A 72089-nucleotide genomic window follows, 5' to 3' on the forward strand; every position below is an offset into this window, starting at 1 on the left:
TATTTGTGACTTTTTATTTCTTATTATTTTGTTAACTGTTTTGTTTTTGTTTTTTTGTATTCTTTCTTAAAATTGCAATGTTGGTTAAGGCCTTGTAAGTAAGCATTTCACTGTAATACCTGTTGTATTCAGCGCATGTGAGAAATACATTTTTATTTAATTTGATCAATAACTGCATTGATTGATTAGTTGTTCAATTCTGAGTGTTACAACAATCTTTCCTCTCGGTCAACAGGTGATACATAAGCACAATTAATTATACAGCTAACATCTGTATGTACCTGGTCCATTACTTCAAGCTTAAGCTTATTTAGCAGAATGGGCTCTGGTCAAAAGTAGTGCACTATATAGAATAGGGTTTCATTTGTGACGTAGCCAATGAGGGTTGTCTGAAAGCAGAGGTGTCTTCTGGTCCTAGCTATATCTTCCTCATCTGAGCCATCACTTCCTCTAGCCTCTGTTCCATCTCCTTGACCATCTTCCCTTAACAGGAAAAATGTGTCATGGGCTGTGTCCGAATACCCATTCTAGCTTTCTAAATTGTAGGAATTTTGAGTATGCGAAAATATAGTATGTGGAATTTCAGAAATGTAGTATGCTTTAAATCACAGGATGTCATACTCATTTTGACTTTTCATCTAGTAGAATTTGCTGCACACTACTGAGGAAGAGAATCGTTTTTTGAGACCTACATAATTTCTGACAACAGCTGATAATCAGAATGTTGGGATTCTACGCAATTGGTCATTAGATGACGCCTTCGCAGCATGGATGAGTATAGTATGTTGATATTAGTTGCGTACTGCATTCGTTTTTACTAAGCAGTGCATTCTAAATAGTATGCAGTTTAAGTAAGTAGTAGAAAGCCATTGTTACTTGAAACTACTTGAGATCTGCCAATTACTTTCACTGACTCATAGATAGCAGTGGTGGTGAGTGGCACTTTAAATCAGAGGACGGCTCATAGTAACGGCTGAAACAGAATGAATGGAACGGTATCAAGCAAATGGTTTCCATAGGTTTGATAACCTTTAATTCAATCCATTCCATTCCAGCCATTACTATGAGCTGTGCCCCCGTCACCAGCCTCCACTGATATATGGGGACTTGGCTTTTGTGTGCTCACCATACAGACATTACAGTATTCTTAAAAGGTGTATTTTTATTTAAAAAATAAAATACAAAATATGATCCTCTCAAGCTCTGTCAGGTTGGATGGGGAGCGTCGATTCACGGCAATTTACAGGTCTCTCCAGAGATGTTCGATCGGGTTCAAGTCCAGGCTCTGGCTTGGCCACTCAAGGACATTCAGAGACTTGTTCTGAAGTCACTCCTGCGTTGTCTTGGCCGTGTGCTTAGGGTCGTTGTCCTGTTGGAAGGTGAACCTTCACCCCAGTCTGAGGTACTGAGCACTCTGTAGCAGGTTTTCATCAAGGATCTCTCTGTACTTTGCTCCATTCATCTTTCCCTCGATCCTGACTAGTCTCCCAGTCCCTGCCGCTGAAAAACATCCCCACAGCGTGATAATGCCACCACCATGCTTCACCGTAGGGACGGTATTGGCCAGGTGATGAGCGGTGCCTGGTTTCCTCCAGACATGACGATTGGCATTCAAGCCAAAGAGTTCAATCTTGGTTTCATCAGACCAGAGAATATTGTTTCTCATGGTCTGAGAGTCCTTTAGGTGGGCTGTCATGTGCCTTTAACTGAGGAGTGGCTTCCTTCTGGTCACTGTACCATAAAGGCCTGATTGGTGGAGTGCTGCAGAGATGGTTGTCCTTCTGGAAAGTTCTCCCATCTCCACAGAGGAACTCTGGAGGTCTGTCAGAGTGACCATCGGGTTCTTGGTCTCCTCCCTGACCAAGGCCCTTCTCCTCAGATTGCTCAGTTTGGCCGGGCAGCCAGCTCTAGGAAGAGTCTTGGTGGTTCCAAACTTCTTCCATTTAAGAATGATGGAGGCCACTGTGTTCTTGGGGACCTTCAATGCTGCATACATTTTTTGGTACCCTTCCCCAGATCTGTGCCTCAACACAATCCTGTCTCGGAGCTCTACTGACAATTCCTTTGACGTCATGGCTTGGTTTTTGCTCTGACATGCACTGTCAACTGTGGGACCTTATATAGACAGATGTGTGCCTTTCCAAATAATGTCCAATCAATTGAATTTACCACAGGTGGACTCCAATCAAGTTGTAGAAACATCTCAAGGATGATCAATGGAAAGAGGATGCACCTGAGCTCAATTTCGAGTCTCATAGCTGAATAGGTCTGAATACTTCTGTAAATAAGGTATTTCAGTTTTTTTGTGTTTTTTTTTGCAAAACTTTCTACAAACTTGTTTTCACTTTGTTATTATGGGTTATTGTGTGTAGTTTGATGAGGAATTTTTATTTATTTATTCTATTTTAGAATAAGGCTGTAACGTAACAAAATGTGGAAAAAGTCAAGGGGTCTGAATACTTTCTGCACTGTATTTATATCTGAGAGAGATAGAGAGATGGGTCTTATCCCTGTATTAAGGATCAGGCTAAGAAGCTAACACACCTGGTTCAACTTTGATTTAGACCTTGTATCAGTTGAATCATTGCATTAATGCTAGGCAGGGTCAAAAGCCTCAACACCCGGTAACTCTTGCCCGGACCACGAATGGGGACCACTGTACATGATAGATCCTAGTTCAGTACTCTGACCCTGGTTCCTGTTTCCCATTCATCAGATAGCCCAGCTGCGTCATGAGCTTTCCATGAGAGACGACCTGCTCCGCTTGTACGCCAGCACAGAGGAGATTGAGAACGCCTCCGACTCACACTCACTGTGAGTATACACAAACACACACACTGTTACAAGCTTTAAAAGTCTAGGGTGGATGGAAAAGAGGCCTGTAACATAACTCATGCAAATTAGGCTATTGCCAAGGAACAGTGAGAACAAAATACGCCAACAACCAAATGCTACCGTCAAACACAAAATGTTTATTATAAAACACACAGTAAATGGTTTGGGGAAAAGGGCCTGAGCTGGACCCAAGGAATGAAACAATAAAGTCAAAAACCCCTAAACTGATCTTGCCTGCCTCAAGAACTACTAAGCTTACGGCTAACCGTACAAAAATACAGTGGGTGGTCCGCTCAGGTCTAACTAGTGTGTTTAGACAAGGTTTTCCTACGGGTAGTGTATGCCCAAGGGCGACTTGCTAAATCCCCCTTTTCCCAGGCACAAACAGTTAACGAGTGAGTACACAAAAACAAGACACCACCGTATACATACTCACAAACAAAATTAGTCTCTGTCAGAAAACACAACTAACTAGCTTTTAAAACAAGGGGATGTGTGATATGATTGGGTAAGAAAACAGAAACAGGTGGTGCAATCAGGAGAAATGTCCACTGATTGGTCCACCTCAGCAATCAGCAGATTAACTGATGACTGACAGGTGGGACACACCAACGACCTCCAATCAGGAACACAAAGGACACTTGTGATTAGGGCAGAAGGAGAGGAAAAACACAAAAACACATACAGGATACCTGTATACGTAACACACACACACTGCAGAGTACACATACATCCTCTCAGGCATATCAAGACAACTTTGGCAGGTAAACGTAAGACTTAAATTCTAACTGCCTTCTCCCTCTCTCCTTGTTTTCAGAATGAAGAGGAACAAGTCATCTTACTCCCTCAGTAACTTTGTCGATTATGACTTCATACAGCAGAAACTCAAAGGTCTGGAGGAGGAGAACCTCAAACTACGCTCTGAGGTGTGTAACACTGGCTACTTCTAAATACCTGAAGTCATTGAAGTGGATGGGAAACTTGCTAATGCCATTGATGTTGTTACTCCACAGGCCAATGAACTGACGTCAGAGACTGTTAACAATGAGGAACAAGAGCAGGAGCTGATGATGGTGTGTGTGGAGGAGCTCATTAAGTATACTATAATGTACTATAGTGTAATATAAAACATTTTTGATAATGTATACGGTGTTACTGTGTTCCTGAGGGGAGAGTGAATTGGTGAGTGGGTGAATACAGTGAAAACAGAATGTGTTTGTACTATGTATTCATACTAACCCTCTCCCTACTCATCTTCTCTCTATCATGTTCTCTCTTTCTCTTCCTCAATTTTTTTTCTACCTCCACCCCCAGCCTCTGTGAATAAGCAGGTGGTGGACCTGTCTGATGAGTTGGCCCGTAAGGTGGAGGACACTCTCAGGCAGCAGGAGGAGATCAGCTCCCTGCTCAGACTGATAGTCGACCTGCAGGCACGCTGCAAAGGGGTGAGTGATCACAGACACAACAACGCACACACATACACACACACACCTAAATACATACCCACACACACACAAGCATGCAGTGCACAGACACACACACATGGCACTCCTCTCATGCCTTGAGGTTCCACAAGGACAAAAGACTCAAGACTCACCCACACCGAACACTTCTATAATGGAGTACATACTATATTTACATGTGCACTGAAGTTGGTATCTACAGTGGCTTGCGAAAGTATTCACCCTACCTTGGCATTTTTCCTATTTTGTTTCCTCACAACCTGGAATTAAATTTGATTTTTTTGGGGTTTGTATCTTGATTTACACAACATGCCTACCACTTTGAAGATGCAAGTCTCTTGGGGTATGTATAAGCTTGGCACATCTAGCCACTGGGATTTTTGCCCATTCTTCAAGGCAAAACTGCTCCAGCTCCTTCAAGTTGGATGGGTTCCACTGGTGTACAGCAATCTTTAAGTCATACCACAGATTCTCAATTGGATTGAGTTCTGGGCTTTGACTAGGTCATTCCAAGACATTTAAATGTTTCCCCTTAAACCACTCAAGTGTTGCTTTAGCAGTATGCTTAGGGTCATTGTCCTGCTGGAAGGTGAACCTCCGTCCCAGTCTCAAATCTCTGGAAGACTGAAACAGGTTTCTCTCAAGAATTTCCCTTTAGCGCCATCCATCATTCCTTCAATTCTGACCAGTTTCCCAGTCCCTGCCGATGAAAAACATCCCCACAGCATGATGCTGCCACCACCATGCTTCACTGTGGGGATGGTGTTCTCAGGGTGATGAGAGGTGTTGGGTTTGCGCTAGACATAGCATTTTCCTTGATGGCCAAAAAGCTTAATTTTAGTCTCATCTGACGAGAGTACCTTTTTCCATATGTTTGGGGAGTCTCCCACATGCCTTTTGGCGAACACCAAACGTGTTTGCTTATTGTTTTCTTGAAGCAATGGCTTTTTTCTGGCCACTTTTCCGTAAAGCCCAGCTCTGTGGAGTGTACGGCTTAAAGTGGTCCTATGGACAGATACTCCAATCTCCACTGTGGAGCTTTGCAGCTCCTTCAGGGTTATCTTTGGTCTCTTTGTTGCCTCTCTGATTAATGCCCTCCTTGCCTGGTCCGTGAGTTTTGGTTGGCGGCCCTCTCTTGGCAGGTTTGTTGTGGTGCCATATTCTTTCCATTTTTAAATTATGGATTTAGTGGTGCTCTGTGGGATGTTAAAAGTTTCAGATCTTTTTTTATAACCCAAACCTGATCTGTACTTCTCCACAACTTTGTCCCTGACCTGTTTGGAGAGCTCCTTGGTCTTCATGGTGCCTCTTGCTTAGTGGTGTTGCAGACTCTGGTGCCTTTCAGAACAGGTGTATACATAGTGAGATCATGTGACAGATCATGTGACACTTAGATTGCACACAGGTAGACATTATTTAACTAATTATGTGACTTCTGAAGGTAATTGGTTGCACCAGATCTTATTTAGGGGCTTCATAGCAAAGGGGGTGAATACATATGCACGCACCACTTTTCCGTTATTTTGTTTTTAGAATTTTTCTTTACACGTAATTTTTTTCATTTCACTTCACCAATTTGGACTATTTTGTGTATGTCCATTACTTGAAATCCAAATAAATATCCATTTAAATTATGATGTGTATTTTTTATGGATTATCAGATGAAATTGAGTTAATCATGAACATATAGTTAACATTCCTTGTGGCTAACTGAATTGGGCCGTTTGTTTTTGTCTCTCTCTTCAAATACAGTGAAGGGAGCAGCACCAGGGTCGATTAGAGTTTGGGCTAGACCTTTGTCTCCTTGGTATCTTCTTGATTGATTACAGCTTGAGGGGGTGAGGTTTGTGTGATTTAGGGCCTGTCATGTTTAAGCTAAACATGAGTGTGTGTGCAAGACAGGGGAGCGTGTGATTGGTTGGAGTAATAGTTCAGCCGTCCTCAGGGACAAAGAAGTGGGTGGAGCAATAAAAGAGTGGGAAAACTGAAGAGGACTATATAAGATGGAGGGAGACCTTAAGAATGTGTGCCCCTCTGCAGACGGGTATCGGCTTTGTTGAAAACTTTAATAAAGTCATTTCCTGATGCAACAAAAACTCTGTAAGACCTTATTTGTAATAAAGTATGGTGGTTATTTTCCACAACATAATTGGTGACCCCGACATGATTGGTTATAGAGATCCTTGAGTGCTTTTCCATTGTAGAAAGTTTGAGTGACTCACACAGACTCAGTGGCTGCTGTTTAGAAGGTAAGCTATGTTCGTACTTAAACTGTGTGTTTCGATCAGGCTGAATCTGAGAGTGGGGTATGGAAGGGTTCTCTCCAGAATAAGGACCAAATTTAGCAGAAGAAGCAGATTTTTTGTTGGAATGAGGAATAAGCATGCATGCAATTGATTGTTGATGAGTTAAATCCTACGGATACCGCTTTGGGGAGCTAAAATTAGCACCCCAGAGGACAGCTCCGAGGTAGGTGGCTAGCCAAACATCCGCTGCGGACACCGCTCTAACGTGTTGATCATTGTTAGAGGCTGCTCGGAGGTAGATTGGACATACAGTACTGAAACGTCCACTGCGGCTACCGCTCTAATGTGTTTATCATTGTTAGAGGCTGCTCAGAGGTAGGTTGGACATACATTACTGAAAGGGCCTACGGCTACCGCTCTAACGTGTTTATCATTGTTAGAGGCTGCTCAGAGGTAGGTTGGACATACATTACTGAAAGGGCCTACGGCCACCGCTCTAACGTGTTTATCATTGTTAGAGGCTGCTCAGAGGTAGGTGACGCATCAGCCTGGGTGAGGTGATGCACAAATTAGACAGCGAATCGGGTAAAAATAAAGTCATCCTGAGAAGGTGACCGCATAAATTGGATGTCGCGCTTTTCATCCCTAGTAGGTGAATGGTTGTGAACGCCACCAGGGCTTCAAAGTATAGAGAAATAATAAGATAGAGTAGGTCTGCTCATCTTGTGCGGGGTGAATAATTTGTTTGAGCGGCTGTGGTTCATTCAATTGTGATGAAGTTGTCATTTGGTCAGCTTCGTTCAATCGTCTGACACTATTGTTCGTTCTGCTTGTCATTCTGTCTGACTCATTTAACCACGAGTGGCGGCTTATCTGTGTGGGTGATCGGACAACAAAAAGAAATCCTGAAAATAATAGCCTTGTCCTTGTGGAGAAAGTGTAAGGAAAGGGACTATATTTTAGGTTGTTTGAAGCTTCTAAGGCTGGTGGAGAAAGGGAAAGCCCAATCTTGCATTAGGGAGAGAATAATTAATAGTAAGTGGATATTCATTTACTAACGTAAAGGAGAGAGAGAGAAATCCTGTTGAAGGAACAGGTCACGTGTATGGGGGTGATCATATGACGTCGACACATTTGAATTTCGGTCAAGCTTTTAGGGGTTAATTAAAGTTGGGAAAGTTAGAAGGGATATAGGATTATGGTAAAATTGACCATAGTAAAGGAATATTCCGGTAGGTTATGCAAATAGTGATGAAGCGTGTTTGAGATCAACGTTGTGTGAATGTGGTATGATGAAGAGATAAAGAGGGGTGTATGATAATGTTATAGAGCGTGTGGCGATAAAGAATCATTACAAATACGAATGCGGTGGATGATGAATAATATTGACATATGATGTATGTTATGTGTGGGTAATTGATTAATGGAGAGTGGATAAAAGTGGAATAATATATATAAGTGCTTGCTTGAGCGCCCAAACACGTAGACGTACGTGGGGTGTGAGAGACAGTGCATAGAGCGTGTGGGAGAAAAGGTTTTAAGCATTATAATTGTTATCTATCATTTCAGAAGCAGAGGTGATATAGTCAAGGAATTTTAGTATATTAGGGGGGAAATATAATTAATTTGGTTAAGTCGTTATATCTGTTTTCAAATCAATTAATGTGGGTTTGACTCGTTTGCTGCAAATGTATTTACGTTGAGCGTGTGAGATCTGTGTCCTTCAAAGCTATTTTGTGATAAATGTGGTATGTACCAGATGCTAAAAATACGGACCATTTAGAATTGGAATAACGGGGGATTTACTTGTCATTCAGATAAAGCATAGATTCTGCATTAGATTTTCCAATTACGTTTATGGGTTGCTTAGATTGATAGAACAGTCAGTGTTCATTTTGTGTTATAAGACGGAACGATTTAGCAGCTTGCTGATTTAAAATTGAACATCTCCCGTATTCAACCGTCAGACGCTCTTATCCAGAGCGACATACAGGAGTGGTTTGGGTTGGGTGCCTTGCTCGGGGGCACATCGACAGATTTTTGCCTGGTCGGCTCGGGGATTAGAACCAGTGACCTTTCCGTTGCTGGTACGGCGCTCTTGACCACTAGGATACCCGCCGCCCGAATGAGTTGATAATTTGAAAGCTACTGAGAATAAAATTGAATATGGATGTGAATTAAATGTATGCTTGTAAATTATAGCCAGTGTTTTTTTTTTAATTAGAGCGTAATCAGAATGGACAGTTACAGAAATTGAATAGCGGGCTGGCAATTGCACTGGACCTGTGGTAACAAAGGAAAATAATTTATGGCTCTGGTTCACGGGTAAAAGAGAGACAGTCCTGCTAGTACGAATTGAGCTGTAAGTCTAAATACTTGACTGGAAAACGTTATTTGACAAATTATAATTGTTATTACTTTATTCGATAGGTTGCTTAACACCAGTGGTGTATGCAAATAGGTGTTGAATTCTAAAACGATAATTTGTTTTCGTTACGTGAACCAGGGGATGCAAGTAGCTTTAGCTATTATGCTGAGGGAATAGCACCAATTTATAGTGGGTTGTAGATTTGTTGAATAACAAACTTATATTTTAAACTAAAGTAATGCAAAAGGATACAATTATAACATTATCAGAAAAAGGCACAATTTAATGCGAAACAGTTATTACAAGTGTCATTGATCCAGTAATGATAGAAGGATAGTAAAGGAAAGGCAAGGGATAAAATCTCATTTAAGGAAAGGGGAGAGTTGAAAGCCAAGGTTTGGGAAAAAATGCAGAGACGGAGATTAGAAAGATACCCACGGGAAAACAGATACAAAAGTTCAGATACGGGGAAAATAGGGTACGTTAGTACAACGGGAGGGTTTTTGAAAAATAGAGTAACGAGGATATTGATCGGGGAAAGTAGGGTGTGGTCTAGCGACCGAGTACAAATAGGGTACTGGGAAAATAGCTAGGGACAGGAAAAGTCTCCAGTGCTATTTTATAGGTTTGGGATAAGATAAGGGAACAAAAAATAAGAAGAATATTAGAAGAGAGAGAAACAGAAAATGGAGAGAGGGAGTGAACCAAAAAAGGCTTGTTCAACTACACCACCACCATACACAGAAGGGGGGCGGTATTCTCAGGTCACAGTCGAATAACAGGGAAAGAAGGAGAAAAAAGGAAGCAGCAGGTTTCCACACCAGGAAGAGGAAAACAATCACATTTAGATATAGACTGTTATGAAAGACTGAGGGGGATGTTAACGAAGCTGGAAAATTATGGGATAGATGAACAAGAGTATGATGGGCAAAGAGATGGGGGAAATACAAATGATGAGGAAGGTGAAGAATTTAGACAGTATGCTGACTCTGATCAAGGACAGAGTGAGACAGAGGGACTAACGTCAGAATCACGCAAGGAATTGTGCAACCATATTATCCACGCAATGGAGAAATACAGGAGGGATGAACGGAAATTGGCGAAGCAGTGGAGAGAGATTCTGAGAAAACTGGGACAGTTGCAGCTGGAAGAGCTGACAAGAAAGGACAAAAAGAAAACACAAACTACACCTGTTCTCCAAGAAGGTCAACAGATACCGCTTCAGCAGCAATGCCAAAGATCTACTGCCTTACCAGTAGTTAATGTGTATACACACCAATCCCCTGGGCAGTGGCAAAACAAGAATAATGAAAATGGACCCAATAATCAATGGTACCAACCACAGCATCAAACACACCAGAGTGGTGGACCAAGGAGACCAGGTGTCTGCTGGGGGTGCAATCAATTAGGACATATGAGAAGGGATTGTCCTACCAACCCATGGCTGCCTAGACAACCACAACAGGAAAATTGGCAAAGAAATGGCACCAGCTAAGATGAATAGCAGCAGTCTTAGAACTCATGGGAAGGACCATAACAGGGTAGCTAGAGAAGCATTTATTTTGGACTAGGGGACAGGACTAACTTTTTGTAGGTTCTGGATTGATTACACAACAATTTATATTTTTACTAAAATCAAGGCAGCAAGTTAAAATGATTAGAATACTGGAAAGTGGTTATGGGTTTGTTATGTTATAGGTGTATATTCCACTTAATGAAACATTAAAATGTCTGATGTGTCTTGATTGGGAGTCTTTCTTCACGGATTGATGGAAATCCCCTACAGTATGAATGAGGAGGGAGATGTAGGAGACCATGTCTCAAACAACATTTTAATAGATACGTGGGATCAAATATCACTGATTTCTTACACTGAGGAATTGACTGTATTTGTGAGAGGGAAAAGTATTACATTCAGTGGGGTTAAAGAATCCTTCCGAGGGTCAAAGATAATGGATTCTGAAAGGTGAAATGTAAATTGACAGTATGTATGGGTGACAGCGCGAATGAGGGTTACAAATGGTGTATCATGCTGCATTTAAACAATCGCTAGAGGGGTTAAATTTGAGTGTTATGGATTGTAGTAAAGTGTTATGGGGGTCGAATGACGATGACGCTAATGGGGGAAACCATCATCACATTAGTAAACAATTTGATAGGAGGAGGGCCACAGGGCATGTGGGAGAGTACAACCAACGAGGCAAGAGAGAGCATATTTGAGTTTCCGACGTCACAAAGCATATTGGGTGTGATTGAGTGGTAGCAGTGCGGCTAAGGAAGAGCCTAGGGGTTTAAATCATATGGGATTTTATTTCGTTTTATGTGCACTAGATTGTGGAATTCACCGGAGAAGGGAGCAGTCACAAGTGATGTTCTTGAGGGTTGTCTGAAAGGAGGGATCAGGAGATGTGGCAAGAGAGTGAGAATTTCGAATTTAGATTGTGTGGACTGATTAAGAGGTATCAAAATGGAAACGAACTAAATGTGTACTTTTTCTTCCAGGAAAAAGGGGGGAGTGATTCTCTTTTCTTAGAAATATTTTCTGAGACTATAAATAAGGCCTGGCCATTTTTTTGTTTGTTTGTTTTACTATATGGTGTTCAAATAACCACAAACAAACCACTTGGTATGAAATGTTAGCTGTATGGGATTTTTATTTGTATTTTGCGTTTTTTCACGGATGGAAGTGAAATATCTTAAAGGGGCAAACACATGTAATTTGGGTTTTTATTTACTGACGGATAAGTAAATACGTGTGATTTATTTTGAAAAGAGCTGTACTAAAGACATACTGTACACTTGGGATACAACATTTATGAAATGTTTTGACGGTTGTTAATGAGTAGTATACTATTTGATGGAACAATTAATTGAATGATTTCAATGACCTCTGCAATCTATCCTGGCTTTATAGTGTGACCTGATCATCCACACTATAAATCTTGGAGGCATGTTGAATTAGGGGATTGATTTATAATAAGGAATTGTAAAGAAGTATATAATTTGGCATTAATCCTATATATCATCCCAAACAGGACAAAGATGAAATGGGAGAGTTAGTCGTGAAAATCTGATCGTTTTCCCTTCTTCCTCCGACGGAACTCTTTAGGTCCGTCAGATTGGGTAAGGGAGAACGATTAGTTACCGGAGTGTAACTCCAGTTCTATGAGTGGAGCGGAGCCCCATAGGGGAGCTCTGCTCCTAGTGGTTTACCCTCTGCCCTAAGGCAGCAACAGCCTGAAGCAAAATTATGCACACACCTGCAGCCAATGGGAGCACAGGTGTCCCTATAAGAGGGGACACTTCCCCTCAATCAGCCTCCCGAGACATTATCTTCAGCGAGACTAGAGAGGGTCGGCAGGGCCTTAAGTCCTATGGGGCTCCGCTCCACTCATAGAACTGGAGTTACACTCCGGTAACTAATCGTTCTATATCGTGGAGCTCCGCCCCATAGGGGAGCTCTGCTCCTAGTGGTTTAAGGCGGAGCGTAGCGCTCCAAAATGTACTCCCTGCCGAGCCTAACACTTCCCATTAAAAAATGAAAAGGTCAAGCCTAGCAATGGCCGCAACCAATTCCCGCAGTACTGCAACTAAAAACCACTCCGGGCGTCACAATATACCGCGTCATCGGTTAAAGACCCGTCCCACCTAGTTCAATGGCAATGCCAATGACTAGTGGGCAGATCACCAGAATAGAAGCTACACTAATCTGTACTAGCAGATAGATGTGCCTCAATATCCTGTGAAAACACTACCGACCAGTAATGGAATGACACCAAGTGTCACTCTACATTATGTGCACAGTAGACCACCTCACTCACTCAATGGAATCCCAGAGATTAGTAGGCAGGAACAAAATATATAAGTCATACTAAACTGAACAATCAGATAGATGACCTCACATTCTGTCAATTCAATACATGTCTCTACTATACTGACCCTGTCAGTCAAGAGACATGCCACAAGATATGCTTTCCATCCAAAGCGGACCTGATAGAAACCTGTGTCCATCGTCCTGCTTTTCTCTCTTCTAGCTCAAGATTCCCCTTCAGCTATGCTGAGTACAATCGAGCCAGAGAGATAGAAAGCCTATCTATCAAAAAACATGTTTTCCTAACCAAAGCGGACCTGATGGGAACCTGCCCATAGTCCTGCTTTATCCTCTCTTCCTGGCTCAAAATCTCCTTTCAGCTTTGCTGAGTACAGACCGAGCCAAAGAGTTAGAAAACATATCTGTCCAGAATATGTCTTCCTAACCAAAGCGGACCTGATGAACACCCATGTCCACAGTCCTGCTTTTTTCCTCTCTTTCTTGCTCAAGATCTCCTTTCAGCCACGCTGAGTACAGATCGAGCCAAAGAGTTAGAAGGCATATCTAATAGATAGAAACAGAATATGTCTTCCTAACCAAAGCGGACCTGATGGACACCCATGTCCACAGTCCTGCTTCTTCCCTCTCTTTCTTGCTCAAGATCTCCCTTCAGCCACGCTGAGTACAGATCGAGCCAAAGAGTTAGAAGACATATCTAATAGATAGAAACGGATAAATGGAGACGGTGTCGACCATGACGCTGCTCTACAAATATCCTCTACCCCTGTTCCTCTGAAGAGGGCAGTAGAAGCTGCTACTCCACGAGTGGAGTGAGCTCTGATACCCTGAGGCAGTTGTCGCCCCGCTGCCTCATAAGCTGTCTCAATACCTTCCCAAAGCCAATGAGACAATCGCTGTTTTGAAAGTGGTCTACCTAATGCAGCCGCACCGTGACACACAAACAGCTGAGCCGATGACCTAATCGCTGCCGTGCGCTCAACGTAACACGCCAAAGCGCGCACTGGGCACAGACAATGAAGCTTTTCCTCACTCCTCTCCCCATGAGGAGGGGGAGAAAAAGCCCACAACCCCACGGTCTGTGATCTATATGCACTGCTAATAACCTTCGGCACAAACGCCGGGTTAGGACGTAACACCGCTCTGCTCAGATCGCCATTAATGGCAAGGCAGTCGGGTCTCGTCGACAGCACACACAAATCACTGACACGCTTAGCGGTAGTCAAGGCGAGCAACAGTGCCGTCTTGATAGACAGCATCTTGAGGGGTTTTTGATTCAATGGCTCGAACGGCGACTTACATAGCGCTTCGAGAACCAAGGCCAAATCCCACTGGGGCAGCGTGTCTCTAGGCATTGGCCTAAGCCGCCGCGTTCCCAATAAGAAACGTTTCACTAAAGGGTGGCTGAACACGTTCGTTCCGCCAAACCCCTCATGACCAGCTGAAATTGCCGCTGCAAACACCCTAATGGTGGAGGGCGATTTCTGCTTATCAAACATAAACTGCAGAAAAGAGAGCACACTCTCAACCTGACAGTTCATGGGGTCCACACCTTGTGTGTCACACCATCGTGAAAAAACGTTCCATCTGCTGGTATACATCCTAGAAGTGGAACCGGCTCGTGCACCTTGTATGGTTCTGATCACTGCATCAGATAACCCACGGCGCCTCAACCTGTCCCATTCAGGAACCAAGCCTTCAGTGGTTGGCCGATTATGGGCCACTGCCCTATCGAGCCTCCCGCCTGGGTCAACGCGTCCCGTCGATGTGGAATTGGCCAAGGTGGCGCAACCAACATCTGACTCATCTCCGCAAACCACGGAGCCCCAGGGCGATCGGGCGCTATCAGTATCACTGACAGCCCCTCTGACCTCACCCTGGCTAGCAGTGGGAGAATGCAAGACAGCGGAGGGAATGCGTACAGGAGAACTTTCGGCCACGGGTAGTGCGCGAATGCCTCTCTTCCCAGTGGTGGCTCGTCCTGTTCCCTCAGAGAGAACCATAGGGGACATTGCGCGTTCACGCGTGACGCGAACAGATCCACCTCGGCTCTCCCGAACTGTTCCCAAATTCGGAGAACAATGTCCGGATGCAGACACCACTCGTCGTCTCGAGGACCCCCTCTTGACATGAGGTCTGCTCCTACGTTCAAGTAGCCCGGAATGTGTGCTGCTCTCAACGAGCAAAGGTGCTTGTGAGCCCACAGCCACAATTCCTCTGCCGCCCGGTGGAGGGCAGGTGACCTGACCCCTCCCTGGCGATTTATGTGGGCTACTGTGGTCTGGTTGTCTGACCAGACCAGCACATCGCGACCCCGAAGGGTAGGCGCGAAGTGGGTCAAAACCTGTCGAACCGTTCTATATCGTGGAGCTCCGCCCCATAGGGGAGCTCTGCTCCTAGTGGTTTACCCTCTGCCCTAAGGCAGCAACAGCCTGAAGCAAAATTATGCACACACCTGCAGCCAATGGGAGCACAGGTGTCCCTATAAGAGGGGACGCTTCCCCTCAATCAGCCTCCCATTATCTTCAGCGACTGGACGACTAGACTGAAGAAGCCAAGAAGTAAGAAGACTCAGGAAGAAATCGTCTTCTAAAATGAGCACGCCAGGAGATTTTCCACCCCCAAAAGCCCTTTTCAGGGCTCAGTGCCGATGCTCCTCCATGGCATCTGCGGACCCCCACGACCTTTGTTTCGTGTGTTTGGGGCCGCAGCATGCCAAGGAAGGGACCGGCAATCCCCCTAATTGCGCCTCCTGCGCCCTCCTTCCTATGAAGGAGAGGAAGCAGCGTTGGGCGTTTTTTAGGGAGGATATCCCCCTAGAGGATGTACTGTCTCTTCTCGCCTCTGCTTCAGAGGCGTCGTCGGACAGTGCTGGCTCAGGGGATGACAAGGAGAGAGACGAAGAGATGGATGTTCCAATGGAACAATCCGACCCTCTGGCGCCAACCTTCAAGACCCCCTTCCCTATGGGGAGTGTGAGATCTGAAGGCTCCTTGTGCGATGACGACACGGGCTCTGTTACGTCAGCAGCCCTGTCCTTCGCAGCGGCCTCTCTGCGTTCGGACTTCCCCGAACTCATTGAGAGAGCCGCCAACCGACTAGAGATAGCGCTGCCCCCTGCTCCCCCCCCTGTGGAGGTCGACATGATGGAGGGCGGCCCCTACTCTAGACCGAGGAAGGCAGCTTAGCCGATGGCTCCTGCTATGCCTTCCCTCGGGAAATATGTCGAGGGCTCGTGGGATACACCCCTGGCGGCGCGTTCGCCGGCCAAGGTGTACACCCCATTCACGAGAGTGGCTGGACGTGAGTGGGCTGCTAAGGGAATCCCTAGGCTCGAGAGCGCCATGGCGGCGTATCTAGTGCCGGGTTCGAGTCCCTGGGCGGCCTCCAAGAAAGCCACCTTGCCAGCACAAAAAGACAGACTCACAGCACAGCTGGCTGAGAAGTATTCTACGCTGGGAGCCCAGGCTGTGTCAGCGGCTAACAACATTGCCCTCCTCGCGGCCTCCCTATCCCGTCTAACAACGGGTAGGTCTGAGTTGACCAGCGAGGAGATTGAAGAGGTGTCCAGGATTTCTGGCGCTATTCTTCATTTGACACAGGCGTCAGCGATATGCGCAGGCCGGTCCATGGCCACCTCGGTGGTCATGGAACGTCACCTCTGGCTGTCAATGACAGCCATGAAGGAGACGGACAGAGCCTCGCTACTAAACGCTCCCGTCTCTAGCGAGGGCCTCTTTGGGGTCGCTGTTAAGGAGGCGACGGAACGCTTTGGTAAGCTGGACGAAGAGAGAAAGCACCTGGCTAAACACCTGCCATTGGCAGGCAAGTTTAGCAGGGCCTCAACTAACCCGTCAACCTCCAACGCCCCCAGTAGAACTACAGGGAGGCGACGGGCCAGGCGACAGGCGCCTACCACCGACAGCAGGCGAGCGGGCTCGGCCCCTCCAGCGACGACGGTGGTGGCGACGATTCCGCTGGCGAGAGAGGTCGTCACAAAACCGTCCTGGCAACACCAGAAGGTCAGCCAGAAACGACGGCGTCAATGACGGGACGAGGTGGAGAGGACGGATGACGGCTCTGCGCAAGACGCGACAGAGCCCACTGTTCCCCCCCACCCTACTGTTCAGGGCATGGAGGGAAATGTTTATTGTTGTTGTGTGAATAAAGAGCTGGCTCTCACTGACATTGTCACAAAAGGGCCTGTCTTCCATGACACATTGCAGAGTACTTCACGTCCTATGAATTTCTCTCACCATCCTGAGTGTAGCTCAACCCACCAAGGGTGCGTAGTTGAATACACTCAGGAGAGGAAAGAGAAAAAGGTAGCAAGGCGTAGCCTTAGCTCACCTAATAAAGATCTTTTACTACAGACTCCTAGGAGCTCTGTAGTAAAGGTCTCACATAGCAGGCAGCTGTCTCAGTCTAAATATGACATGAAGACGCAGCCGCTAACTGGGAATGACGCCTTGCTTCAGGCTAACGCCTCAGCCAGCGCAGTTCAGACCCGTGCGACGTTCACGGAGGGCCGGAATACTAGAGTTACAGGTGTAACCAATGTATGGGCGCCCCCGGTTAATTCAGAACGTAACAATGCCCACTACTCTGAGTGCAGCTCACCACACCTAGAGTGTGCTGTTGAGCAGCCTCATGAGACCAGTAAAAAATAGGTATTGTGGCGCCACCTTGTGGTACCAGTTAGAGACCACACTTTCCAGACTCTGTTGAGTACTGCAGTGGACGGATCTCATGGCAAGCAGCAGTCTCAGTCAAACAATGACATGATGACGCAATTGCTATCCGGGGAGGGCGCTCTGTCTCAGGTTAATACCTCAGTCAGTGCAGCTCAAAACCGTGCTGCGTTCACGGAGGGCCGGAATACTAGAGTTACAGACGTAACTGACGTATCAAGGCCTCCGATTCTCTCAGAACGAGCTGATGTTTCCTCTCCCTTTCGAGGGGGGCCCGCCTTGGGCTATTCCACCAACCCAGTGCTGGGGAATAGCGGCGGCGAGGGCCATAGAGGAATACAGGTCCTTCCTACTGGATGCACCACAGCTTCGTGCGCGCCCGCTTTCTCTGCATTGCTGGCAGTGGCAACAAAGCTGTACCCTCTCACGCTGGCTAGAACAGACGTTGCAGAAGGGTTATGCCCTCCAATTCCATCGAACCCCACCCCCGTTCAGGGGAGTGGTGGAGACGGTGATGAAAACGCCGGACAAAGTGGCCGCTCTGATGTCAGAGATTACGGAACTTTTGGCGAAGGAGGTGGTCACAGTAGTTCCCCGGGAGCAAAGGAACAAAGGGCTATATTCGCCTTATTTCCTAGTGCCCAAAAAGACGGGGGGAGTGAGGCCGATTTTGGATTTACGCACTCTCAACGAGAGCATAACCAAACGACCCTTCCGAATGCTGATGACAAAACGTCTACTGGAATGTGTCCAGAAAGGAGACTTTTGTACAAGCATAGACCTAAAAGACGCGTACTTCCATGTGCCGATACAATCGCGTCACAGGAAGTTTCTGCGGTTCGCCTTTCAAGGGGTAGCGTACGAGTTCACGAGGATGCCATTCGGGTACGCCCTGGCACCTCGAACGTTTTCCAAATGTGTGGAGGCGGCATTGGAGCCGCTGCGTCGTCAAGGGATAAGGCTATTAGCCTACCTAGACGACCTGCTGGTTCTCGCCCCGTCAGCAGAGCTGGCGTTCACTCACACAACACAGACAGTGATTCATCTCACGCGTCTGGGGTTCGCTGTGAATTGGAAAAAGAGCGCACCCTGGCCCAGTCATCAGATTGTCTACCTGGGGCTACAGCTAGACACTGTAATGATGAGGGCTCGAATTTCGGACCCTCGAAGGGTAGCATTTTTGCTAGCCCTGAGGAAGTGTCGTCCGAATCACACAGTGACGGCGCTGTCGATCATGTCACTTTTAGGTCTCATGTCGTCAGCCCACTCTGTGGTCCCGCTGGGACTTCTGCACATGCGCAGAATACAGCGATGGTTCGCCCAACTAAGACTAGACCCAGTGCGTCAACGTCATCGGTTGGTGGTGGTTCCTCTCTCGCTAAGAGCAGACCTGGACTATTGGAGGAATCTGAGCGTTCTCACGCACGGAGTCCCGATGGGCAAGGTGTCATCCTACATTCCAGTATTTACAGATGCTTCTCTGACTGGATGGGGAGGGACATGTCAGACTCAAGCGATAGGAGGTGCATGGCCTCAATCAGGTCGTCACATAAACCTCTTGGAGTTGGAAACGGTTAGACTGGTTCTGACCCACTTCGACTGGTTCTGACCCACGCCGAGTGGTGTCTGCATCCGGACATTGTTCTTCAAATTTGGGAACAGTTCGGGAGAGCCGAGGTGGATCTGTTCGTGTCACGCGTGAACGCGCAGTGTCCCCTATGGTTCTCTCTGAGGGAACAGGACGAGCCACCACTGGGAAGAGACGCATTCGCGCACTACCCATGGCCGAAAGTTCTCCTGTATGCATTCCCTCCGCTGTCTTGCATTCTCCCACTGCTAGCCAGGGTGAGGTCAGAGGAGCTGTCAGTGATACTGATAGCGCCCGATCGCCCGGGGGCTCCGTGGTTTGCGGAGATGAGTCAGATGTTGATTGCGCCACCTTGGCCAATTCCACATCGACGGGACGCGTTGACCCAGGCGGGAGGCTCGATAGGGCAGTGGCCCATAATCGGCCAACCACTGAAGGCTTGGTTCCTGAATGGGACAGGTTGAGGCGCCGTGGGTTATCTGATGCAGTGATCAGAACCATACAAGGTGCACGAGCCGGTTCCACTTCTAGGATGTATACCAGCAGATGGAAAGTTTTTTTCACGATGGTGTGACACACAAGGTGTGGACCCCATGAACTGTCAGGTTGAGAGTGTGCTCTCTTTTCTGCAGTTTATGTTTGATAAGCAGAAATCGCCCTCCACCATTAAAGTGTTTGCAGCGGCAATTTCAGCTGGTCATGAGGGGTTTGGCGGAACGAACGTGTTCAGCCATCCTTTAGTGAAACGTTTCTTATTGGGAACGCGGCGGCTTAGGCCAATGCCTAGAGCCACCGTGCCCCAGTGGGATTTGGCCTTGGTACTCGAAGCGCTATGTAAGTCGCAGTTCGAGCCATTGAATCAAATACCCCTCAAGATGCTGTCTATCAAGACGGCACTGTTGCTCGCCTTGACTACCACTAAGCGTGTCAGTGATTTGTGTGCCCTGTCAACGAGACCCGACTGCCTTGCCATTAATGGCGATCTGAGCAGAGCGGTGTTACGTCCTAACCCGGCGTTTGTGCCGAAGGTTATTAGCAGTGCATATAGATCACAGACCGTGGAGTTGTGGGCTTTTTCTCCCCCTCCTCATGGGGAGAGGAGTGAGGAAAAGCTTCATTGTCTGTGCCCAGTGCGCGCTTTGGCGTGTTACGTTGAGCGCACAGCAGCGATTAGGTCATCGCCTCAGCTGTTTGTGTGTCACGGTGCGGCTGCATTAGGTAGACCACTTTCAAAACAGCGATTGTCTCATTGGCTTTGTGAAGGTATTGAGACAGCTTACGAAGTAGCGGGGCGACAACTGCCTCAGGGTATCAGAGCTCCATTTATCCGTTTCTATCTATTAGATATGTCTTCTAACTCTTTGGCTCGATCTGTACTCAGCGTGGCTGAAGGGAGATCTTGAGCAAGAAAGAGAGGAAAAAAGCAGGACTGTGGACATGGGTGTCCATCAGGTCCGCTTTGGTCAGGAAGCCATATTCTGTTTCTATCTATGAGATATGCCTTCTAACTCTTTGGCTCGATCTGTACTCAGCGTGGCTGAAAGGAGATCTTGAGCAAGAAAGAGAGGAAAAAAGCAGGACTGTGGACATGGGTGTTCATCAGGTCCGCTTTGGTTAGGAAGACATATTCTGGACAGATATGTTTTCTAACTCTTTGGCTCGGTCTGTACTCAGCAAAGCTGAAAGGGGATTTTGAGCCAGGAAGAGAGGATAAAGCAGGACTATGGGCAGGTTCCCATCAGGTCCGCTTTGGTTAGGAAAACATGTTTTTTGATAGATAGGCTTTCTATCTCTCTGGCTCGATTGTACTCAGCATAGCTGAAGGGGAATCTTGAGCTAGAAGAGAGAAAAGCAGGACGATGGACACAGGTTTCTATCAGGTCCGCTTTGGATGGAAAGCATATATTGTGGCATGTCTCTTGACTGACAGGGTCAGTATAGTAGAGACATGTATTGAATTGACAGAATGTGAGGTCATCTATCTGATTGTTCAGTTTAGTATGACTTATATATTTTGTTCCTGCCTACTAATCTCTGGGATTCCATTGAGTGAGTGAGGTGGTCTACTGTGTACATAATGTAGAGTGACACTTGGTGTCATTCCATTAGTGGTCGGTAGTGTTTCACAGGATATTGAGGCACATCTATCTGCTAGTACAGATTAGTGTAGCTTCTATTCTGGTGATCTGCCCACTAGTCATTGGCATTGCCATTGAACTAGGTGGGGCGGGTCTTTAACCGATGACGCGGTATATTGTGACGCCCGGAGTGGTTTTTAGTTGCAGTACTGCGGGAATTGGTTGCGGCCATTGCTAGGCTTGACCTTTTCATTTTTTAATGGGAAGGGTTAGGCTCGGCAGGGAGTACATTTTGGAGCGCTACGCTCCGCCTTAAACCACTAGGAGCAGAGCTCCCCTATGGGGCGGAGCTCCACGATATAGAACGATTAGTTACCGGAGTGTAACTCCAGTTCTATGAGTGGAGCGGAGCCCCATAGGACTTAAGGCCCTGCCGACCCTCTCTAGTCTCGCTGAAGATAATATCTCGGGAGGCTGATTGAGGGGAAGCGTCCCCTCTTATAGGGACACCTGTGCTCCCATTGGCTGCAGGTGTGTGCATAATTTTGCTTCAGGCTGTTGCTGCCTTAGGGCAGAGGGTAAACCACTAGGAGCAGAGCTCCCCTATGGGGCTCCGCTCCACTCATAGAACTGGAGTTACACTCCGGTAACTAATCGTTTCCAACTCCAAGAGGTTTATGTGACGACCTGATTGAGGCCATACACCTCCTATCGCTTGAGTCTGACATGTCCCTCCCCATCCAGTCAGAGAAGCATCTGTAAATACTGGAATGTAGGATGACACCTTGCCCATTGGGACTCCGTGCGTGAGAACGCTCGGATTCCTCCAATAGTCCAGGTCTGCTCTTAGCGGGAGAGGAACCACCACCAACCGATGACATTGACGCACTGGGTCTAGTCTTAGTTGGGCGAACCATCGCTGTATTCTGCGCATGTGCAGAAGTCCCAGCGGGACCACAGAGTGGGCTGAAAACATGAGACCCAAAAGTGACATGATCGACAGCGCCGTCACTGTGTGATTTGGACGACACTTCCTCAGGGCTAGCAACAATGCTACCCTTCGAGGGTCCGAAATTCGAGCCCTCATCATTACAGTGTCTAGCTGTAGCCCCAGGTAGACAATCTGATGACTGGGCCAGGGTGCGCTCTTTTTCCAATTCACAGCGAACCCCATACGCGTGAGATGAATCACTGTCTGTGTTGTGTGAGTGAACGCCAGCTCTGCTGACGGGGCGAGAACCAGCAGGTCGTCTAGGTAGGCTAATAGCCTTATCCCTTGACGACGCAGCGGCTCCAATGCCGCCTCCACACATTTGGAAAACGTTCGAGGTGCCAGGGCGTACCCGAATGGCATCCTCATGAACTCGTACGCCACCCCTTGAAAGGCGAACCGCAGAAACTTCCTGTGACGCGATTGTATCGGCACATGGAAGTACGCGTCCTTTAGGTCTATGCTTGTACAAAAGTCTCCTTTCTGGACACATTCCAGTAGACGTTTTGTCGTCAGCATTCGGAAGGGTCGTTTGGTTATGCTCTCGTTGAGAGTGCGTAAATCCAAAATCGGCCTCACTCCCCCCGTCTTTTTGGGCACTAGGAAATAAGGCGAATATAGCCCTTTGTTCCTTTGCTCCCGGGGAACTACTGTGACCGCCTCCTTCGCCAAAAGTTCCGTAATCTCTGACATCAGAGCGGCCACTTTGTCCGGTGTTTTCATCACCGTCTCCACCACTCCCCTGAACGGGGGTGGGGTTCGATGGAATTGGAGGGCATAACCCTTCTGCAACGTCTGTTCTAGCCAGCGTGAGAGGGTACAGCTTTGTTGCCACTGCCAGCAATGCAGAGAAAGCGGGCGCGCACGAAGCTGTGGTGCATCCAGTAGGAAGGACCTGTATTCCTCTATGGCCCTCGCCGCCGCTATTCCCCAGCACTGGGTTGGTGGAATAGCCCAAGGCGGGCCCCCCTCGAAAGGGAGAGGAAACATCAGCTCGTTCTGAGAGAATCGGAGGCCTTGATACGTCAGTTACGTCTGTAACTCTAGTATTCCGGCCCTCCGTGAACGCAGCACGGTTTTGAGCTGCACTGACTGAGGTATTAACCTGAGACAGAGCGCCCTCCCCGGATAGCAATTGCGTCATCATGTCATTGTTTGACTGAGACTGCTGCTTGCCATGAGATCCGTCCACTGCAGTACTCAACAGAGTCTGGAAAGTGTGGTCTCTAACTGGTACCACAAGGTGGCGCCACAATACCTATTTTTTACTGGTCTCATGAGGCTGCTCAACAGCACACTCTAGGTGTGGTGAGCTGCACTCAGAGTAGTGGGCATTGTTACGTTCTGAATTAACCGGGGGCGCCCATACATTGGTTACACCTGTAACTCTAGTATTCCGGCCCTCCGTGAACGTCGCACGGGTCTGAACTGCGCTGGCTGAGGCGTTAGCCTGAAGCAAGGCATCATTCCCAGTTAGCGGCTGCGTCTTCATGTCATATTTAGACTGAGACAGCTGCCTGCTATGTGAGACCTTTACTACAGAGCTCCTAGGAGTCTGTAGTAAAATATATTTATTAGGTGAGCTAAGGCTATGCCTTGCTACCTTTTTCTCTTTCCTCTCCTGAGTGTATTCAACTACGCACCCTTGGTGGGTTGAGCTACACTCAGGATGGTGAGAGAAATTCATAGGACGTGAAGTACTCTGCAATGTGTCATGGAAGACAGGCCCTTTTGTGACAATGTCAGTGAGAGCCAGCTCTTTATTCACATAACAACAATAAACATTTCCCTCCATGCCCTGAACAGTAGGGTGGGGGGGAACAGTGGGCTCTGTCGCGTCTTGCGCCGAGCCGTCATCCGTCCTCTCCCCCTCGTCCCTTCATTGACGCCGTCGTTTCTGGCTGACCTTCTGGTGTTGCCAGGACGGTTTTGTGACGACCTCTCTCGCCGGCGGAATCGTCGCCACCACCGTCGTCGCTGGAGGGGCCGAGCCCGCTCGCCTGCTGTCGGTGGTAGGCGCCTGTCGCCTGGCCCGTCACCTCCCTGTAGTTCTACCGGGGGCGTTGGAGGTTGACGGGTTAGTTGAGGCCCTGCTAAACTTGCCTGCCAATGGCAGGTGTTTAGCCAGGTGCTTTCTCTCTTCGTCCAGCTTACCAAAGCGTTCCGTCGCCTCCTTAACGGCGACCCCAAAGAGGCCCTCGCTAGAGACGGGAGCGTTTAGTAGCGAGGCTCTGTCCGTCTCCTTCATGGCTGTCATTGACAGCCAGAGGTGACGTTCCATGACCACCGAGGTGGCCATGGACCGGCCTGCGCATATCGCTGACGCCTGTGTCAAATGAAGAATAGCGCCAGAAATCCTGGACGCCTCTTCAATCTCCTCGCTGGTCAACTCAGACCTACCCATTGTTAGACGGGATAGGGAGGCCGCGAGGAGGGCAATGTTGTTAGCCGCTGACACAGCCTGGGCTCCCAGCGTAAAAGACTTCTCAGCCAGCTGTGCTGTGAGTCTGTCTTTTTGTGCTGGCAAGGTGGCTTTCTTGGAGGCCACCCAGGGACTCGAACCCGGCACTAGATACGCCGCCATGGCGCTCTCGAGCCTAGGGATTCCCTTAGCAGCCCACTCACGTCCAGCCACTCTCGTGAATGGGGTGTACACCTTGACCGGCGAACGCGCCGCCAGGGGTGTATCCCACGAGCCCTCGACATATTTCCCGAGGGAAGGCATAGCAGGAGCCATCGGCTCAGCTGCCTTCCTCGGTCTAGAGTAGGGGCCGCCCTCCATCATGTCGACCTCCACAGGGGGGGAAGCAGGGGGCAGCGCTATCTCTAGTCGGTTGGCGGCTCTCTCAATGAGTTCGGGAAAGTCCGCACGCAGAGAGGCCGCTGCGAAGGACAGGGCTGCTGACGTAACAGAGCCCGTGTCGTCATCGCACAAGGAGCCTTCAGATCTCACACTCCCCATAGGGAAGGGGGTCTTGAAGGTTGGCGCCAGAGGGTCGGATTGTTCCATTGGAACATCCATCTCTGCGTCTCTCTCCTTGTCATCCCCTGAGCCAGCACTGTCCGACGACGCCTCTGAAGCAGAGGCGAGAAGAGACAGTACATCCTCTAGGGGGATATCCTCCCTAAAAAACGCCCAACGCTGCTTCCTCTCCTTCATAGGAAGGAGGGCGCAGGAGGCGCAATTAGGGGGATTGCCGGTCCCTTCCTTGGCATGCTGCGGCCCCAAACACACGAAACAAAGGTCGTGGGGGTCCGCAGATGCCATGGAGGAGCATCGGCACTGAGGCCTGAAAAGGGCTTTTGGGGGTGGAAATTCTCCTGGCGTGCTCATTTTAGAAGACGTCGATGGCTGGCTCATCGACTGCGATTTCTTCCTGAGTCTTCTTACTTCTTTGCTTCTTCAGTCTAGTCGTCCAGTCGCTTAAGATAATGGGAGGCTGATTGAGGGGAAGTGTCCCCTCTTATAGGGACACCTGTGCTCCCATTGGCTGCAGGTGTGTGCATAATTTTGCTTCAGGCTGTTGCTGCCTTAGGGCAGAGGGTAAACCACTAGGAGCAGAGCTCCCCTATGGGGCGCAGCTCCACGATATAGAACGATCAGGCATTGACACTGGAACCTTCTATTTGGATAACATGTCTACTGTGGTCCATATCCCCGTAAGTTCACCTGTGTGGAAGGTGTGATGTTACTAAACATTTTGTGTCATTCCAACTCATTCCAACTTTCCTAAGTTCACCTGTGAGGTAGGTGTGATGTTACTGTGGTCCTCTGTAGCTCAGCTGGTAGAGCACGGCGCTTGTAACGCCAAGATAGTGGGTTCGATCCCCGGGACCACCCATACACAAAAATGTATGCACGCATGACTGTAAGTCGCTTTGGATAAAAGCGTCTGCTAAATGGCATATTATTATTATTATTATTACTAAACAGTTTGTGTCATTCCAACTCATTCCAACTTTCCTAAGTTCACCTGTGTGGTAGGTGTGATGTTACTGAACAGTTTGTGTCATTCCAACTCATTCCAACTTTCCTAAGTTCACCTGTGTGGTAGGTGTGATGTTACTAAACAGTTTGTGTCATTCCAACTCATTTCAACTTTCCTAAGTTCACCTGTGTGGTAGGTGTGATGTTACTGAACAGTTTGTGTCATTCCAACTCATTCCAACTTTCCTAAGTTCACCTGTGTGGTAGGTGTGATGTTACTAAACAGTTTGAGTCATTCCAACTCATACTGTCGTTGTATATCGTACATTCTCCCATCCGTGTCATTTGGTGGGTGGCTCTGGGATTTTCCTCATCCATTGTGAGTAGTTGTGTATGTGTTTGTTGTTGTTTTTGTGTTGGTGTGTAGTTGTGTAAAGTGTGTCCATCATCCACAGTCACTCCTCTATCCTCCGGCCCCAACCTCCCCCAGACCCCTCCCACCCACACCGTCACCACCTGTCGGGGCCACCACCCCTCCCTCCTGCTCCCCTCCTTCTCCACCAGGTAAGATCTGGGAATCACTCACACACAACTATTCATTGGTAACACTTTATTTTACTGTCCGGTTTCACATATATATATATTTTATGCTTTATTTAACCAGGAAGGCCCTTGAGATATTTTTTTCGAAGGACACCTGGCCAAGAAAGCAGCGTACAGTCAAGTGCAAAAAGTTAGATGTTTTTTGTCTGGTATTTACTAAGAACGTATATATGGTGACAATGAATACTTCCTGGAAGTTTCATCAAAGACGTCGAAATAATAGATAACCTGGTACTAAATGGTATGGTACTAAATGGTGTTTGAAATTAATCCAAAGCAACATAAGTAATTACCAGGCAGTGGACTGTTGATGGTCGACTGACCTAAAGCTCAGCTACTATTAAATGAAATGTGCATCAGAATGGAAGTGTGCAGAGACTTTTCCCTGTTTCTCCAGTTGTCCATTTTGCCTCCAGCACCTTCACTAATCGGTTTTGGGTGTGCTGTAGATTCTGCCTTTTATCCCCAGGTAGTGGACTGTAAAATGAAGTGAAATCCATTTATTTTTCATTAATTTGCCTTTTGGTATTCATTCAATCGTTAATTCATTCATTCATTAAACCAAAGACCAATATTAGTAATAACGTGAAACGGTATTTACAATACACCACTCTGAAAACAATAGCAGCTTTGCTGTGCCGCCCCATTTCTCTCCTCAAAAGTACCTTGCTACTTTGTGTGTATAGCAGTCCTTCTCTCTCCTCCCTTACTCAATCCCTCTCTCCTTACCACATGTCTCTCCCCTCAGTGGTAGGAAACGCTGGTCCAAGCACTTTCTTCAGCTCTAAAGTGGGCTTCATAGGCAAAGTAAGATCCAACAGGCATGGACATCTTGGGAATGATGCAGGAAAATTATAAATTTATCCGCTAACTTTTCTAAACCACTCCCCTTCTAACTCTGACCCCACCCAACCCCTAAGTAAAATTATTGATCATATCCCCATGCTGAGCCTTGAACAAACACTACTACAAAGTAACGGAATGAATGCACTCGCAGCTATGACAATGATTCAACTTCCCATGCATAAAACAATTTGATGTTCTTTAGTATTAGATTATTGGGGCCAAATCCTAATTTAAGATACACACATGTAACTCAAACTTTAATACACACAGGTTTCCCATTCCAACATTTTAATGCCTGCTTCTCTATTAAGGATTTGGTCCATTATCTTGAATCTACTTCATAAACAAAACTACCAGTTCCTGATCCCTTCCAGATTCTTCCAGGTAAACTGCACGACCCAACGGCAATCCTCTTTTCAGTTCTCAGGCTGACTATTGAACTGACTAACATCATCTCTAATCCACCCTTACAGGCAACTAAACTAACTAACCACTCTTAACTAATGATGCACTGTTACTAATGCTGCTAAGCTGTGTGTTTATTTTGTATGTTTAAGTAGGCAAATGACTAGCTGAGTATCTCATTGGATGTGTGATAACAGCACTGCTGTGTCTGATTTGGTCTTTTTCTCTTTTCCTGTATTTGCAGCCTGTCCGCTTCTGGGAGCTTTGAGCATCTGAGCACCACGTCGCCCTCCTCCTCCAATCAGCAGCACTGTGGGCTGATCTTTGACCCTAGCCAGGGCGGCGGCCACCACTCCACCTCCACCCCAGCACCTCCTCTATCACTAGGACTCCTAAGGCTGCTGGAGGAGCAGGGCATCTCCGGCTCCACCGTCCCCTACCCATACCACCAACTGACCCCACTCACAGCCCACACACGCCCCACAACGGCAGAGGAAGATCAGGATGGAGGTACATTCAAGATGGTGGAAGAAGGGAGAAGGAACATTTTCAGCTTCAACCTGGTAGGCAAGCTGAGGAGTCTGGGACTTCACAAGGTGGTGGCCCGAGGGGTGGTGGACTGGAGAGAGAACGGAGAGGAGAGAGAAGCAGTCAGGCAATACAGACATCCACCTAGAGTCTGAGAACGACTGGGAGAACTCCCTCCCCCCTCCTTCTCCCCTTCCTCCTCAATCGTCATTGACTTCAATCCACATGCTGGCTATGCCACTGTACCGCCATTTTGTGTTTCGGGCCCACAGCAATACATTGTAAAATGGAGCCTCGGGAGAACCATAGCGACATATTTTGAGTTTCTGTGTCACGGATTCTGCCGAGGCTGCTCCTCCTCCTTGCTCGGGCAGGCTTCGGCGTTCGTCGTCCCCGGAGTACTAGCTACTGCCGATCGATGTTTGTCTTGTTTTGTCTAGATTAGGACACCTGTTGCCTATTAGTGTTTATTGTTTAGCATATAATTTCCCTTGTTTCACGTTTGGGTTTTGTGTGTTATTGTTCATTGTCTTGTTGATGTTCGGCCTAGCTACTTCTTCGGATTACACATATGGTGTTTTTTCCCTCCAGTGTTGGAGACGTTTGTTTTGTGCGTAACGCTCAGTAAAGTAGTCAACCCGATTCTCTGTGTCCTGCGTCTAACTTCACTCGCCGCGTACATATCACCTCTTGACATTCTGTTACGTTTACAGTCACTAGGTACTAGGTCTCCACGACAATGTGTGACATCATGATCATTCTCAGGAGAATCACCTGATCACCGCTCCGGCTGGCTTGAACACGCGGAAGGGTTTTTGTTTTTTTATAAAATAAAAAGTTGAGAAACATGCGTTGCTTTTTTCTACCTGTGTTTCGTGGGTGTCTATGGTTTTACACGGTATGATAGTAAGGGAATGGTGCTTCTCGTGGTGTTTTTTTTTGTTGTTGAAAGAACCCCACCATATGTTTTCTATAATGATTTGTTAATACCATCAAATACAATCACATTACCTATTCATTATGTTGGGAAAGATTCAAGGTATTGTTATTTAAGAACCACCAAATTGACCACAGCGGTTAGTTTGTCACACTTAAAAACCCCAAGATGCACTGGAATTCAGTATGTCCTTTTGCAATAAATAGCTGCTATTAGAAAATGAAGCATTTGTGGGTATTAACCACATTCACTTTACTGTGGTAAAACCACTAACACTTCAATCACTCCCCATTACAGAATGGTGGAGAGACTGATACACTGACTGAACTTACTGAAAGTTTGTGACATTATTGACATTCACTGAGGTATACTACTCTGCTCTTTCCCCAAATGTCCTCATTTAGCACTAGCAGTACTGTGCGTTTGCATGGCATCACACATCACCTGCTGCAAGTCATTGTAAAATGCTTTACTTCGAAATGCTGTCAATTATGTCAGTCATTGTGAACTTGTGCATTTATTCGAACTTCACAAAAAGCATTCAGGTAGTCTACCATGCTGTATCAAAGACAACAGAAGGTGACAGCAAAAGGTATTGGGACTAGTGTATGTGCTGGATATGTGTTAACAGACCTTAAACTAAAGTCTTGTTGTTACAAATGTATACAATGTCATCAGGAATAATGAAAGTTAGCTGTATGAAAAAATTAAGTTGGGCATTCAAAGTTAATTCCTCCAGTGATTGCACTAATACCTTATGAGGAAAAAGAAATACAAGCAAAGTGTCACGGGAAAAAAGAAAGGTACAAAAACCAAATGATCATGGACTACATTTTTTGGATACTTTTTGGGCTGTCTGGATAATCAATTGTATATAAAAGGCGTAGGATACTGCAGATCAAAAGGGAAAATGATAGCAAATTACTACAATTTGTATTCAGAAGAAAATGAACCAAACAGTTGAAATTGACTATTTTTTGCTGAATTATATTTTATAATCGCTGAGTTGTATGTGTGTATGAATTGTACCACTTGTAAATTAAAAAGTACATTGTATTTCCATCAGGCACACGTGAATGTGTGTTATTTTTCTGCTCGAAGGGCCGGTTTCCCGGACACATTAAGCTTTGTCCTAGACTTAAAAGTACACTCAATGTATATTCTGTGTCCGTGGAAACCGGTCAATGTCCTAAACAAAAACAAGAAAGTCCGTAGACATACATACTGCAAACATGTTTATTATGACACTTGGATTAAAAGCAAAAGTCAAATGACATAAACCAATGAAAATATTCCTGAGTAACGCCAGTGCAGGCAGACGTTCCTCAGTTGGCCTCTGGTACGTCTCTACTCTGCACCTCGCCGTCCAAAATCTACCCATCCTTGGTAGTCTCGGTCCGGACACTCGTTCATCATCTCTGCGAACAAAACAAACTTACATGAACCAAACAGAAAAGTTCAATGTGCGTTTAAAGTGCTCAAGAACAACGATACACTTCACCCCCCCTCCCCCCTCTCTCTCTCTCACAGACACACACACACACACGCGCGCGCACGCACTTAAATCGAAACCACCACGTACCTGAGATGGCCTGCATGATTTGCTTGGACATTAATTCGCGCTGGTCCTCCGACAGGTGCGCCATCCTCTCCATCCGTGCCATGCTCATTTGAGTGTCTTGCTCCCGCCTAGCGACGTTCTCTGCAGCATTCCTCACTGCCTCCCTCCTGGCCAGTAGCTGTGGCAGTATCCCACCCTGTTTGGTGTTGCCATCCGACTTGGATACGGGCGATGTCAAACCAACCCCACTAGCGCTGCCATGAGGGCACACGCCAACAATCCACTCATTGCCATACCTTTACGCAGAAGAAGAGTTTTCTAACAAAATAGCTTTAGATTATTAAACGTAGGAAATGCAAAAAGCAATTTTTTGTGTGAAAGTGAGTGTCTATTACCTTAAAAGAGAGGTGATTGTACGTAACAGTCTGTACAAAATGAAGTCAGCATGTGCGAATGATATTGCCAGTTCTCTATGTCTTGTCTTTTATACACAAAGGTCTATGTAACCAATATGGTCAAAGAGCAATGTCTGATAACAATGTCCAAGATAGATCCCTTGATTGATTGAAAAAGATGATGGAAACGCCATGCGTAATGGATACTTGGTGCCATTCTGCGTTCAGGCGGGGCGCATCAATATTCTAATCCTTCACCTGGAAATGTGAGACAATAAAGTAAAACTCAGTTAGACGTTCAATAGTGGTTGTTGTTACAGAAGTCTACAACCCTGTCATAACACCTGTATCCAAGGCCAAGGTCCACCAACTCTAACTTCCACTTGCATTGACATGCAACGAAAACCATGGATCGATCATTAAAAATGCCATGGAAAAAGTGGCAAGTGGTCCATCACTTAGAAACACATTTGAAACACAAAGGCACCATATCATTACTGTTGTTCTTAATATAGACCTAGTTGATAAAATGATTATGACTTTGATATCGTTAAGGCGTAACCTAAACAACCGTTGAGGAAGGGTTAAGTGGACAGTGTGTGATGACATACATTCTCCACTCTTATCTGGACTAAAGAGAGCATCATTGACTGGGACCAACATCAGAGTTGTTTACCTATAGATTTTCTAAATAGTTAAGACAGTAGCTTCTGTATATAATATAGTCTTTAAAAGCTGTACAACATTTTTTAATTCAATTCATACAGATATGATATCCATTTAGAATGTTGTCAATGAAGCTTGTCAATAAAAAAATACATTTAAAAAAACACTGTAATTGTTATCAGGATACCACAGCCAAAGTGATATGCTGTTATGGAAATAGGAAACAACAGATAATGGTTTAACATGGACCTGAACTTCACAGTAATGTAAAGTATCAACTCATTCATATAGAAAAACTGCAAGCCAGTCTGTAAGTTTCTGGCACTCCAAGAGTGATGATAATGCATAGGGAGGCTCTTTCCTATGAAGATTGGAGGGGTGTGTGTGAGGTAACTGGGGTAATTGAGGTGCGTGCGAGTTATTGTTCATTCAGTTTTGAGACGTAGGTGTTGAAGAGAGAGTAACGGAGAAACTGATCATTAAAGCAAAAAAGCACATAAGATTGTTGATGTCGTAGATTCAAAATACACCTATTTTGTTAGTGTCCTTCCACCTCCAGCCCTCCAAATTGTGCTGGACCAGTCTGTGCTGTGTCCCTCTTTTTTACTGGTGTAACTTCCAGTAAAGGAGTTATACCACTCCCCTCCATACCTGATTTATCATAATAGCCAAGACACACAGGCATTCCAACTGACATTTGGAAGGAATTGCACGTAAGCCAAAGACAAATCCAGGCAGAACATAAATATCTCTACCTGTGATAATAGAAAAAAGAAAACAGTGGAAGTCGCAGAAGGCCTGCCAAGTGATTAGGCACGTAATGGTGTCTTGGTTTCCCTGGAAATACCTCTCGTCACTCGGTGCCAAAAAGGAGTCTAGGCTGAATGAGGGGGCTTTGGGGTTTCAATGGGTGGTGGTTTGAGGATAGCGACAGTGAAGTCTTGATGGGGATGAGTTTACATAGCGAGGCATGTGGATCATTCATCACGTCGTCTTGTGGGTCCACCGTGTATGAATGATTTGTACTTTTGTGGCTTTGAGGTAAAAAATTAAAATGTCTCCTTACAGATTATTCAGAAAGTATTCATACCCCTTAACTTTTTTCCACATTTAGTTGTGTTCCAGCCTGAATTTTAAATTGATACAATTTAGATTTTGTGTCACTGGCCTACACAAAATATCCCATAACGTTAAAGTGGAAATATGCTTTTAGACATTTTTACAAATTCATTAAAAGTGAAAAGCTGAAATGTCTTGAGTCAATAAGTATTTTACCCCTTTGTTATGGCAAACCTAAATAAGTTCAGGAGTAAAAATATGCTTAACAAGTCACATAATAAGCTGCATTGACTCACTCTGTGTGCAGTAATAGTGTTTAAAATGATTTTTTAATGACTACCTCATCTCTGTACCCCACACATACAATTATCTGTAAGGTCCCTCAGTCGAGCAGTGAATTTCAAACACAGATTCAACCACAGAGACCAGGCAGGTTATCCAATGCCTCGCATAGAAAGGCACTTATTGGTAGATGGGTAAAAAAAATTAAAAGCAGACATTGAATATCCCTTTGAGCATTGTGAAGTTGTTAATTACACTTTGGGTGGTGTATCAATACACCCAGTAACTACAAAGATACAGGTGTCCTTCCTAACTCAGGAAAGAAACCGCACAGGGATTTCACCATGAGGCCAATGGTGACTTTAAAACAATTACAGAGTTTAATGCTTGTGATAGGAAAAAACATGCATCCTGTTTGCAATAAGGCACTAAAGTAAAACTGCAAAAAATGTGGCAAAGAAATTAACTTCATGTCCTGTATACGAAGCGTTATGTTTGGGGCAAATCCAAAAGAACTCATCACTGAGTACCACTCTACATATTTTCAAGCATGGTGGAGGCTGCATCATGTTATGGGTATGCTTGTCATCGGCAAGGATTAGGGAGTTTTTTCTTTATGAAAATAAACGGACTAAAGATAAGCACAGTCAAAATCCTAGAGTAAAAGCTGGTTCAGTCTGCTTTCCAACAGACACTGGGAGACAAATTCACCTTTCAGCAGGACAATAACCTAAAACACAAGGCCAAATATACACTGGAGTTGCTTAACAAGACAACATTGAATGTTCCTGAGTGACGTAGTTACAGTTTTGACTTAAATCGTCTTGAAAATCTATGGCAAGACTTGAAAATGGCTGTCTAGCAATGATCAACAATCAACTTGACAGAGCTTGAAGAATTTTTAAAATAATCATGTGCAAATATTGTACAATCCAGGTGTGTACAGCTCTTAGAGACTTATCCAGAAAGACTCACAGCTGTAATCGCTGCCAAAGATGCTTCCAACATGCATTGACTCAAGGGCATGAATCCTTATGTAAAGGAAATATTTCTGTATTTCATTTTCAATAACTGTGCAGAAATACGTTTTCACTTTGTCATTATGGGGTATTTGGTGTATTTGGGTGCTATTATTATTATTTGTATTCTATATTGAATTCAGGCTGTAACACAACAAAATGTGGAATAAGTCAAGGGGTATGAATACTTTCTGAAGGCACTGTATCTGTGTGCTATTCATCACTAATGATTTTTGTTCAGGTGAAATGGCCTGGGGATATGTCTGTTCTTACGCTGACAAGGTAGAACTCATTCATCATCATTACATGGCTCAATTCAGTCTAACCTGCCTTGCAGTGCTTGCACAGCAGCTAATTTTCCCCATGATCAAATAAAATCATAGAATGTTTTTCACTACTGTAAAAATCCAACTTCAGACTCCTCTAACAGGTTGATGCTTTTCAGAATTAGTGTGTGAGCTTGGGCAGTTCTTACTAAACAAAGAGAGCGTGTAAACATACAGGTTTGACTGAAATCCAGCCTCAGTATGTAGGAAAGTAAAGGTCCATCTGTCCATCAGTAGACATCATTTGATTTGATCATGGAGAAGTATTTGAAAGGTTTATTTCCAAAACAATATATCCACATATTTTTCACAACTTTTTATTTCATCAGAAATGATTGCTTATGGGTACCTTCATGTGTTTGTAAAATAATACTGTTCTCAGATTTTTAATTCCTAGATTTTAGAAGAATTTCATTTTTTTTGTTGCATAATGCTATGAATCCATTGTTTAGCTGAAATGTAATGTTCCTATCCTGTATATTTGACTGTGATATCCCAGCTAGCACATTTGTTTCCTTGTAGGTTGTGGGAACGTACATTTTTGGTTTTCCATTGGTTCTGGGAACGAAGCCGTACGTTTCCTGACCGTTAAAGCTTTTTAACGAAAGTGTAATATTCTCCTATACTGGGAAAATACATTTCTTAGTTGCAAAGAGGTTCAGATAATGTTTTACTATGGTTCCCTGAATGTTTTCCTGGGAGGTAATTAAATAATGTTCTGAGAACATGTTTAAAAAGACTTTAAAATAACACTGCTAGTTTAGTTGTTGTGAACTCCAAGCACAGACAGAAATTCATTTACCTAGGCAGTAATCAAGCAAACCCATTAATGTTTTATTGTGGCATGGCGTCTGTAAGATTCGAACCTATGATCTTCTGGTCTATCCATGGAATTAGTCCACTGCGGCACCAGGATGGAGCTAGCATGCCATGTGTTTTTTTACTCATACAAAGCTGTTCATTTTAGTTTATTCAAACAGATCCTATTTCAAAGGAAAAAAGCACTCATTAAGATCAGGTGTGGCCAATTAGTGGAAGTGGCCAACACACCTGAACACACTTAACAAGATAGAGGATAGTCAGAGTTTTGTTAATGCTAAGAATGAAATGTATTCTGTTTGTTTTTAAATAACATTATTAGAACATTCTTTGAACGTTACTCATGTTTTCATGTGGATTTCATGAAAAGTTTTCTTAATGTTCTGAGAACATTACTTTAAATAGAACCATGAGGAAGCCTGCAGAAAACGTTATGCTGAAGTACTGAAATTCCCACAGAAGAACGTTGTTTCTTAACGTTCTCTGAATGTTTTGAGAACATGACTTTAAATAGAACCATGAGGAAACCTGTAGGAAATGTTATGGCAGCATTTCCCAAACTTTGGGTCGCCTGATTAAAAAATAGGGAGCGAAACTCTGAAATAAATAAAAATGATTGTGCTTGGTTCATAGAACTGGGGTTACGTCAGATACGGTGGTAATAAACAGAGTGGTTTCTGTTTTCTTCCAAAAAATTTGACTATCTTTTCAATTGTTTAAGCTACAAAATATTATGACCCCATCACTGAAAGACAAGACTCCCAGGAACATATATGTTTTATGTTTCCCTCTACAATGCCCACAAGCCTCATTAGAACATAATGGACAAGACCAGGCACTAAATCCGACTGGGGGGAAAATAACATCATAGACTGTCATACCCCCAATTAAAAAAGTAAACATTGACCGTTGATTACATCACTTCTTTTACATGGTGGGGTCGCAAACATTTTTTGATATCAAAATGAGACCGTGGGCCCAAAATCTTTGGGAATCTCTGCTTTATGGGAAGGTTGTATGCAATAAACCATAAGACAACCACGCTCTCACCAAGCTCTAAGAAACATGTGGTTCTCAGAACGTTATGTGCTAGCTGGGATGTGGTTGTCTCACCTAGCTAGTTTAAAATGAATGTGCTTTCTGTAAATTGCTCTGGATTAGAGCATCTGCTAATGACTAAAATGTAAAATGTAAATGTTCTACATACAGATCTCATATTACTGTACTGAATAATTTATTAGTAAAACATTCAGTCCAATTTAACAAATAACTACATTTTTTATAAAGAAATGTACAAATTTAACATTTGTACATTTCTTTATAAAAAATGTAGTTATTTGTTAAATTGGACTGTGTGAAACCTAGCAGTACTAACAAATACATGTTTGTCATTGAACAACCTCATTAGATAGTGAAAAAACTATAAAATCTAATTTACCAACATTTTTGAAAATGGATATATAGCGTTTTGGAATGAAACTGTTCAATTTATTCAGGCTGTTTTCTGGCTGTTTTGCATACACTTTTCCCTTGAATGAAACACACTATCCAAACCAACATCTGAGAGCAAGTACTGAGTAGGCAAAATGGAATGTGAGGAATTATTAGGTTTATTGATATTTCAAATAAGGGTATAGTTACTGTACAGTACATCTTAGAATTCATAAAGAAAGAATGACAACATCAAAGTGACTTAGGGCAACATTCTATTTTAGTAAGAATACCTACTACACAACTTTGACAATGATTAAACACATTATCCAAACCAACTAATCTGAGAGCAAGTAGACGAAGTAACACAATTGAATATGTTGAATTTATGAACAGATCATAATGGTTATCTACATTTCAAAAATATGACTTTTACTGCCCATCTTTTCAAATGGAATGATAGAAAATCATCAAATGTAAGTGATGGAGTGTCTTGGTGCAACATTTTAGTTTGGTAAAATAATAACATAACAAATACAATATTAAGCCTGTTACAAGCACCGAGCTCTACCAGCTGAGCTACAGAGGATGATGTTGATGAGTATTTTTAATGGATTATCAGATGAAATTGAGTTAATCATGAACATATAGTTAACATTCTTTGTGGCTAACTGAATTGGGCCGTTTGTTTTTGTCTCTCTCTTCAAACACAGTGAAGGGAGCCTTGATAACTTTCCCGCCTGAGAAAGTTTGAGCGACTCACACAGACTCTGTGGCCGCTGTTTAAAAGGTAAACTGTGTGTTTCGATCAAGCTGAATCTGAGGGTGGGGTACGGAAGGGTTCTCTCCAGAAATTTAAGGACCAGATTTAGCAGAAGAAGCAGAGTTTTTGTTGGAATGAGGAATAAGCATGCATGCAATTGATTGTTGATGAGTTAAATCCTACGGATACCGCTTTGGGGAGCTAAAATTAGCACCCCAGAGGACAACTCGGGGGTAGGTTGCTAGCCAAACGTCCACTACGGATACCGCTCTAACGTGTTGATCATTGTTACAGGCTGCTCGGAGGTAGATTGGACATACATTACTGAAACGGCCTACGGCTACCGCTCTAACGTGTTTATAATTGTTAGAGGCTTCTCAGAGGTAGGTTGGACATACATTACTGAAAGGGCCTATGGCTACCGCTCTAACGTGTTTATCATTGTTAGAGGCTGCTCAGAGGTAGGTGACGCATCAGCCTGGGTGAGGTGATGCACAAACTAGACAGCGAATCGGGTAAAAATGAAGTCATCCTGAGAAGGTGACAGCATAAATTGGACGTTGCGCTTTTCATCCCTAGTAGGTGAATGGTTGTGAACGCCACCAGGGCTTCAAAGTATAGAGAAATAATAAGATAGAGTAGGTCTGCTCATCTTGTGCAGGGGAATAATTTGTTTGAGCGGCTGTGGTTCATTCAATTGTGATTAAGTTGTCATTTGGTCAGCTTCGTTCAATCGTCTGACACTATTGTTCGTCCTGCTTGTCATTCTGTCTGACTCATTTAAGCACGAGTGGCGGGTTATCTGTGTGGGTGATCGGACAACAAAAAGAAATCATGAAAATAATAGCCTTGTCGTTGTGGAGAAAGTGTAAGGAAAGGGACTATATTTTAGGTTGTTTGAAGCTTCTAAGGCTGGTGGAGAAAGGGAAAGCCCAATCTTGCATTAGGGAGAGAATAATTAATAGTAAGTGGATATTCATTTACTAACGTAAAGGAGAGAGAGAGAAATCTTGTTGAAGGAACAGGTCACATGTATGGGGGTGATCATATGACGTCGACACATTGAATTTCGGTCAAGCTTTTAGGGGGTAATTAAAGTTGGGAAATTTAGGAGGGATATAGGATTATGGTAAAATTGACCATAGTAAAGGAATATTCCGGTAGGTTATGCAAATAGTGATGAAGCGTGTTTGAGATCAACGTTGTGTGAATGTGGTATGATGAAAAGATAAAGAGGGGTGTATGATAATGTTATAGAGCGTGTGGCGATAAAGAATCATTACAAATACGAATGCGGTGGATGATGAATAATATTGACATATGATGTATGTTATGTGTGGGTAATTGATTAATGGAGAGTGGATAAAAGTGGAATAATATATAAGTGCTGGCTTGAGCACCCAAACACGTAGACGTACGTGGGGGGTGAGAGACAGTACATAGAGCGGGTGATATAAAATGTTTTAAGCATTATAATAGTTATCTATTATTTCAGAAGCAGAGGTAATACAGTCAAGGAATTTCAGTATATTAGGGGAGGAATATAATTCATTTGGTTAAGTCGTTAGATCTGTTGCAAAATCAATGAATGTGTGTTTGATTCGTTGACTGCTAAGGTATTTACGTTGAGCGTGTGAGATCTGTGTCCTTCAAAGCTATTTTGTGATAAATGTGATATGTGCAAGATACTAGAAATACAGACCATTTAGAATTAGAATAACAGAGGATTTACTTGTCATTCAAATAAAGCAGAGATTCTGCATTATATTTTCCAATTACGTTTATGGGTTGCTGAGATTGATAGAACAGTCAATGTTCATTTTGTGTTATAAGACTGAACGATTTAGCAGCTGGCTGATTTCAAATTGAACGACTCCGGTATTCAACCGGAATAGGGGAGAAAGATTACAGTTTGTCAGTTGCTCTTGTCCAGAGTGATTTACAGGAGTGGGTGCCTTGCTCGGGGGCACATCGACAGATTTTTCGCCTGGTCGGCTCGGGGATTAGAACCAGCAACATTTCCGTTGCTGGCACGGCGCTCTTGACCACTAGGCTACCCGCCGCCCGAATGCGTTGATAATTTGAAAGCTACTGAGAATAAAATTGAATATGGATGTGAATTAAATGTATGCTTGTAAATTATAGCCAGTGTTTGTTTTATTAATTAGAGCGTAATCAGAAAGGACAGTTACAGAAATTGAATAGCGGGCTGGCAATTGCACTGGAGCTGTGGTAACAAAGGAAAATAATTTATGGCTCTGGTTCGCGGGTAAAAGAGAGACAGTCCAGCTAGTACGAATTGAGCTGTAAATCTAAATACTTGACTGGAAAACAGTTATTTTACTAATTATAATTGTTATTACTTTATTCGATAGGTTGCTTAACACCAGTGGTGTATGCAAATAGGTGGTGAATTCTAAAACGATAATTTGTTTTCGTTACGTGAACCAGGGGATGCAAGTAGCTTTAGCTATTATGCTGAGGGAATAGCACCAACTTATAGTGGGTTGTAGATTTGTTGAATAAACAAACGTATATTTTAAACTAAAGTAATGCAATAGGCTACAATTATAATATTATCAGAAAAAGGCACAATTTAATGCGAAACAGTTATTACAAGTGTCATTGATCCAGTAATGATAGAAGGATAGTAAAGGAAAGGCAAGGGATAAAAGGGGGGGGCGGTATTCTCAGGTCACAGGTTTAGTCGCAATAACAGGGAATGTAGAGATAGAAGGAGAAAAAAAGAAGCAGCAGGTTTCCACACCAGGAAGAGGAAAACAATCACATTTAGATATAGACTGTTATGAAAGACTGAGGGGGATGTTAACGGAGCTGGAAAATTATGGGATAGATGAACAAGAGTATGATGGGCAAAGAGATGGGGGGAATGTCTCCCGAGTGGCGCAGTGGTCTAAGGCACTGCATCGCAGTGCTAGCTGTGCCACTAGATATCCTGGTTCGAATCCAGGCTCTGTTGTAGCCGGCCGCGACCGGGAGACCCATGGGGCGGCGCGCAATTGGTCCAGCGTCTTCCAGGGTAGGGGAGGGAATGGCCGGGAGGGAATGTTTGCAACGCCAGGGTTGTGGGTTCGATTCCCACAGGGGGTATGAACAAATAAATAATGTATGCATTAACTGTAAGTCGCTCTGGATAAGAGCGTCTGCTAAATGACTAAAATGTAAATGTAAATACAAGTGATGAGGAAGGTGAAGAATTTAGACAGTGTGCTGACTCTGATCAAGGACAGAGTGAGACAGAGGGACTAACGTCAGAATCACGCAAGGAATTGTGCGACCATCTTATCCACGCAATGGAGAAATACAGGAGGGATGAACAGAAATTGGCGAAGCAGTGGAGAGAGATTCTGAGAAAACTGGGACAGTTGCAGCTGGAAGAGCTGACAAGAAAGGACAAAGAGAAAACACAAACTACACCTGTTCTCCAAGGAGGTCAACAGATACCGCTTCAGCAGCAAGGCCAAAGATCTACTACCTTACCAGTAGTGAATGTGTACACACAACAGTCTCCTGGACAGCGGCAAAACAAGAATAATGAAAAGAGACACAAGAATCAATGGTACCAACCACAGCATCAAACACACCAGAGTGGTGGACCAAGAAGACCAGGTGTCTGCTGGAGGTGCAATCAATTAGGACATATGAGAAGGGATTGTCCTACCAACCCATGGCTGCCTAGGCAACCACAACAGGAAAATTGGCAAAGAAATGGCACCAGCTAAGATGAATGGCTGCAGTCTTAGAACTCATGGGGAGGACCACAACAGGGTAGCTAGAGAAGCATTTATTTTGGACTAGGGGACAGGACTAACTTTTTGTAGGTTCTAGATTGATTACACAACAATTTATATTTTTACTAAAATCAAGGCAGCAAATTGAAATGATTAGAATACTGGAAAGTGGTTATGGGTTTGTTATGTTATAGGTGTATATTCCACTTAATGAAACATTATAATGTCTGAGTCTTTCTTCACGGATTGATGGAAATCCCCTACAGTATGAATGAGGAGGGAGATGTAGGAGACCACGTCTCAAACAACATTTTAATAGATACGTGGGATCAAATATCACTGATTTCTTACACTGAGGAATTGACTGTATTTGTGAGAGGGAAAAGTATTACATTCAGTGGGGTTAAAGAATCCTTCCGAGGGTCAAAGATAATGAATTCTGAAAGGTGAAATGTAAATTGACAGTATGTATGGGTGACAGCGCGAATGAGGGTTACAAATGGTCAAATGGTGTATCATGCTGCATTTAAACAATCGCTAGAGGGGTTGAATTTGAGTGTTATGGGCGTCGATTGACGATGACTCTAATGGGCGAAACCATCATCACATTAGTAAACAATTTTATAGGAGGGGGGCCACAGGGCATGTGTGAAAGTGCAACCAACGAGGCAAGAGATAGCATATTTGAGTTTCCGACGTCACAAAGCATGGTGGGCGTGATTGAGTGGTAGCAGTGTGGCTAGGGAAAAGCCTAGACGTTTAAATCTTTTGGGATTTTATTTCGTTTTGTGTGTACTGGATTGTGGAATTCACCGGAGAAGGGAGCAGTCACAAGTGATGTTCTTGAGGGTTGTCTGAAAGGAGGGATCAGGAGATGTGGCAAGAGAGTTAGAATTTCGAATTTAGATTGTGTGGACTGATTAAGAGGTATCAAAATGGAAACTAACTAAATGTGTACTTTTTCTTCCACGAAAAAGGGGGGAGTGATTCTCTTTTCTTTGAAATATTTTCTGAGACTATAAGTAAGGCCTGGCCATTTTTTGTTTGTTTATTTTTTTACTATATGGTGTTCAAATAACCACAAACAGACCACTTAGTATGAAATGTTAGCTGTATAGGATTTTTAATTGTTATTTTAGTTTTTTTCACAGGATGGAAGTGAAATATCTTAAAGGGGCAAACACATGTAATTTGCACGGCGCTTGTAACGCCAAGGTAGTGGGTTCGATCCCCGGGACCACCCATACACAAAAAAAATGTATGCACGCATGACTGTAAGTCGCTTTGGATAAAAGCGTCTGCTAAATGGCATATTATTATGATTTATTATTTAATTTGGGCTTTTCTTTACTGAGGGATAAGTAAATACGTGTGATTAATTTTGAAAAGAGCTGTACTAAAGACATATTGTACACTTGGGATACAACATTTATGAAATGTTTTGAGGGTTGTTAATGAGTAGTATACTATTTGATAAAACTAGTAATTGAATGATTTCAATGACCTCTGCAATCTGTCCTGGCTTTATGGTGTGGCCTGATCATCCACACTGTAAATCTTGGAGGCATGCTGAATTAGGGGTTGATTTATAATAAGGAATTGTAAATAAGTATATAATTTGGCATTCATCCTATATATAATTCCAAACAGGACAATGATGAAATGAGAGAGTTAGTCTTGAAGGAGAGATATCCTTGAATAATGTTATGGAATGAAATTGGGTTAAGATATCATCAAGGGTTGTCATTTTAAGTTCAGTTATTATTTTTGGTTTAACAAGCAATATTGTTGTTTTGTTTTTTGAACACATGAATCACGATGTGATGCATGTGTCCAAAGGGGGGAAGGTGTTAACGATTTTGTTTTTTTGGGCTTACAGGGTTTTTACAGGTGTTTTAATTATTTTTGGGTTTACAGGAGTTTTAATGGTTTTTAATGGTTTTAATGTTGTTGTGGTAAGATATGCAAATTGTATTAAGGATATGAGCAGTGGTAATACTGTGTTATGGGTTAGGTTAAATCTTTTTTGTTTTTGTGATAGGAGGCAGGGTGTAGAGGTGGTCTGTCTATGAAATGAGTGGACTACAACGAGCTGGAAGTAGGTGAGCTTCATAATCTCAAGGCTTCTCGTGATGGATGAGAGGACATAAGTAGCATACTGTGTCTCACCTAACCTAACAATGTTCTTAAGATTTTTTCCCATGGGTGAAGGGAAATCTGCCCAACGGAGTAGGAGAATCTGAGTATTTTCTGCGCCCTGGAGACTATGTGATGGTAAAAGACTACGGAAGAAAGAGTTGGAAAGACCCTATGTGGAGGGGCCTGTACCAGGTGTGGTTGGCTACCTCAATGATGGTAAAAGTGGCGGAGACAGATACTTAAATCCATGTTTCCCACTATAGGAGTGCTCCAACCTCAGCCATTGGGTAACATTGTTGTATTTTGTGTGTGTCTGTGCTTGTGTGTCCTTGCAGCAGTAACTCCGAGCTATGGGTAGGCTGATAGAAGGACACTCTTTGCAGACCGATGTCGATAGATTGAGAGGGACTCTGGCTGATCCGGAGACCCTAGTGACGGAAGAAGGTTAACAGCTAAAGTGACCATACGTCATCGTCCAGGTTACACCAACGGCGGTACGGATAGAGGGGAGCGCGATCGGGTATCATCTAAACCATTGTACCAGAGTGAGGGAACTGATGACTAAGGGACCGCCAAGAGATTCCAGACCTCCGAGAGATTCCAGACCTCCGAGAGATTCCAGACCACCGAGAGATTCCAGACCTCCAAGATGCACCAGATATCCTCATCATTGATTTCTCTGCACTTGACTAGTTCCCTGATAATAAGGGGAATGGGGTACTGATAATAGAAAAGAGCAGAAGAACAAGACATAGAAGGGATATAGACAGGATTAGAATGTATATTCCTGCACAGGCAGGAACCATAACTAAAATACAGAAAGGGATCACTATTAAAATACAAGGGTTAAATGGTTATTGGTGTGGGAGGAACCAGCACAAGGAGTATGGGGAAATCACATGGGGTAACGGTGACCTTAAGATAATAAAAGAAAAAGACAGATGGATCATAGACATAAGGATAACAGTTCAAGACTTGATGTAGTACTTCGTGTTAGAGTTCCAGGGGGAAGTGTTGTTGGAGTAGTTATTCCTTGGGAAAGTGCACTAAACCCTGTACATGTTAGAGCCATACCAAATACAGAAGAAAGGGAATGGAAGGAGCCGTTAAACAATGATTGGTATAGATGAGTACAATATATTACATTACAATTAAATAAAGAAAATAGTCTAATATGCACCACATCTCCGTTTAAAGAATTAACAGTAGTTCAAAATCTTCACAGTTACCAGGACTGTGTGCTAGGATTCAATCACAACTTTTGTAATATTTAGGAAATGTTAACTATAAACAATTTTATGATCAACCAGAATGAGGAGAGAAGTGTAAGCAATTGTTAGAATAGGAACAAGGAAAAGGGAAACACCAGAGTAATATCAAATAGACTATGAGGAAATATAGGAATGTTACAATAAAACAATTGGGTTATATAATTTGGGAGAATTCAAGGGAGAATGTGAAACTAGGGGGCATTTAACAGATAGCCTTTGGAATACAGGGACCCCTCAAATAAAAATCTATCAGGCAGCAGGATCAAGTATTAGAAATGGGTATTAAGAATGATTGATGAAACATAATGATTTGTCATATAGTCAATGTTAATAGGGATGTTTTGGATTGGAAATTAACTCAACTGAACTGTTATGATCTGTCCTTTCCTGAGGTTACTACGGATGGTGTCGTAATGCATAGCAGAAATAATTCAGTCCAGAACGGTGTAAACCTCAATAAAAACCAAAAACCCTCTACCCGGCTGAAGCGGAGCAACAAAGGCATTGAAGACGTTCCTGTCCGACACCACCTCTGCCAGGAGACCTGAATCCAGCATCAAATCAAAGCAATCAATTGCCTTCTCTTTTGTGCCTTTTCTCTCAAGAATGTGACAGGAGTTCATGTGGAGTGAGCAGGAAGAAAGATCTATGCCAATACAACATTCTTCATAGTATTGGGTATACTGGTTGGCAAAATGGACAAAACAGAATGATGGTGGAGGTGGGGTGGCTCAGGTGTGACATTGGAATTGGGGCATTGCCATGGGCAATCCAAGATGAACTATGAAGCTATCTGAAGGACATAAAGAGGACGCCAGAAGATTGAGTGCCGGTAGAGGAAGGGAGTGTTAGTTGAGGTAGTATGTTGAATTGAGGAGTTATTATACACTGCTAAATTGATAGTAATTTAGACTAGGAATGCATTAAGATACTGATCTGTTGTAATTCTCGTTATGAGGAAGGTAATGCTAAAATTATGGATAATATAAAGGTACATTCTGTTAGTGTCAATATGTGCCAAGGTGAGAGTTTTAACTTTGAATGGTGGAACCAAGGTGACTGACTAAGAATTGTCATTCTAAATTTGTTTTGGGTAATTAATTTGAGTATGATTGTGAATTGAAAGCTGACTGATTGATCTGAATGAAGATATGTGAGTCCTAGGTAGTATGGTTAAAACAATGCTACGTTAGTTTTAATGTGTTAGGAGACTAACACTTATGTTGGAATTATTTTGAGTAGAAATAGTGACATTTTAATAATGAGTATAACCTTGAATGCAAAGATTGGGATTGATAGCATAAACATAATATACTTTTATAAATGTATAGGATTAGTAATCCCATTGGGAGGGATATGATGTGTATTTTTAATGGATTATCAGATGAAATTGAGTTAATCATGAACATATAGTTAACATTCTTTGTGGCTAACTGAATTGGGCCGTTTGTTTTTGTCTCTCTCTTCAAACACAGTGAAGGGAGCGGCACCAGGGTTGAATAGAGTTTGGGCTAGACCTTTGTCTCCTTGGTATCTTCTTGAGTGATGACAGCTTGAGGGGGTGAGGTTTGTGTGATTTAGGGCCTTGTCATGTTTAAGCTAAACATGAGTGTGTGTGCAAGACAGGGGAGCGGGTGATTGGTTGGAGTAATAGTTCAGCCGTCCTCAGGGACAAAGGAAGTGGGCAGAGCAATAAAAGAGCGGGAAAAATGAAGAGGACTATATAAGATGGAGGGAGATCTTAAGAATGTGTGCCCCTCTGCAGATAGGTATCAGGTTTGTTGAAAACTTTAATAAAGTCATTTCTTGATGCAACAACAAAAACTCTGTAAGACCTTATTTGTAATAAAGTATGGTGGTTATTTTCCACAACAATGTCAAACCATCTTAGTGAATCAGCATCCCTAAACATATAGCATTAATCTTTACCCTATATCTGTTCCTAAAATATGGAATACCTTTAGGTCTTAAAGGAACATTACACTCCAAAATCAAAGTTTGTTAGATGTTTTCAGACCTCCACTGTGGTCTAATGTCAAGGTGTTCTAACTCCTTTATGCGCACCAATCGAACTATCTCTACCCTTCTTCATCTCCCTGTTTATCAATTTCTACTTCCCTCTCCTTTCTTCCTTCTCCATCTTCTTCATCCCTTACAAACATAAACAAATTCCAAGAAGGGGTACCTGGAGCAGAGTGTCGCTGATATAAACGGTCGCTATGGCTCTCAGCTGAGCCAGCTGCAGGTTCATATCAACAGCATGGAGGAGGAGCTGCAGCAGCTCAACGTCAGCATCCAGCAACAGGCCTCCGAGTACCAGATCCTCCTGGACATCAAGATGAGGCTGGAGATGGAGATCGCTGAGTACAGTAGGCTGCTGGATGGAGAGGGACTCAGGTGAGAGGGGATAATGGAGGGGCAGGAAAGAGAGGGAGGGGGAAGGGATGGGGGGATAGCGAGATGGGGGAATGGAAAGAGCGGAGAGAGTAGAGGGAGGGGGAAGGGGGGATAGCGAGATGGGGGAATGGAAAGAGCAGAGAGAGTAGAGGGAGGGGGAAGGGCTGGGGGATTGCGAGATGGGGGAATGGAAAGAGCAGAGAGAGTCGAGGGAGGATGAAGATTGAGCAAGTTGGAGTAATAAAGTTGAAGTCAGAAGTTTACATTCACCTTAGCCAAATACATTTAAACTCAGTTTTTCACAATTCCTGACATTTAATCCTAGTAAGAATTCCCTGTCTTAGGTCAGTTAGGATCATCACTTTATTTTAAGAATGTCAAAATAATAGTAGAGAGTATGATTTATTTCAGATTTTATTCATTTCATCACATTCCCAGTGTGTCAGAAGTTTACATACACTCAATTAGTGTTTGGTAGCATTGCCTTGAAATTGTTTAACTTGGGCCAAACGTTTCAGGTAGCCTTCCACAAGCTTCCCACAATAAGTTGGGTGAATTTTGGCCCATTCCTCCTGACAGAACTGGTGTAACTGAGTCAGGTTTGTAGGCCTCCTTGCTCGCACACGCTTTTTCAGTTCTGCCCACAAATGTTCTATAGGATTGAGGTCAGGGCTCTGAGATGGCCACTCCAATACCTTGACTGTGTTGTCCTTAAGCCATTTTGCCACAACTTTGGAAGTATGCTTGGGGTCATTGTCCATTTGGAAGACCCATTTGCGACCAAGCTTTAACTTCCTGACTGATGTCTTGAGATGTTGCTTCAATATATCCACATAATTGTCCTTCCTCATGATGCCATCTATTTTGTGAAGTGCACCAGTACCTCCTGCAGCAAAGGACCCCCACAGCATGATGCTGCCACCCCCGTGCTTCACGGTTGGGATTGTGTTCGGCTTGCAAGCCACCATCATTTTCCTCCAAACATAACGATGGTCATTATGGCCAAACAGTTCTATTTTTGTTTCATCAGACCAGAGGACATTTCTCAAAAAAGTACGATCTTTGTCCCCATGTGCAGTTGCAAACCGTAGTTTGGCTTTTTTATGGAGGTTTTGGAGCAGTGGCTTCTTCCTTGCTGAGCGGCCTTTCAGGTTATGTCGATATAGGACTCGTTTTACTGTGGATATTGATACTTTGTTTCCTCCAGCTTCTTCACAAGATCCTTTGCTGTTGTTCTGGGATTGATTTGCACTTTTCTCACCAAAGTACGTTCATCTCTAGGAGACATAACGCATCTCCTTCCTGAGTGGTATGATGGCTGCATGGTCCCATGGTGTTTATACTTGCGTACTTTTGTTTGTACAGATGAACGTAGCACCTTCAGGCATTAGAATGTGTTTTTCCTGTTGTTCCATTCGTTGCCACCAGGTGGAATTTCTTTCATTTAAACATTTTTGGCCAGCCCAATTAAAAGTGGAAACAGATTATTACAGTTACATAAGTGACATCAGGGAAAATATTACTTGCATCATCAGCCATTATAAAGCTATTTTAGCTCCATTGTAAACTCACAGGATCACAAGCAATGAACGTTCTCTGTACTCTATGACGGGTTTAAAGTTCATGTTCTGTAGGTCTACGACACCGACGCTGCATGATACATTTCAGGACACTGATATCATAATTGTGGGTGTGTTGTTGTCCTCTAAAAAGCTGAAAGAAACATCCTTACAGCAGTGGCGGTCGGTGCCGTTTAAGATGAGGGAGGACAACTATCTTTTTAATGAGCATGGCCTTATTACTATTACAGCATTTTGGATGACTGTCATTCATATTCCATTCACCAAGTTCAATGTAACAACGATAGGTTTAGGGTTCTACATGATGCTCGAATTTACAACAAAAAATACAACGAAATTCATATAGCTCTCTCCCTCTCATTTTTGAAGAAAGCAGTGCAAGCTAGCTGTTGCTAATGCTTTCAGTACTAGATTCATTCTCTGATCCTTTGATTCGGTGGACAACATTTCAGTTCATGCTGCAAGATCTCTGATAGGTTGAAGGAAATCCTCTGGAAGTTGTCATAATTACTGTATAAGTCTATGGAAAGGGGTGAAAACCACGAGCCTCCTAGGTTTTGTATTGAAGTCAACGTACCCAAAGGAGGACGGAAACTACAGTTGAAGTCGGAAGTTTACATACAGTTAGGTTGGAGTCATTAAAACTTGTTTTTCAACCACTCCACACATTTTTTGTTAACAAACTATAGTTTTGGCAAGTCGGTTAGGACATCTACTTTGTGCATGACACGTAATTTTTTCAACAATTGTTTACAGACAGATTATTTCACTTATTCCAGTGGGTCAGAAGTTTACATACACTAAGTTGACTGTGCCTTTAAACAGTTTGGGAAATTCCAGAAAATGATGTCATGGCTTTAGAAGCTTCTGATAGGCTAATTGACATCATGTTAGTCAATTGGAGGTGTACCTGTGGATGTATTTCAAGGCCTACCTTCAAAGTCAGTGCCCCTTTGCTTGACATCATGAGAAAATCAAAAGAAATCAGTCAAGACCTCAGTCTAAAAATTGTAGACCTCCACAAGTCTGGTTCAACCTTGGGAGCAATTTCCAAACACCTGAAGGTACCACGTTCATCTGTACAAACAATAGTACGCAAGTATAAACACCATGGGACCACGCAGCTGTCATACCGCTCAGGAAGGAGACGCGTTCTGTCTCCTAGAGATTAACGTACTTTGGTGCAAATCAATCCTAGAACAACAGCAAAGGACCTTGTGAAGATGCTGGAGGAAACAGGTACAAAAGTATCTATATCCACAGTAAAACGAGTCCTATATCGACATAACCTGAAAGGCCGCTCAGCAAGGAAGAATCCACTGCTCCAAAACCTCCATAAAAATGCCAGACTACGGTTTGCAATTGCACATGGGGACAAAGATCGTACTTTTTGGAGAAATGTCCTCTGGTCTGATGAAACCAAAATAGAACTGTTCGGCCATAATGACCATCATTATGTTTGGAGGAAAAAGGTGGTGGCTTGCAAGCCGAAGAACACCATCCGAAACGTGAAGCACGGGGGTGGCAGCATCATGCTGTGGGGGTGCTTTGCTGCAGGAGGTACTGGTGCACTTCACAAAATAGATGGCATCATGAGGAAGGAAAATTATGTGGACATATTGAAGCAACATCTCAAGACATCAGTCAGGAAGTTAAAGGTTGGTCGCAAATGGGTCTTCCAAATGGACAATAACCCCAAGCATACTTCCAAAGTTGTGGCAAAATGGCTTAAGGACAACACAGTCAAGGTGTTGGAGTGGCCATCACAAAGCCCTGACCTCAATCCTATAGCACATTTGTGGGCAGAACTGAAAAAGCATGTGCGAGCAAGGAGGCCTACAAATCTGACTCAGTTACACCAGCTCTGTCAGGAGGAATGTGCCAAAATTCACCCAACTTATTGTGGGAAGCTTGTGGAAGGCTACCTGAAACGATTTACTCAAGTTAAACAATTTAAAGGCAATGCTAGCTAATACTAATTGAGTTTATGTAACCTTCTGACCCACTGGGAATGTGATGAAAGAAATAAAAGCTGAAAGAAATAATTCTCTTTACTATTATTCTCACATTTCACATTCCTAAAATAAAGTGGTGATCCTAACTGACCTAAGACAGGCAATTTTTACTAGGATTAAATGTCAGGAATTGTGAAAAACTGAGTTTAAATGTATTTGGCTAAGGTGTATGTAAACTTCCGACTTCAACTGTATGTCCATTACATGAAATCCCAATAAAAATCCATTTAATTTACAGATTGAAATGCAACAAAATAGGAAAAAATGCCAAGGGGGATGAATACTTTTGCAAGGCAGTGTAGAGTATCAAGTTGGTATACAGTATCACTGATACGATCATGGTATTAACTCTCCACTCACCACTGACAACAAAGAGCTGACCCAGCACCTGAGTGCCTTGCGGGAGAGCCAATCACAGCTCAAATCAGAGATAAGACCCACCTCACACTTTCCCCACTATCCACAACTCATTACCCTCCAATGAGCTATCAATAACAAGTAGGATAAAGTTGCTGGGATTTGAGGAGGCTAAGCTGATCCTAGATATGTCCCTCAAGGCAAGATTGTACATAACCTCGGTAGCAGTGTGTATTTAACTGACCTCTGGCACTCCCTGGCTGCAGCTAAACTACCTACAAGACAAGTACTCAGAGTGCGAGGACATGCTACGGGAGGCCAGAGAGGACATTAAGAACCTGCGCAACAAGAGCCTGCCCAACAGCACGGTGTAGCGCTAAATCAAATCAAATCAAGTCTAATTTTATTTGTCACATACACGTGTTTAGCAGATGTTTTTGCAGGTGTAGCGAAATGCTTGTGCTTCTAGATCCGACAGTGCAATAATATCTATCAAGTAATATCTAACAATTTCACAACATATACCCAATACACACAAATGGAATGGAATTCAATAGTATTTTCAATGACATAGCGGCATGGACTAAGAAACAGTAGACTATTATAGAATACAGTATATACATATGAGATGAGTAATGCAAGATATGTAAACATTATTAAAGTGACTAGTGTTCCATTTCTTAAAGTGGCCAGTGATTTCAATAGGCAGCAGCAGCCTCTAATGTGCTAGTGAGGGCTATTTAACAGTCTGATGGCCTTGAGATAGAAGCTGTTTTTCATTCTCTCGGTCCCAGCTTTGATGCACCTGTATTGACCTCACCTTCTGGATGATAGCGGGTTGAACAGGCAGTGACTTGGGTGGTTAATGTCCTTGATGATCTTTTTGGCCTTCCTGTGACATCGGGTGCTGTAGGTGTCCTGGAGGGCGGGTAGTTTGCCCCCGGTAATGTGTTCGGCAGACCGCACCACCCTCTGGAGAGCCCTGAGGTTGCGGGTGGTGCAGTTGCCGTACCAAGAGGTGATACAGCCCGACAGGATGCTCTCAATTGTGCATCTGTAAAAGTTTGTGAGGGTTTTAGGTGCCAAGCCAAATTTCTTCAGCCTCCTGAGGATGGAGAGGCTCTGTTGTGCCTTCTTCACCACACTGTCTGCGTGGGTGGACCATTTCAGTTTGTCAGTGATGTGTATGCCAAGGAACTTGAAGTTTTCCACCTTCTCCACTGCGGTCCCGTCGATGTGGATAGGGGGGTGCACCCTCTGCTGTTTCCTGAAGTCCACGATCATCTCCTTTGTTTTTGGGGACGGTGTTGGCTGGGCGTTGCACCCCCCTATCCACATTGATGGGACTGGAGGTGGCGGTGACTCCCTGGCAGCAGAGATAGAGGGCACCTTCCGCAAGGGCCTGGACGTCCCTTCCCCCTCCAAGTACAAGTGAGTGATGATGTCAATGTGAAAGCATGAAACACCGTTGACAATGTGCTTTTTCCAACCTGTTAAGCTCAGTCGAATGACAATACCGGTATGTCAGTTATGTGCCAAAGGTGAAATGTTACCAAGTATGTTTGATTGAACAAAAACTGCATGACATAACAAGCACATCTATTGATCCAAAATATAGAATATTTCAAATACAATGTTTAAAATCTAATATTCAAGCACAAATACACTGACATAAACATATACATGTTAGACTTATTAACGGGCACTTCATCACCACCACTAATCTATATGGTTTATCTATGGTTGCCAAAGGAACCACCCGTGGCGCATGTTTGAGACGGTGAAGGTGGTGAACCAAGTGTCGAGGCTGCGGTCGCGGTGCCACTCCCCCGGCCAGGTGCCCGGCTCCAGCCCCATGTCGCTGCGCTCCAGCCGCGCCTTCACTCCCCCGTACCAGCTACTACGGCTCAGACAGCACCAGCCTCACCTTGGAGGACAAACCACCTAGTGCCATATCGAGGCTGGCAGAGGTGGGACAACAGGTGAGACTGGCAACAGTGTATATGTGTGAATTACATTAACTCTCATACAGAGTCTACACAGACAGATACACAGAGTATTTCTTTTTCAAATTAAATAAAATCTAATTTTATTTGTCACATGCTTTGCAGACAACAGGCGTAGACAAACAGTGAAATATTAGTATATTAATGGACTTCTGTCACTCGTACATGTTCAAACATACAGCTTCTATTTCTCTGGTCTATGTGTACTAATAACAGCAGTGCATTTGTATTCAACACCTATTCTACCTCTACTCTGAGTGTTTGTGCATCAACAGTGTATAGTCTATCACTAACCTTCCTTTATCTCTCTCTGATTTCAGTGTTAGTGGCCCTAAGCGTCTGGGCATGCCTGGAGGCCAGGACCTAAAAGCCGCACTCCACTGTTTATCTCACTGCCAGCAGAGCCATGTCTCAGAGCTCCCCTTCTTTGAGGGGACAGCCTGGTCTCCAGCTCGGTGGCTTTGACAGGCACCAACTACTCCAATGGCAGCTCGCTGCACTCCTCGGCCGGATCGGGGGGCTTGCGCTCCAACCTACCCAATCGCCTGCAGATTGTCAAGCCCCTGGAAGGTGAGGAGTGAGGGGGAGACCCTGTGTGTGTTATCTGAGATATTAGGTATGCAGTAACTCGACTGTCAGTTTTTACAGTCCGGTTTCACATTTTATTTTATTTATGCTTTATTTAAATCTATATTTGTTCATATATTTTTTTCGAGGGAGACCTGGCCAAGAGAGCAGCATACAGTCAAGTGCAAAAAGTTTGTCTGGTATTTACTAAGGACGTATATATGGTGGCAATGAATACTTCCTGGAAGTTTCGTCAAAGACGTCAAAATAATAGGTAACTACCTGGTACTAAATCGTATGCAATGGTGTTTTAATAGTAGCTGAGGTTTTGGTCAGTCGACCTTCAACAGTCCACTACCTGGTAATTACTTATGTTGCTTTGGATTCATTTCAATGACATTTGCATCTGAATGGAAGTGTGCAGAGACTTTTCCCTGTTTCTCCAGTTTTCCATTTTGCCTCCAGCACCTTCACTAATCGGTTTTGGGTGTGCGGTAGATTCTGCCTTTTATCCCCAGGTAGTGGACTGTAAAATAAAGTGGAATCCATTTATTTTTCAGTAATTTGCCTTTTGGTATTCATTCAATCCTTAACTCATTCATTCATTCATTCATTAAACGAAAGACCAATATTAGTAATTAGTCATTAGTAGTAACGTGAAAAGGTATTTACAATATGACTTCAGCTTTGCTGTGCCGCCCCATTTTTCTCCTCAAAAGTACCTTGCTACTTTGTGTGTATAGCAGTCCTTCTCTCTCCTCCCTTACTCAATCCCTCTCTCCTCAGTGGTAAGAAAGGCTGGTCCAAGCACTTTCTTCAGCTCTAAAGTAGGCAAAGTAAGAGCCAACAGGCATGGACAGATTGGGAATGTATATATTTATCCCCTAACTTTTCTAAACCACTCCCCTTCTAACTCTGACCCCACCCAACCCCTAAGTAAATCTATTGATCATACCCCCACGCTAGAGCCTTGAACAAACAGAGAGAACGGAGAGGAGAGAGAAGCAGTCAGGCAATACAGACATCCACCTAGAGTCTGAGAACAACTGGGAGAACTCCCTCCCCCCTCCTTCTCCCGTTCCTCCTCAATCGTCATTGACTTCAATCCACATGCTGGCTATGCCAACGTTCCGCCATTTTGTGTTTCGGGCCCACAGCAATACATTGTAAAATGGAGCCTCGGAAGAACCATAGAGCCATATTTGGAGTTTATGTTACGTGTACAGTCACTCTTCTTTTTGTAATGGACTCATGTATTGTAGATACTAGGTCTCCACGACAATGTGTGACATCATGATCATTCTCAGGAGAATCACCTGATCAACGCTCCGGCTGGCTTGAACACTTGCGGGTTTTTGTTTTTTAATAAAATAAAAAGATGAGAAACATGCGTTGCTTTTTTCTACCTGTGTTTTGTGCGTGTCGATGGTTTTACACGGTATGAAAGTAAGGGAATGGTGCTTCTCGTGGTGTTTTTTTTTTTAGAAAGAACCCCACCATATGTTTTCAAATATAATTTATTTTTTACCTTCAAATACAATCACATTACCTTTTCATTATGTTGGGAAAGATTCAAGGTATCGTTTTTTAAGAACCACCAAACTGACCACAGCGGTTAGTTTGTCACACTAAAAGAAAACAAGATGCACTGGAATTCAGTATGTCCTTTTGCAATATATAGCTGCTATTAGAAAATGAAGCATTTGTGGGTATTAACCACATTCACTTTACTGTGGTAAAACCACTAACACTTCAATCACTCCCCATTACAGAATGGTGGAGAGACTGATACACTGACTGAATTTACTGAAAGTTTGTGACATTATTGACATTCACTGAGGTATACTACTCTGCTCTTTCCCAAATGTCCTCATTTAGCACTAGCAGTACTGTGCGTTTGTATGGCATCACACATCACCTGCTGCAAGTCATTGTAAAATGCTTTACTTCGAAATGCTGTCAATTATGTCAGTCATTGTAAACTTGTGCATTTATTCGAACCTCACCAAAAGCATTCAGGTAGTCTACCATGTTGTATCAAAGACAACAGAAGGGGACAGTAAAAGGTCTCGACACTAGTCTATGTGCTGGATCTGTGTTAACAGACCTTAAACTAAAGTATTGTTGGTACAAATGCTATTCATATCATAAGGAATAATGAAAGTGTGCTGTATGAAAAAATGAAGTTGTGCATTCAAAGTGAATTCCTCCAATGTGATTGTACTGAGTGGGATACCTTATGAAGAAACAAAAAGATGCAAGCAAGGTGTCACCCGAGAAAAGAAAGGTACAAAACCAAATGATCATGGACTGCATGTTTTTTTTTGGGATGCTCTTTCGGCTGTCTGGACAATCAATTGTATATAAAAGGCATAGGATACTGCAGATCAAAAGGGGAAAATTATAGCAAATGATGACAATTTATAGTCGGAAGAAAATGAACCAAACAGCAATGCATATGTTTCAGATGTTGAAATGGACTCTTTGCTGAATTCTTTGTTATAATCACTGAGTTGTATGTGTTTATAAATTGTACCACCTGTAAATTAAAAAGTACATTTTATTTCCATCAGACACACGTGCATGTGTGTTATTTTTCTACTCGAAGGGCCGGTTTCCTGGACACATTAAGCCTTGTCCTAAACTAAAATGAACACTCAATGTAGATTTTGTTTCCGGGAAACCGGCGCATGTCCTTAGTGGAAACCGGCCCATGTCCTAATGAAATCAAGAAATGCCTGTAGACGTATATACTGCAAACGTGTTTATTATGACACTTGGATTAAAAGTCATGACGTAAGCCAATGATTATATACAATATATTTCAAATAGGGATGGATTCCTGAGTAACGCCAGTGCAGGCAGACGTTCCTCAGTTGGGTTGTGGTACGTCTCTACTCTGCACTCCGCCGTCCAAAATCTACCCATCCTTGGTAGTCCCGGTCCTAACACTCGTTCATCATCTCTGCGAACAATACAAACTTATATGAACCAAACAGAAAAGTTAAATGTGCGTTTAAGTGCTCAACCGAACGACGATACACTTCACATTTGCCACGGTAGATGTGGGTGTCTCTCTTTCTCTCTCACTCTCACTCTCACTCTCACTCCTACTCTCACTCACACTCTCACTCTCACTCTCACTCTCACTCTCACTCACACTCTTACTCTTACTCTCACTCTCACTCTCACTCTCACTCTCACTCTCACTCTCACTTACACTCACACTCACACCTACACTCACACTCACACTCACACTCACCACGTACCTGAGATGGCCTGTATGATTTGCTTGGACATCAACTCGCGCTGGTCCTCCGACAGGTGCGCCATCCTCTCCATCCGTGCCATGCTCATTTGAGTGTCTTGCTCCCGCCTAGCGACGTTCTCTGCAGCATTCCTCACTGCCTCCCTCCTGGCCAGTAGCTGTGGCAGTATCCCACCCTGTTTGGTGTTGTCATCCGACTTGGACACGGGCGATGTCAAACCAACCCCCACTAGCGCTGCCATGAGGGCGCACACCAACAATCCACTCATTGCCATGCCTGGACGCAGAAGAAGAGTTTTCTAACAATATAGCTTTAGATTATTAAAAGTAGGAAATGCAAAATGCAATTTTTTGTGTGAAAATGACAATTACTTTAAAAGAGAGGTGATCATATGTAACAGTCTATACAAAACGTAGTCAGCAAGTGCCAATGATATTGCCAGTTCTCTATGTCAGGTCTTTTATACACAAATGTATTTTTAACCAATATGGTCAGAGCAATGTCTGATAACAATGTCCAAGATAGATCCCTTGATTGATTGAAAATGATGGAAACGCCATGCGTAATGGATACTTGGTGCCATTCTGCATTCAGGCGGGGCGCATCAATATTCTAATCGTTCACCTGGAAATGTGAGACAATAAAGTAAAACTCAGTTAGACGTTCAATAGTGGTTGTTGTTACAGAAGTCTACAACCCTGTCATAACACCTGTATCCAAGGCCAAGGTCCACCAACTCTAACTTCCACTTGCATTGAAATGCAACGAAAACCATGGATCGATCATTGAAAATACCATGGAATAAGTGGCAAGTGGTCCATCACTTAGAAACACAACGGCACCGTATCATTACTGTTGATCTTAATATAGACCTAGTTGTAAAATGATTATGACAGAGATATCGTTAAGGCGTAACCTAAACAACCAATGAGGAAGGGTTAAGTGGACAGTGTGTGGTGACGTACATCCTCCACTCTTATCTGGACTAAAGAGAGCATCATTGACTGGAAACAACATTAGAGTTGTTTACCTATAGATTTTCTAAATAGTCAAGGAAGTATCTTCTGTATATAATATAGTCTTTAAAAGCTGTAAATCGTTTTTTAATCAAATTCATACAGATATGATATCCATTTAGAATGTTGTCAATGAAGCTTGTCAATAGAAAATACATTTAAAAATACACTGTAATTGTTGTCAGGATACCACAGCCAAAGTGATATGCTGTTATGGAAATAGAAACAAAAGATAATGGTTTAACATGGACCTGATGTCTCTTTTCATTGTGCACTTCACAGTAATGTAAAGTATCAACTCATTTATATAGAAAAACTGCCAGCCAGTCTGTCAGTTTCTGGCACTCCAAGGGTGATGATAATGCATAGGGCGGCTCTTTCCTAGGAAGATTGGAGGTGTGTGTGTGTGGTAACTGGGGTAATTGAGGTGCGTGCGAGTTATTGTTCATTCAGTTTTGAGATGTGGGTATGGAAGAGAGAGTTACGGAGAAACTGATCATTAAAGCAAAAAAGCATGTAAGATTCTTGATGTCGTAGATTCAAAATACACCTATTTTGTTAGTGTCCTTCCACCTCCAGCCCTCCAAATTGTGCTGGACCAGTCTGTGCTGTGTCCCTCTTTTTTACTGGTGTAACTTCCAGTAAAGGAGGTATACCACTCCCCTACATACCTGCTTTATCATATGAGCCCAGACACACAGGCATTCCAACTGACATTTGGGAGGAATTGCACGTAGGCCAAAGACAATTAGGACACACCCTTTTACTTTTGTTACCGTCTTACGCTAATCGAGGCAGAACATAAATATCTCTACCTGTGATAATAGAAACAAAGAAAACCGTAGAAGTAGCAGAAGGCCTGCCAAGTGATTAGGCACACAATGGTGTCTTGGTTTCCCAGACATTCCCTGGAAATACCTCTCATCACACAGTGCCAAAGAAGAGTCAAGTCAAACACTCCCTTTTAACCTTTTGCGTCACCAGAAAATACATAGAGGCCATTAAGTTAAGTGATTTTTTAATGTACAAGTGTATTGGCTGAATAGGGGGGCCTTGGGGTTTCAATGGGTGGTGGTTTGAGGATTGCGACAGTGAAGTCTTGATGGGGATGAGTTTACATAGCGAGGCATGTGGATCATTCATCACGTCGTCTTGTGGGTCCACCGTGTATTAATGATTCGTTACTTTTGTGGCTTTGAGGTAAAAAATAAAAATGTCTGCTTACAGATTCTTCAGAAAGTATTCATACCCCTTGACTTTTTCCACATTTAGTTGTGTTCCAGCCTGAATTTTAAATTGATACAATTTCGATTTTGTGTCACTGGCCTACACAAAATACCCCATAACGTTAAAGTGGAAATATGTTTTTAGACATTTTTACAAATTCATTAAAAGTGAAAAGCTGAAATGTATTGAGTCAATAAGTATTCAACCCCTTTGTTATGGCAAGCCTAAATAAGTTCAGGAGTAAAAATAAGCTTAACAAGTCACATTATAAGCTGCATGGACTCACTCTGTGTGCAATAATAGTGTTTAAAATGATTTTTTAATGACTACCTCATCTCTGTACCCCACACATACAATTATTTGTAAGGTCCCTCAGTCGAGCAGTGAATTTCAAACACAGATTCAACCACAGAGACCAGGCAGGTTTTCCAATGCCTCGCATAGAAAGGCACCTATTGGTAGATGGGTAAAAACTAAATAAAAGCAGACGTTGAAATCCCTTTGAGCATTGTGACGTTATTAATTACACTTTGGGTGGTGTATCAATACACCCAGTCACTACAAAGATACAGGTGTCCTTCCTAACTCAGGAAAGAAACTGCGCAGGGATTTCACCATGAGGCCAATGGTGACTTTAAAAGAGTTACAGAGTTTAGTGCTTGTGATAGGAAAAAACTGAGAATGGATCAACAACATTGTAGCTACTCCACAATACTAACCTAAATGACAGAGTGAAAAGAAGGAAGCCTGTACAGAATACAAATATTCCAAAACATGCATCCTGTTTGCAATAAGGCACTAAAATAAAACTGCAAAAAATGTGGCAAAGAAATTAACTTCATGTCCTGTATACGAAGCGTTATGTTTGGGGCAAATCCAAAACAATACATCACTGAGTACCACTCTACACATTTTCAAGCATGGTGGAGGCTGCATCATGTTATGGGTATGCTTGTCATCGGCAAGGATTAGGGAGTTTTTTCTTTATAAAAATAAACTGAATAAAGATAAGCACAGGCAAAATCCTAGAGTAAAAGCTGGTTCAGTCTGCTTTCCAACAGACACTGGGAGACAAATTCACCTTTCAGCAGGACAATAACCTAAAACACAAGGCCAAATATACACTGTAGTTTTTTACTAAGACAACATTGAATGTTCCTGAGTGACGTAGTTACAGTTTTGACTTAAATCGTCTTGAAAATCTATGGCAAGACTTGAAAATGGCTGTCTAGCAATGATCAACAACCAACTTGACAGAGCTTGAAGAATTTTATAAAGAATAATGTGCAAATATTGTACAATCCAGGTGTGTACAGCTCTTAGAGACTTATCCAGAAAGACTCACAGCTGTAATCGCTGCCAAAGGTGCTTCCAACATGCATTGACTCAGGGGCATGAATACTTATGTAAATGTAATATTTCTGTATTTCATTTTCAATAAATGTGCAAAAATAAGTTTTCACTTTGTCATTACCGGGTATTTGGTGTATTTGGGTGCTGTTATAATTATTTGTATTCCATATTGAATGGCTGTAACACAACAAAATGTGGAATAAGTCAAGGGGTATGAATACTTTCTGAAGGCACTGTATCTGTGTGCTATTCATCACTAATGATTTTTGTTCAGGTGAAATGGCCTGGGGATATGTCTGTTCATGCGCTGACAAGGTAGGACTCGTTCATCATCATTACATGGCTCAATTCAGTCTAACCTGCCTTGCAGTGCTTGCACAGCAGCTCATTTTCCCCATGATCAAATAAAATCATAGAATGGTTTTCACTACTGTAAAAATCAAAATACAGACTCCTCTAACAGGTTGATGCTTTTCAGAATTAGTGTGTGAGCTTGGACAGTTCTTACTAAACAAAGAGAGCGTGTAAACATACAGGTTTGACTGAAATACAGCCTCAGTATGTAGGAAAGTAAAGGTCCATCTGTCCATCAGTAGACATCATTTGATTTAATCATGGAGAAGTATTTGAAAGGTTTATTTCCAAAACGATATATCCACATATTTTTCACAACTTTTTATTTCATCAGAAATGATTGCTTATGGGTACCTTCATGTGTTTGTAAAATATTACTGTTCTCAGATTTTTTATTCCTAGATTTTAGAAGAATGACATTTTTTTGATGCATAATGCTATAAATCCATTGTTTAGCTGAAATATAATGTTCCTCTCCTGTATATTTGACTGTGATATCCCAGCTAGCACATGTGTTTCCTTGGAAGTTGTGGGAACGTACGTTTTTGGTTTCCCATTGGTTCTGGGAACGAAGCCGTACGTTTCCTGACCGTTAAAGCTTTTTAACGAAAGTGAAATATTCTCCTATTCTGGGAAAATACACTTTTAAGTTGCAAATAGGTTCAGATAATGTTTTACTATGGTTCCCTGAATGTTTTCCTGGGAGGTAATTAAATAATGTTCTGAGAACATGTTTAAAAAAGACTTTAAAATAACACTGCTAGTTTAGTTGTTGTGAACTCCAAGCACAGATATAAATGAATTTATCTAGTCAGTAATCATGCAAACCCATTAATTTTTTATTGTGGCATGGCGTCTGTAAGATTCGAACCTATGATCTTCTGGTCTATCCATGGAATTAGTCCACTGCGGCACCAGGATGGAGCTAGCATGCCATGTGTTTTTTTACTCATACAAAGCTGTTCATTTTAGTTTATTCAAACAGATCCTATTTCAAAGGAAAAAAGCACTCATTAAGATCAGGTGTGGCCAATTAGTGGAAGTGGCCAACACATCTGAACACACTTAACAAGATAGAGGATAGTCAGAGTTTTGTTGATGCTAAGAATGGAATGTATTCTGTTTGTTTTTAAATAACATTATTAGAACATTCTTTGAACGTTACTCATGTTTTCTTGTGGATTTCATGGAAAGTTTTCTTAATGTTCTGAGAACATTACTTTAAATAGAACCAAGAGGAAACCTGCAGAAAACGTCATGCTGAAGTACTGAAATTCCCACAGAAGAACGTTGTTTCTTAACTTTCTCTGAATGTTTTGAGAACATGACTTTAAATAGAACCATGAGGAAACTTGTAGGACATTTTATGGCAGTGTTTCCCAAACTACGGGTCGCCTGACTATTAAATGGGGAGACAAACTCTGAAATAAATACAAATGATTGTGCTTGGTTCATAGAACTGGGGTTACGTCAGATACGGTGGTAATAAACAGAGCGGTTTCTGTTTTCTTCCAAAAAATTTGACTATCTTTTTAATTGTTTAAGCTACAAAATATTATGACCCCATCACTGAAAGACAAGACTCCCAGGAACATATATGTTTTATGTTTCCCTCTACAATGCCCACAAGCCTCATTAGAACATAATGGACAAGACCAGGCACTAAATCAGACTTGGGGGAAAATAACATCATAGACTGTCATACCCCCCAATTAAAAAAGTAAACATTGACCGTTGATTACATCACTTTTTTTACATGGTGGGGTCGCAAACATTTTTTGATATCAAAATGAGACCGCGGGCCAAAAATCTTTGGGAATCTCTGTGTTATGGGAAGGTTGTACGCAATTAACCATAGGACAACCACGCTCTCACCAAGCTCTAAGAAACATGTGGTTCTCAGAACGTTATGTGCTAGCTGGGATGTGATTGTCTCACCTAGCTAGTTTAAAATGAATGTGCTTTCTGTAAATTGCTCTGGATTAGAGCATCTGCTAATGACTAAAATGTCAAATGTAAATGTTCTACATACAGATCTCATATTACTGTACTGAATAATTTATTAGTAAAACATTTTTAAATATGTCACAAATGTATCATTTGTATATTTCTTTATAATAATTTTAGTTATTTGTTAAATTGGACTGTGTGAAACCTAGCAGTACTAACAAATACATGTTTGTCATTGAACAACCTCATTAGATAGTGAAAAAACAATAAAAGCTAATTTACCAACATTTCTGAAAATGGATATATAGCATTTTGGAATGAAACTGTTCAATTTATTCAGCCTGTTTTCTGGCTGTTTTGCATAAACTTTTCCCTTGAATGAAACACACTATCCAAACCAACATCTGAGAGCAAGTACTGAGTAGGCAAAATGGAATGTGAGGAATTATGAGGTTTATTGATATTTCAAATAAGGGTATAGTTACTGTACAGTACATCTTTGAATTCAGAAAGAAAGAATGACAACATCAAAGTGACTTAGGGCAACATTCTATTTTAGTAAGAATACCTACTACACAACTTTGACAATGATTAAACACACTATCCAAACCAACTAATCTGAGAGCAAGTAGACGAAGTAACACAATTGAATATGTTGAATTTATGAACAGATCATAATGGTTATCTACATTTCAAAAATATGACTTTTACTGCCCATCTTTTCAAATGGATAGAATGATAGAAAATCATCAAATGTAAGTGATCGAGTGACTTGGTGCAACATTTTAGTTTGTTAAAATAATAACATAACAGATACAATATTAAGCCTACAAATCCAGGACAATTATATATTAAAATATATTAAAAACATTGCCAATTTCAGTAAACAAACCAAAATGTAATTGAAAATGGATGTCTGAAGCCATGGAATGTCAGCTTTACAAAACACATCCACTGAATTTCTAGAGAATCTCTAGCTGTCTGATTTGTCTTTTTTTTTGTCAAACACACTGCCCTTCATAAACCACAACCTTTACTGAACCATTAATTTCCCTTGAAGTCCTTCGTGACTTGATGTCTCTTGTTACATAGTTGTTGCAAGCCCTGTACCCACCTACTGAACAAAACAATTAGATACACTTTCATTCCAAGGAACAGTTGTGACGTAATCAATCATGCTTAATCCAACTGCATAAGAAGCTCAAGGACACAAAGGGGGTTATTTTACCTGTCACCTCAAACTCGGAAGAATGCACTTTAACCTCCCAGGACGCATCGCCAGACCATCTCTCGCTATGTCCATTGTAGCCAGTCGCAGTAGTAGCCGTAGCTACAGCTCCCGTAGCGGTGTCGGTTCGAGTAGCCTCAATTAGTCCGGTGGGATGCAGTTTTCCAGCGGTTTTGTCCCACTTTTCCTGTTGTTAGGAGATGCAGTTGATGCGGCCGCAGCAGTGTGGTGCTGTGAATGTGGAGATGGACTGTGCTTCCTCAGTGGACATGAGCAAGGTGAATCAACCTCTGAAAATAGGACAGGGGTCCTCAAAGTGTGTGGGCCCGGGTCCCTAAATGTGTTTTGTGAAGTGTGTAGTAACTAAATAATGATGCCTATTATGCTGTGAGAACAAGGAGTCCGCTTACACTGTACTTTGATTATAAAGGTTTATTATATCAAAAGATTTCAGCGTCAATTTACAGACTTCTGCAGGCATCTGGAGAACAACGGACCCGATCTAATATGTTGTTACTCCCCGTCCTTTGTTTTAATCATGGTATTTATAATCTGCGACATGATATGGGTGGTTTCCCCTACAGACCAATCCCATGACTCCACACAACAGACTTCCTCTGTTTTAGGGTGCCCCTATAGAACTGCTCTCCAGATGCTTCCCTAAGCTGAATCAACATCCTCTAAGATACCATTTGCAAACGTTAGCAAAGTCATAAATTGCTTAGACACTACAAGTGGTACTATACTTTTGACTAAAACGATGTGTGTGTGTTTGTGTATGTCAGGTGGAGGTGCTTCAGAACCAGATCCAGCACCACAGAGGTGAAGACCTCTCAGTCTCAGGTGACCGACCTGAAGAGGACCTTCCAGAGCCTGGAGATTGAACTGCATGGCCTGCTCACTCAGGTATGATGTCAAACATTCTTAGTGAATCAGAATCGCTAAACATATAGCATTTGTCTTTACCCTATCTCTGTTCCTAAAATATGGAATTCCTGTAGGTGTTAAAGGAACATTACACTCCAAAATCAAAGTTTGTTAGATGTTTTCAGACCTCCACTGTGGTCTAATGTCAAGGTGTTCTAACTCCTTTATGCGCACCAATCTAACTATCTCTACGCTTCTTCATCTCCCTGTTTATCAATTTCTACTTCCCTCTCCTTTCTTCCTTCTCCATCTTCTTCATCCCTTACAAACATAAACACATTCCTAGAAGGTGTACCTGGAGCAGAGCGTCACTGATATAAACGGTCGCTATGGCTCCCAGCTGAGCCAGCTGCAGGTTCATATCAACAGCATGGAGGAGGAGCTGCAGCAGCTCAACGTCAGCATCCAGCAGCAGGCCTCCGAGTACCAGATCCTCCTGGACATCAAGATGAGGCTGGAGATGGAGATCGCTGAGTACAGTAGGCTGCTGGATGGAGAGGGACTCAGGTGAGAGGGGATAATGGAGGGGCAGGAAAGAGAGGGAGGGGGAAGGGGGGATAGCGAGATGGGGGAATGGAAAGAGCAGAGAGAGTAGAGGGAGTGGGAAGGGGAGATAGCGAGATGGGGGAAGGGAAAGAGCAGAGAGAGTAGAGGGAGGATGAAGATTGAGCAAATTGGAGTAATAAAGTTGAAGTCAGAAGTTTACATTCACCTTAGCCAAATACATTTAAACTCATTTTTTCACAATTCCTGACATTTAATCCTAGTAAGAATTCCCTGTCTTAGGTCAGTTAGGATCATCACTTTATTTTAAGAATGTTAAATGTCAAAATAATAGTAGAGAGTATGATTTATTTCAGCTTTTATTTATTTAATCACATTCCCAGCTTCCCACAATAAGTTGGGTGAATTTTGGACCATTCCTCCTGACAGAGCTGGTGTAACTGAGTCAGGTTTGTAGGCCTCCTTGCTCGCACACGCTTTTTCAGTTCTGCCCACAAATGTTCTATAGGATTGAGGTCAGGGCTCTGAGATGGCCACTCCAGTACCTTGACATTGTTGTCAAGGTACTGGAGTATGCTTGGGGTCATTGTCCATTTGGAAGACCCATTTGCGACCAAGCTTTAACTTCCTGATTGATGTCTTGATATGTTGCTTCAATATATCCACATAATTGTCCTTCCTCATGATGCCATCTATTTTGTGAAGTGCACCAGTACCTCCTGCAGCAAAGGACCCCCACAGCATGATGCTGCCACCCCCGTGCTTCACGGTTGGGATGGTCTTCTTTGGCTTGCAAGCCACCATCATTTTCCTCCAAACATAACGATGGTCATTATGGCCAAACAGTTCTATTTTTGTTTCATCAGACCAGAGGACATTTCTCCAAAAAGTACGATCTTTGTCCCAATGTGCAGTTGCCAACCGTAGTCTGGCTGTTTTATGGAGGTTTTGGAGCAGTGGCTTCTTCCTTGCTGAGCGGCCTTTCAGGTTATGTCGATATAGGACTCGTTTTACTGTGGATATAGATACTTTTGTACCTGTTTCCTCCAGCATCTTCACAAGGTCCTTTGCTGTTGTTCTGGGATTGATTTGCACTTTTCGCACCAAAGTACGTTCATCTCTAGGAGACAGAACGCATCTCCTTCCTGAGTGGTATGACGGCTGCATGGTCCCATGGTGTTTGTACTTGCGTACTATTGTTTGTACAGATGAACGTAGCACCTTCAGGCGTTAGAATGTGTTTTTCCTGTTTATCCATTCGTTGCCACCAGGTGGCATTTCTCTCATTTAAACATCTTTGGCCAGCCCAATTAAAAGTGGAAACAGATTATTACAGTTACATAAGTGACATCAGGGAAAATATTACTTGCATCATCAGCCATTATAAAGCTATTTTAGCTCCATTGTAAACTCACAGGATCACAAGCAATGTACGTTCTCTGTACTCTATGACGGGTTTAAAGTTCATGTTCTGTAGGTCTACGACACCGACGCTGCATGATACATTTGGCTGTTGATAAAATCTAGATGTCAATGCATTTCAGGACACTGATATCATAATTGTGGGTGTGTTGTTGTCCTCTAAAAAGCTGAAAGAAACATCTTTACAGCAGTGGCGGTCGGTGCCGTTTAAGATGAGGGAGGACAACAATATTTTTAATGAGCATGGCCTTATTTCTATTACAGCATATTGGATGACTGTCATTCATATTCCATTCACCAAGTTCAATGTAACAACGATAGGTTTAGGGTTCTACATGATGCTCGAATTTACAACAAAAAATACAACGAAATACATCTCTCTCCCTCTCATTTTTGAAGAAAGCAGTGCTAGCTAGCTGTTGCTAATGCTTTCAGTACTAGATTCATTCTCTGATCCTTTGATTCGGTGGACAACATTTCAGTTCATGCTGCAAGATCTCTGATAGGTTAGAGGAAATCATCTGGAAGTTGTCATAATTACTGTATAAGTCTATGGAAAGGGGTGAAAACCACGAGCCTCCTAGGTTTTGTATTGAAGTCAACGTACCCAAAGGAGGACGGAAACTACAGTTGAAGTCGGAAGTTTACATACAGTTAGGTTGGAGTCATTAAAACTTGTTTTTCAACCACTCCACACATTTTTTGTTAACAAACTATAGTTTTGGCAAGTCGGTTAGGACATCTACTTTGTGCATGACACAATATTTTTTCAACAATTGTTTACAGACAGATTATTTCACTTATAATTCACTGTATCACAATTCCAGTGGGTCAGAAGTTTACATACACTAAGTTGACTGTGCCTTTAAACAGCTTGGGAAATTCCAGAAAATGATGTCATGGCTTTAGAAGCTTCTGATAGGCTAATTTACATCATGTTAGTCAATTGGAGGTGTACCTGTGGATGTATTTCAAGGCCTACCTTCAAAGTCAGTGCCTCTTTGCTTGACATCATGAGAAAATCAAAAGAAATCAGTCAAGACCTCAGTCTAAAAATTGTAGACCTCCACAAGTCTGGTTCAACCTTGGGAGCAATTTCCAAACACCTGAAGGTACCACGTTCATCTGTACAAACAATAGTACGCAAGTATAAACACCATGGGACCATGCAGCTGTCATACCGCTCAGGAAGGAGACGCGTTCTGTCTCCTAGAGATTAACGTACTTTGGTGCAAATCAATCCTAGAACAACAGCAAAGGACCTTGTGAAGATGCTGGAGGAAACAGGTACAAAAGTATCTATATCCACAGTAAAACGAGCCCTATATCGACATACTTTTTGGAGAAATGTCCTCTGGTCTGATGAAACCAAAATAGAACTGTTTGGCCATAATGACCATCGCTATGTTTGGAGGAAAAAGGTGGTGGCTTGCAAGCCAAAGAACACCATCCCAAACGTGAAGCACGGGGGTGGCAGCATCATGCTGTGGGGGTGCTTTGCTACAGGAGGTACTGGTGCACTTCACAAAATAGATGGCATCATGAGGAAGGAAAATTATGTGGATATATTGAAGCAACATCTCAAGACATCATTCAGGAAGTTAAAGCTTGGTCGCAAATGGATCTTCCAAATGGACAATGACCCCAAGCATACTTCCCAAGTTGTGGCAAAATGGCTTAAGGACAACACAGTCATGGTATTGGAGTGGCCATCACAAAGCCCTGACCTCAATCCTATAGAACATTTGTGGGCAGAACTGAAAAAGCATGTGCGAGCAAGGAGGCCTACAAACCTGACTCAGTTACACCAGGAGGAATGTGCCAAAATTCACCCAACGTATTGTGGGAAGCTAGTGGAAGGCTACCTGAAACGATTTACTCAAGTTAAACAATTTAAAGGCAATGCTAGCAAATACTAATTGAGTTTATGTAACCTTCTGACCCACTGGTAATGTGATGAAAGAAATAAAAGCTGAAATAAATCATTCTCTCTACTATTATTCTGACATTTCACATTCTTAAAATAAAGTGGTGATCCTAATTGACCTAAGACAGGCAATTTTTACTAGGATTAAATGTCAGGAATTGTGAAAAACTGAGTTTAAATGTATTTGGCTAAGGTGTATGTAAACTTCCGACTTCAACTGTATGTCCATTACATGAAATCCCAATAAAAATCCATTTAATTTACAGATTGAAATGCAACAAAATAGGAAAAACGCCAAGGGGGATGAATACTTTTGCAAGGCAGTGTAGAGTATCAAGTTGGTATACAGTATCACTGATACGATCATGGTATTAACTCTCCACTCACCACTGACAACAAAGAGCTGACCCAGCACCTGAGTGCATTGCGGGAGAGCCAATCACAGCTCAAATCAGAGATAAGACCCACCTCACACTTTCCCCACTATCCACAACTCATTACCCTCCAATGAGCTATCAATAACAAGTAGGATAAAGTTGCTCTTAACACTGATCTAAGGTCGGTTTTTGGATTTCCCCCCTTATTTTTAAGGCAATGATTTGAGGAGGCTGAGCTGATCCTAGATATGTCCCTCAAGGCAAGCTTGTACGTAACCTCGGTAGCAGTGTGTATTTAACTGACCTCTGGCACTCCCTGGCTGCAAATAAACTACCTGCAAGACAAGTACTCAGAGTGCGAGGACATGCTACGGGAGGCCAGAGAGGACATTAAGAACCTGCGCAAAAAGAGCCTGCCCAACAGCACGGTGTAGCGCTAAATCAAATCAAATCAAGTCTAATTTTATTTGTCACATACACGTGTTTAGCAGATGTTATTGCGGGTGTAGCGAAATGCTTGTGCTTCTAGATCCGACAGTGCAATAATATCTATCAAGTAATATCTAACAATTTCACAACATATACCCAATACACACAAATGGAATGGAATTCAATAGTATTTTCAATGACATAGCGGCATGGACTAAGAAACAGCAGACTATTATAGAATACAGTATATACATATGAGATGAGTAATGCAAGATATGTAAACATTATTAAAGTGACTAGTGTTCCATTTCTTAAAGTGGCCAGTGATTTCAATAGGCAGCAGCAGCCTCTAATGTGCTAGTGAGGGCTATTTAACAGTCTGATGGCCTTGAGATAGAAGCTGTTTTTCATTCTCTCGGTCCCAGCTTTGATGCACCTGTATTGACCTCGCCTTCTGGATGATAGCGGGTTGAACAGGCAGTGACTTGGGTGGTTAATGTCCTTGATGATCTTTTTGGCCTTCCTGTGACATCGGGTGCTGTAGGTGTCCTGGAGGGCGGGTAGTTTGCCCCCGGTAATGTGTTCGGCAGACCGCACCACCCTCTGGAGAGCCCTGAGGTTGCGGGTGGTGCAGTTGTCGTACCAAGAGGTGATACAGCCCGACAGGATGCTCTCAATTGTGCATCTGTAAAAGTTTGTGAGGGTTTTAGGTGCCAAGCCAAATTTCTTCAGCCTCCTGAGGATGGAGAGGCTCTGTTGTGCCTTCTTCACCACACTGTCTGCGTGGGTGGACCATTTCAGTTTGTCAGTGATGTGTATGCCAAGGAACTTGAAGTTTTCCACCTTCTCCACTGCGGTCCCGTCGATGTGGATAGGGGGGTGCACCCTCTGCTGTTTCCTGAAGTCCACGATCATCTCCTTTGTTTTTGGGGACGGTGTTGGCTGGGCGTTGCACCCCCCTATCCACATTGATGGGACTGGAGGTGGCGGTGACTCCCTGGCAGCAGAGATAGAGGGCACCTTCCGCAAGGGCTTGGACGTCCCTTCCCCCTCCAAGTACAAGTGAGTGATGATGTCAATGTGAAAGCATGAAACACCGTTGACAATGTGCTTTTTCCAACCTGTTAAGCTCAGTCGAATGACAATACCGGTATCTCAGTTATGTGCCAAAGGTGAAATGTTACCAATTATGTTTGATTGAACAAAAACCGCATGACATAACAAGCACATCTATTGATCCAAAATGTAGAATATGTCAAATACAATGTTTAAAATCTAATATTCAAGCACAAATACACTGACATAAACATATACATGTTAGACTTATTAACGGGCACTTCATCACCACCACTAATCTATATGGTTTATCTATGGTTGCCAAAGGAACCACCCGTGGCGCGTGTTTGAGACGGTGAAGGTGGTGAACCAAGCGCCGAGGCTGCGGTCGCGGTGCCACTCCCCCGGCCAGGTGCCCGGCTCCAGCCCCATGTCACTGCGCTCCAGCCGCGCCTCCACTCCCCGTACCAGCTACTACGGCTCAGACAGCACCAGCCTCACCTTGGAGGACAAACCACTCAGTGCCATATCGAGGCTGGCAGAGGTGTATAGGTGGGACAACAGGTGAGACTGGCAACAGTGTATATGTGTGAATTACATTAACTCTCATACAGAATCTACACAGACAGATACACAGAGTATTTCCTTTTCAAATTAAATAAAATCCAATTGTATTTGTCACATGCTTTGCAGACAACAGGCGTAGACAAACAGTAAAATATTAGTATATTAATGGACTTCTGTCACTCCTACATGTTCAAACATACAGCTTCTATTTCTCTGGTCTATGTGTACTAATAACAGCAGTGCATTTGTATTCAAAACCTATTCTACCTCTACTCTGAGTGTTAGTGCATCAACAATGTATAGTATATCACTAACCTTCCTTTATCTCTCTCTGATCTCAGTGTTAGTGGCCCTAAGCGTCTGGGCATACCTGGAGGCCAGGACCTAAAAGCCTTACTCCACTGTTTATCTGACCGCCAACAGAACCATGCCTCAAGGCTCCCCTTCTTTGAGGGGACAGCCTGGTGTCCAGCTCGGTGGCTTCGACAGGCACCATCTACTCCAATGGCAGCTGGCTGCACTCCTCGGCCGGATCGGGGGGCTTACGCTCCAACCTACCCGATCGCCTGCAGATTGTCAAGCCCCTGGAAGGTGAGGAGTGAGGGGGAGACCCTGTGTGTGTTATCTGAGATATTAGGTGTGCGGTAACTCGACTGTCAGTTTTTACAGTCCGGTTTCACATTTTATTTTATGTATGCTTTATTTAAATCTATATTTGTTCATATATTTTTTTCGAGGGAGA

The 72089-nt window shown here is 43.2% G+C and overlaps 1 long non-coding RNA gene and 1 pseudogene across 2 annotated transcripts; both read left to right on the forward strand.

Annotated features, from left to right (window-relative positions):
* The first annotated feature begins 983 nt into the window (after positions 1–983).
* Positions 984–53755, forward strand: LOC311130346 (trafficking kinesin-binding protein 1-like; annotated as a pseudogene). Its single transcript has 10 exons — positions 984–995; positions 2717–2814; positions 3653–3761; positions 3849–3951; positions 4150–4280; positions 51167–51241; positions 51435–51531; positions 52521–52599; positions 52921–53138; positions 53457–53755. The product of its transcript is annotated as a trafficking kinesin-binding protein 1-like (transcript).
* LOC311130935 lies at positions 26023–29249 on the forward strand. Its single transcript, XR_014613409.1, has 3 exons — positions 26023–26581; positions 27778–27850; positions 28116–29249. It is a non-coding gene; the product is annotated as an uncharacterized lncRNA (long non-coding RNA).
* Positions 53756–72089: the final 18334 nt, after the last annotated feature.

Source organism: Coregonus lavaretus, assembly GCF_964263955.1.
Source record: "Coregonus lavaretus genome assembly, chromosome: 6".
In the NCBI taxonomy this organism is placed as follows: domain Eukaryota; kingdom Metazoa; phylum Chordata; class Actinopteri; order Salmoniformes; family Salmonidae; genus Coregonus; species Coregonus lavaretus.